Below are 60,948 nucleotides of genomic sequence, written 5' to 3'. Positions count from 1 at the left end.
GGTTTAGTAAAAGTAAATGACAATAACAACCATTGCACAGATGAAAATATTAAATAAAAGTATTTAAAATTTTTATGTGCCTGGCTGGAGTTTCTCAGTGGTTAGAGTGTTGGCTTGTGCATGGAAGGGTCAAGGACACTTATCAGGGTTGAAAGTTTGATCACCACCCAGATTTGGGTACCTGTGGCAGACAACCAATTTATCTGTCTCTATCACATTCATGTCTCTCTCTCTCTCTCTCTCTCTCTCTCTCTCTCTCTCTCTCTCTCTGTCTTTCTCTCTCTCTCTCTGTTTCTTTCTCTACTCCTCCCTACCTTCCACTCTGTCTAAGAATCAATGGCAAAAAAATCCTCAAGTGAGGATTAACAAAAAAATTAAAATAAATAATATTGTTACAAATAGTCTTTTTTTCTAGATCACCATGCTCCTTGCCTTGTCTCTCTACTTTTCCTTTTTTGTCCTTTTACATCCGTTCTTGCTCCAGCCTTCATTTCTACACAATTAGCAACATTAATTCCTACCATTCTTACTCTGTCCCCCTTTAATCTTTCCAATCAGGCAAAGGTCAGTGAGGAACAGAAGCCTCAGATCAGAACACATAGGAGCAGGGGACCAGTTGCAATGACTTCAGGAATCGTGGTGAACATGAAGAAGGAGGTAACCTGCCCCATCTGCCTGGAGCTGCTAACAGAACCCATGAGCCTGGACTGTGGGCACACATTTTGCCAAGCCTGCATCACTGCAAACAACAGAGAGTCCATGATCTGCCAAAGAGAGAGCAGCTGCCCTGTGTGCAGGAGCACTTACCAGTCTGAGACAATGCGTCCCAATCGACATGTGGCCAACATTGTGGAGGCGCTTAGGGAGGTCAAGTTGAGTACACAGGAGGAGCAAAAGAGAGATCTCTGTGTGCGCCATGGAGAGAAACTCCTGCTCTTCTGCCAGGAGCATGGGAAGATCATTTGCTGGCTTTGCGAGCGGTCCCAAGAGCACCGTGGTCACCACACCTTCCTCATGGAGGAGGTTGCCCCAGAGTACAGGGTAAGAGACCAGGATGGAGGAAAGACAGGGCAGAAAATAGCACTTGATGAGAAATCTCAACTTCTGTATTTGACTGTAATAATCTTGCCACCACAGTCCTGGGGCCTGAGATCACTTTTCTTCCTATGTTCACCTTCCAAGGCCTGAAGGACATTTCTCTACATTCCACACAATTACAAGTGATGAGCAGACTGTAAAGGAGAAGTAGATATTTTCAGACCTTGTGCTAATAGGTAGAGGTTTGGTACACAAGCAAAGCTGTCATCATCTCTTTAGACATGAGGGGTAACTGGGCAGCTGGGTGGATGGAGACCTAGGTTCTTTCCTTACTACAGGCTCAAGTATTGTCTTCTAGGGAAATGGTTCTCAACTTTCGTAATGCCACGACTCTTTAATACAGTTTCTCATGTTGTGGTAAACCCTAACCATAAATGTATTTTTGTTGCTACTTCATAACTGTAATTTTGCTACTGTTATGAATCATAATGTAAATATCTGATATGCAGGATGTATTTTTATCATTACAAATTGAACATAATTAAAGCATAGTGATTAATCACAAAAACAATATATAATTATATATGTGTTTTCCGATGGTCTTAGGCGACCCCTGTGAAAGGGACTTTCGAACTCCAAAGGGGTCTTGACCCACAAGTTGAGAACCGCTGTTTTAGGGCAAAGAGAAAAAGTCTTCTCTTGACATAGTAATGGTGACTTCCATCATCTGAGTTTTAAAGAACACATAACCACTTCACTTTTCCTTCAAATCACAGATTCTAATGGTCATTTTACAGTTTCTTTAGAGATGAACCTGAGTTTTTCCCATTAATCCTCTCTTCTGAAGAGGTGAGTGCCCATAGCTCAACCCTGAAGTGATTCCTCTCCCATAGGAAAAGCTCCAGGAAGCTCTGGACAGGCTGAGGGCAGAGCAGCAGAAAGCTGAAAAATTGGATGATGACCTTGAAGAAGAGAGAACTTCCAAGAAGGTAGGAGGAGACTCTTTGTGGTAATTATCCAAGAATCTGGACAAGACTTTGGGTTTTAGTTACAAGGAGTTCCCTTCCTTCTTGTTTTCTGACAGTTGATATTTCCAGAGTCATTGATCAGCCATTCTCTATCCTTTCCCTGGTAGGCATAGGGCTGGAAATAAGCGTGTCACAAAGTAATGCCCCTCTGCTTCTATTTCTATTCCCTCTGAGAACATCCAATTCAAATACTTTCTTTTCTGGATCCCACTCTGCTGATAGCCTGAGTCCCTGTCTTTCTCATTCCTGAAGGATAAAATACAAAATGACTTGAAAAGTGTCCAGGCTTATTTTAAACAACTGAGAGGTATCCTGGCCAGTGAGGAGCAAATGGAGTTGCAAAGGCTGGAGAAGGAGGAGGCAGAGAATCTTGATGACCTGGCTCAGGCTGAGACTGAGCTGGCCCAGCAGAGGATGTTGTTGAGAGATCTCATCTCAGATCTGGAGCATCGGTTGCAGGGGTCAGCAGTAGAGATGCTGCAGGTAAGACTTAGAAATAAGCCCCAGCATCTGAACTTAAGGAAAATTAAGACTAAGTTCCCTTCTCTGCTGTGTGGCTGTGTTGTTTGTGGGGTTGACACTGAGGTTCCATTGGTCTTGCAGTGACCCTTCCCTGCATCTGTTTCACAGGTTATTGAAATTGTTGAATGCATGAACAACAGGGACAAGTCTGGTTCTTATTAATGTATCAATTAAAGTACAAAATTGACTGTGAAGAGAAGATTCCTTGTATTCTGTAGGCCCCTGTGTCTGTGATCTAGTCTAGAACTTTATTCAGGTATCTCTTCATGATCCAAGAGTTGCTCCTTTTCTTTTTAGAATAAGTTGAAATTTTTCTGTTCTTTCTGAAGTTTCTGAATAAACAATTGTGATGAATTGGCATTATTTATTTTTTAATTATTCAGTAGATTCACCAGTGAAACTATGTCACTCTGGGCCTTTATGTTTTTTGAAAAAGTTTAAAATATTTTTTAAAATTATAATAGGTTTTCTCAGCTTGTTTTTTTATATTTCTTGAGTCAGTTCTGGATAATGTACATCTTTATAGAAATCTGTCCATTTTAACTTGTCAGATTCATAAGCATGAAATTAATCATTATAATTTATTAGAATATTTTTCATTTCTACAATACTAACAGTAATGGCTCCTTTTTTAAAAAAATATATATTTTATTGATTTTTCACAGAGAGGAAGGGAGAGAGATAGAGAGCTAGAAACATAGATCAGCTGCCTCCTGCACACCCGCCACTGGGGATGTGCCCACAACCAAGGTACATGCCCTTGACCGGAATCGAACCTGGGACCCTTCAGTCTGCAGGCCGACGCTCCATCTGCTGAGCCAAACTGGTTATGGCAGTAATGGCTCCTTTTATTCCTGATTTTGTGATTATTTTTGGCCAAGTTAGTTATCATTGATGAAGGTCATTGATTTTTGTTTGTTTGTTTTTTAATATATTTTAATTGATTTTAGAGAGGAAGGCAGAAGGAGAGAGAGATAGAAACATCAATGATAAGAGAGAATCATAGATCAACTGCCTACTGCACACCCCTACTGGGGATCATTCCTACAACCTGGGCATATGCCTTTGACCAGAATTGAACCCAGGACCCTTCAGGCCACAGGGCAACACTCTATCCAGTGAGCCAAACCACCCAGGGCTCATTGATGTTTTTTTAAAAATCTTTTTCTTTTCTTTTTTTAAAAATATTTTTTATTTATTTTTTACAGAGAGGAAGGGAGGGGGATAGAGAGTTAGAAACATCGATGAGAGAGAAACATTGATCAGCTTACACCTGCACACCCCTTACTGGGGATGTGCCTGCAACCAAGGTACATGCCCTTGACCGGAATCAAAACAGGGACCCTTCAGTCCGCAGGCCAATGCTCTATCCACTGAGTCAAACCAGTTAGGGTTGATGTTTTTTAAGAATAAATTTTCCTTTCATTTATTTATTTATTTGTTTGTTTATTTATTTATTTATTTATTTTTAATCTTTCTATATCACAGGCTTCTGCTCTCACTTATATAGTCTCCTTTGTGTGTGTATAGGTAAATGCACATTCATATATGAGAGTATGCATGTGTTTCCGTGTGTGTGCATTGTATTTAATTTGTTGTACTTTTTCTAATTTATTAGAATGAGACTCTTTTGTTTATTTAATTTTGTTAATCCTCACCCTAGGATATTTTTTTCCATTGATTTTTAGAGAGAATGAAAGGGAGGGAGGGAAGCAGATAAGGAGGAAGGGAGAGAGAGAGAAAGAGAGAGAGAGAAACATCAAGTGAGGGAGGCACATTCATTGGTTGCCTCTGGAACACACTCCAAAGGAGACCAGGGATCAAACCTGCAACACAGGTACATGCCCTTCACCAGAAATTGAATGTGGGAGTCTTTGGTTCTGGGGACAACACTCTCACCACTGAGCTATACCACTCAAGGCTTAAAGTAGGAATTTTGACCACTGACTTTACGTCTTTTCTCTTACAGTTTTTAATGTTATAAATGCATTGTTTTAGCTATATTCCATATTTTGGGATTATTTACTTATTTGTCTGTTTTTTATTGATCTCAGAGAGAAAGTGAGAGGGAGAGAGAGAAAGAAACATCAATGATGAGAGACAATCATTGATCAGCTCTGTCTTGCATGCCCCCTACTGGAGATGGAGCCTGAAACCCTGGTGTGTGCCCTGACTGGAAATTGAACATTGACCTCCTTGTTCATAGGTCAGCCCTTAAGCACTGAGCTCCACCTGCTGGGCCTTGTTATTTTGAATCAATTTAACTTTTTTTCAAATTTTCTTTGTTATTTTTATCTTAACCTTTGAAATATTTGTAATGGTGCTGTTTAATGTACAAACACCTGGTGATTTTTTACTTTTTTTTTCTGTTGCGTATTTTAAATTTAATTCCTTTCTAGTCAGAAAGCATATGCTTTATTATTTCAACTTTATAGATGTGTTGACTTGCTTTTTCTACTAAAATATTATATGTCCATATTTTTTATGTGAATTTGAAAATAATTTGAAGTGTGTATTGATTGGTGAAAGGGTCTTTAGTTGTCAGGTGGAGCTGTTTGACAATGTTGGTCATGTCTTCTACATCATGATGATTTTCTTATTTACATTTTGTTTTTTATTTTCTCTTTTTCTTAAGTCTCTTTAACCTTTCTTATAATACTGATTTGGTGGTGATTATCTCCTTGAGCTTTTTCTTATCTAGGAAGCTCTTTATGTCTCCTTCAATTCTAAATAATAGCCTTGCTAATAATAATAATAATAATAATAAACAGCCTTGCTGTTAGAATAATCTATGTTGTAGGTCTTTGCTTTCCATCACTTTGAATATATCATGCCACTCCCTTCTGGCCAGCAAAGTTTGAGTTGAGGAATTAGTTGGGATACTTACAGAGCCCCCTTATAGGTAACTAACTGCTTTTCTCCTGCCACTTTTAAGACTTTTTTTCTTTGTATATTTCATTTCTCACTGGGTGTTTTTTATGCTTTCTATCTCATTTCTATGTTTCCTCTCTCTTTGTTGAAGTTCTCAGTCAGATAATCTATTCTTTCCCTAAGTTCATTGAGCATCCTTATAACCAGTGTTTAGAGTTCTGCATTTGGTAGATTGCTTGCCTCCATTTTGTTTAGTTATTTTTCTGAAATTTTGTCCTGATCTTTCATCTGGGACATGTTTCTTTGTCTCCTCATTCGGCTGCCTTCCTATGTTTATTTCTATGTGTTTGGTATATCTGCCACATCTCCCAACCTTGGCAGAGTGGCCTTAGGTAGCAGGCTTCCCCTGGGGCCCAGTGGTGCAGTTTCTGTGTTCATCTGAACCAGGTTCTCTAGGGGTGTCTAATGTTTGGGTTGTGGGTGCTTTCTTGTTATAGTTGAGCCTTGATTGCCATTGGCACATCAGTGTGTGGGACTGTCCCTCAACCGGAGTTGGGGTCCCATTTCATATTCTACACCTGTGGGTGTTGTACCAGCCAGTTTCATTTTTCCCTCCTACCAGCCTTGTGGTGACTTTTTAAAAAAATATGTGTTTATTGATTTTAGAAAGAGGATGTAACAAGGAGAAACCTGTGATGAGAAAGAATGTCAGATGACTGAAAATAGTTAACAATATGGAATAAACTTTTTAGACCCTGAAACACAGTAAATATTGTAGTGTTTAGAATAGTGACCAAGTGGATATTGGTAACATGGACGAAGGTGTATAAAAGAGGACATAATTGGTTTGTTGGAAAATAAGTTACATAGTAAATATCCTAAGTTACTGGTTCCTGTGGCTTCTTTACTAGGCATTATATTAACCTACTCTCACATGAGGACCATCTCTATTCCCACCAGATCAGGGGGTGGAGAGGGGAGATGTGTTGAAGTTTTGTTAGTGAAAGAACTCATTACTTCATGACTTATAGTGTCTCTTTCCTCCTTAGGATGTGAAAGGCATTATGGAAAGGTATGTATGGAAGACCAGAGAGGGTCTTTCTGTGCTGTAAAAGTGTTTAAAGACATTAATGATACCTGGTAATTAATAAGAATAAAATATTGCTCAGGGCAGAAACATTTGGATGTAGTTTTATCTTAAATTTCTTTTCACATATGGCTTTTGTATTCTATACCTATTGACAATGAACCAGATTTTATGTAGGCAATTTACTTGAGGGGAGTTGCAAAGTTTGGGTTTGTATGAGGGGAGTTGCAAAGTTTGGGTTTGTATAAGATGTTGTAGTATCAGACCCATCTGACTTCATAAATTAGATGCATTCAGCATGTCTGTATCTAACTTGGATTTTCAAATGTATTGACCATGGGAATGTCATGTCTTCTTTACCTCCTAAGCACTCAGAATTTGAGAAAACTCCTTTATATTTAAATTTCTGCTCTCTGAATAGAAGATATGGTTTTCTTTATTTTCCAAAAGCCTACTTGAATATCAAGGATTATTTTGACCCTTGGAAAAACATTTGATCCATCTTGGTCATGTACTTTTGAGGAGGTTGGGCCCGTTCAGGATGGTATGGCCGTAGACAGTTCATGTACTTTTGAAATCCGAATGGAAGGGCAGCATCTATGTGTCTAAATTTGAACACCTACTTCACTGCATTAAACTATTCCAAACACATGAAATTCAGACCAGTAGTAGTATAGCATTCATAATATCTTCCTTTCCAAGTGTTATATTTTTTCCCAGAGAACCCGAAATCTCAGATGTAGTTCTGGAGGCCTCCTACTGGGCGGTGGAATTGAAAGGTCTTGGTTTTTCCCAGACAGTATTCCCACACTTGATATTTCTCAAACATAAGGAACCATGTTCTGCATCCTCACATTCTTTTCATATTGCTGGGAATCTACATCCATGTCACGACTTTTCCTTATACTAATTTATTTCAAGGTACCAAATTTTGCATTTTAAAGAAATTCACTATCGATTCAAGGAACAGCAGCCTCCTCATCACCACACCCTTTGTCTGACAAACAGCAGCTGTGTGTGAAGCCTCTCCTCACCAGTCAGAGGAGCCACCACAGCGGTGAACAGAACCCACCACAGGAGCTGCTGCCAACTGAGGAGCAGCTGCTACCACAACCGCCTGAGGAGCAACCACAGCCTGAGGAGCCACTGCAACCCAGGGAGCATATCTAGAACGACTCAACATCTAGATATGTCAGTGGGATCAAACATGGGTAGACGAAGAAACCCCCAAAGGAAAGAAAAGCAGCTAAGTGAAACCTAGGCATGCAGCATGACAGAAAAAGAATTCAGATTAAGGATCCTAGAATGCATAAACCAGATGGAGGAAAAAATCAACAACTTATGCAAGAAACAAGAAGAAACAGATGAAAAAATCAATAAATTATGTAAGAACCAAGAAGAAATGAAAAGTGATATAGCTGCAATAAAAAACACCATTGAAAGTTTCAACAGTAGACTAGGAGAAGCAGAGGACCGAATTAGCAAATTAGAAGACAAGGAAACAAAACACACCCAAACTGAACAGCAATTGGAGAAAAAAAATTAAAAGACAGGAGGAGAGCCTAAGGGAGCTATGGGACAACATGAAATGAAACAACATACAAATAATAGGGGTGCCAGAACAACAGAAAGAGGAACAAGACTTAGAAAATTTATATGAAGAAATAATATCAGAAAAATTCCCTGAGGTGGGGAAGAAAAAGTCACACACGCGCAGAGAGTCCCAAACAAGGTGAACCCAAAAAGACCCACACCAAGACACATCATAATTACCATGGCAAATGTTCAGGACAAAGAGAGAATCTTAAAGGCTGCAAGAGAGAGATGGAAAGTTACATACAAGGGATCTCCCATTAGATTATCAAATGATTTCTCAACAGAAACACATCAGACCAGAAAAGAATGCATGGAAATTTACAAAGTGATGCAAAGTAAAGGACTGAATCCAAGAATACTCTACCCAGCAAGGCTATTATTCAAAATTGAAGGGGAAATAAGAAGCTTCACAGACAAAAAAAGGCTAAGGGAGTTTATCACCACCAAGCCAGCAATGCAAGAAATGCTAAAGGGACTGGTGTAAAAAGAAGAAATAAAAAGCTCAGAAAGAAAACAGCCACACAAAAAAGAAATGGCTACAAAAAGTACCTTTCAATACTAACTTTAAATGTAAATGGACTAAATGCTCCAACCAAAAGACATCGAGTGGCTGAATGGATAAAAAATCATGACCCATACATTTGCTGTCTACAAGAGACCCACCTCAGAAGAGGGACTCACATAGACTGAAAGTGAAGGGATGGAAAAATATGTTTCAGGCAAATGGAAATGAAAATAAAGTTGGGGTAGCAATACTTATATCGGAAAAAATAGACCTCAAAGTGAAGGCTATAATGGGAGATAAGGAAGGCCACTTCATAATACTAAAGGGATCAATCCAACAAGAAGATATAACCCTGATAAACATATATGCACCCAATGCAGGAGCACCCAAATACATTAAAAAACTCTTGGAAGATATTGAAGGAGAGATCGACAATAATACAATCATAGTAGGAGACTTTAATACACCACTGACATCACTGGATAAATCCTCTAGATAAACAATCAGTAAAGAAACAGCAATCCTAAATGACTCACTAGATCAGATGGACTTAATTGACATCTTCAGAACACTTCACCCGAAAGCCACGGAATATACATTCTACTCAAGAGCTCATAAGACATATTCAAAAATAGACCACATATTGGGTCACAAAAAAAGTCTTCCCAAATTCAAGAAGATTGAAATCATACCAAGCATCTTCTCAGACCACAATGGCATAATATTAGAAATAAACTACAATAAAAAACAACCCAAAATACTCAAACATTTGGAAGCTGAATAGCATGTTATTAAATATTGATTGGGTTACCAATGAAATCAAAGAAGAAATTACAAACATCCTGGAAACTAATGACAATGAAAACACAACAATCCAAAACCTATGGGACACAATGAAAACAGTCCTGAGAGGGAAGTTTATAGCTCTACAGGCCTATCTCAAAAAACAAGAAAAAATGGTAGTAAATCATCTACCTCTACATCTCAAAGAATTAGAAAGAGAGCAACAAGAAAACCCCAGAGTGAGCAGAAGGAAGGGGATAATAAAGATTAGAGCAGAAATCAATGAAATAGAGACCAAAAAACCCTAATACATAAAATCAATGAAACCAAGAGCTGGTTCTTTGAAAGGATAAACAAGATTGTCGAACCTCTAGCCAGGCTCACCAAGAAGCAAAGAGAGAGGACCCAAATAAACAAAGTCAGAAATGACAGAGGTGGAATAACAACAGACCCCACAGAAATACAAATGATTGTTAAAAAATACTATGGACAGCTCTATTCCAACAAACTAGACAACCTGTAGGAAATGGACAAATTCCTAGAAAAATACAACATTCCAAAACTCAATCAAGAAGAATCTGAAAATCTCAACAGGCCAATAACTATGGAAGAAATTGAAGCAGTCATCAAAAGTGAAGGTTATAACAGGAACAAAAGCCCAGGACCAGCAGGCTTCAGAGGGGAGTTTTACCAAACATTCAAGGAAGAACTAAAACCTATCCTCCTCAGACTACTACAAAAAATTCAAGAGGAAGGAACACTTCCAAGCTCCTTCTATGAAGCCAGCATCACCCTAATATCAAAACCAGGGAAAGACAACACAATGAAAGAGAATTACAGGCCAATATACCCCATGAACATAGATGCCAAAATCCTCAACAAAATCTTAGCAAATCGGATCCAGCAGTACATCAGAAAGATCATACACCATGACCAGGCAGGATTTATCCCAGGGATGCAAGGATGGTACAATATCTGCAAATCAATAAAAGTGATACATCACATAAACAAATTGAAAGAAAAAACATATGGTCATATCAATTGATGCAGAAAAAGCATTTGACAAAATTTAACACCCATTTTTGATGAAAACTCTCAGCAAGGTGGGAATAGAAGGATCATACCTCAACATAATAAAAGCCATATATGACAGGCCTACAGCCAACATCATACTCAATGGACAAAAACTAACACTATTTCCCCTAAGAACAGGAACAAGACAGGGATGCTCACTCTCACCACTCCTGTTCAACATAGTACTGGAAGTATTAGTCATTGCAATTAGACAAGAAGAAGAAATAAAAGGCATACAAATTGGAAAAGAGGAAGTAAAACTGTCCTTATTTGCAGACGACATGATATTATACATACAAAACCTTAAAGACTCCATCAAAAACCTACTACACTTAATACATGAATTTGGCAAAGTAGCAGGATACAAAATTAACCCCAAGAAATCTGAGACATTTCTATACACCAATAGTGAACTTTAAGAAAGAGAGATTAAAAAAACAATCCCATTTACCATCGCACCAAAAAATTAAGATACATAGGAATAAACTTAACTAAAGAGGTAAATGACCTCTACTAAGAAAAGTACAGGACCTTGAAAAAAGAGATAGAGGAAGACATAAACAGATGGAAGAACATACAGTGTTCTTAGATTGGTGGAATCAACATCATTAAAATGTCCATACTACCCAAAGCAATCTATAAATTCAACGCACTTCCCATTAAAATACCAACGGCATATTTCACAGACCTAGAATGAACTCTCCAAAAATTCATCTGGAATAAAAAAAGACCCCGAATAGCTGCAGCAATCCTGAGAAAGAAGAACAAAGTAGGTGGGATCTCAATACCAGATATCAAACTGTATTACAAAGCCACTGTTCTCAAAACTGCCTGGTACTGGCACTAGAACAGACATATAGATCAATGGAATAGAATAGAGAGCCCAGAAATCGGCCCGAACTAAGATGCTCAATTAATATTTGACAAAGGAGGCAAGAACATACAGTGGAATCAAGATAGTCTCTTCAATAAATAGTGTTGGGAAAATTGGACAGGTACATGCAAGAAAATGAAACTAGACCACCAACTTACACCATACACAAAAATGAACTCAAAATGGATAAAGGACTTAAATGTATGACAGGAAACCATAAAAATTCTAGAAGAATCCAAAGGCAACAAAATCTCAGACATATGCGGAAAGAATTTCTTCACTGATACAGCTCCTAGGGCACTTGAAACTAAAGAGAAAATGAACAAAAGGGACTATATCAAAATAAAATCTTCTGCACAGCAAAAGAAGCCATCAACAAAACAACAAGAAAGCCCACTGCGTGGGAAAACATATTTGCCAATGTCATATCTGATAAGGGCTTAATCTCCAAAATTTATAGGGAACTCATACAACTTAACAAAAGGAAGATAAACAATCCAATCAAAAAATGGGCAAAGGAGCTAAATAGACACCTCTCAAAAGAGGACATTCAGAAAGCCAAGAGACATATGAAAACATGCTCAAAGTCACTAATCATCTGAGAGATGCAAATCAAAACAACAATGAGGTACCATCTCACACCTGTCAGAATGGCTATCATCAACAAATCAACAAAAGACAAGTGCTGGAGAGGATGTGGAGAAAAAGGAACACTTATGCACTGCTGATGGGAATGCAGACTGGTGCAGCCACTATGGAAGACAGTACGGAATTTCCTCAAAAAACTAAAAATGGAACTTTCATTTGACCCTGTGATCCCACTTCTAGAAATATATACCAAGAAACCAGAAACACCAATCAGAAAGGATATATGCACCCATATGTTCATAGCAGCACAATTCACCATAGCTAAGATCTGGAAACAGCCTAAGTGCCCATCAATAGTACATCTACACTATGGAATACTACGCTGCTGTAAAAAAGAAGGAACTCTTACCATTTGCAACGGCATGATGGAACTGGAGAGCATTATGCTAAGTGAAATAAGCCAGTCAATGAAGGGAAAATACCACATGATCTCACTCATTCATGGATAATAAAGACCATTATAAACTTATGAACAAAAATAGATACAGAGGCAGAGCTGCCTCAAACAGATTGTCAAACTGCAGCAGGAAGGCCAGGGAGAGTAGGGGGGCAGAAGTAGGGGGTAAGAGATCAACTGAAGGACTTATACACATACATATAAGCATAACCAATGGACATAAGACACTGGGGGGTAGGGGAGGCCAGGAGATTGTCAAGGGTGGGGGGAAAAAGGAGTCATATGTAATACCCTTTGTAATACTTTAAGCAATAAAACAATTAAAAATAAATAAATAAATTTAAAAAAAAGAAATTCACTATGGCACATAATTTCATATGATTTTTAGGAGTTAGAAAGGGAAAGGATAGTTATCATTGTAAAAGGAATAAACTACTTCTGAGAGGTCAGCGCCTTTCCAAGGGCAGACAGCAGTCAACTGGGAAAGTGGATTGAGCACTTATCTTCTGGTGCCAAGGTCAGAAGTCTACTCTCTCCTTTATCAGGGGTCCATGAATGGGGGCTCAAGTACTCCTTGGGGTGAGTAGATAAAATCAGTGGTTTTGGAGAGACAAAAATTCAGAGGTGTGTGGATCTATTTTGTTGTCTCTAGGAGTAAGACCTTCACTCTGAAGAAGCCAAAAACTCTCCCCATGAAGCAAAGGAGAGTGCTCCAAGCTCCTGACCTAGGAGGGATACTACAAGTGTTTAATGGTGAGTAATGCTAGAGCAATGGGTGGTTGTGAGATTGTTGTTATGGTTGGGGTTAAAGTTCAGGTTTTAGGTGTAGCTAGAAGAGAAAAAGGAAGACAAATATTACATGCTGGTTATAAGAGCATATTCAATGGGGAGTGGTCAATTGTCTTCTTCACCCCTATTCCATGTACTAACTTATATAAACCCCAGTCTTTCCCTGATATGGAGAGAAAATAGATGTTGATGCAGAATATTTTGCCTATATTTGATGTTATGGATTTTTTCTAATTTCAGAACTCACAGATGTCCGACGCTACTGGGGTAAGGAGAAATCACAATATCACAAAGTCACCTTGTCCTCATCTTCTTTTGGAATTTTGCATTTTCTGCTAGGTCTCTAGTATAAAGACCCGTGTTTCCCTCCCACCTCACACATACATATTTTATTCCTGCAGTGAGTACTGCTCCTCAAGAACCAAGTTAAATGCTTCCCATTTCCTACTCATTCTATTCTCAATATCTGCCTTACAATGTCACACATAAAGTATGTCAGATTCCTCACCCAACCCTGTAATTTTTCTACAGAACACGTGACCCTGGATCCTCCCATGAATAAATCAATTATTCTCATTTCTGAGGATCGGAGACAAGTGAGACTGAGACGTTCCCGTTTTTCTTATTTACTTGGAGGTGATCATATGGATTATGGTGTCCTGGGATCACCTTCTATCACATCAGGGAAGCATTACTGGGAGGTGGATGTGTCACAGAAAAGTGCCTGGATTATGGGAGTATATGGAAAAAAATACCCTGACTCCACTATAATGTATTTTATGAGACTAGTTAACAATTGTCAGCCTCTTTGCTCTATATTTCAACCTAAATATGGCTACTGGGTTATAGGGCTACAGAACCATTCTGAATATAAGGCTTTTGTGGATTCTGCCTCCTCTGACCCCACAACCTTAACCCTGTTCCTGAGTGTTCCTCCCCGTCGTGTTGGAGTTTTCCTAGACTATGATGCTGGCACTGTCTCATTTTTAAACGTCACTAACGATGGGCTTCTCATATATAAATTCTCTTCATGTTCCTTTTCTCAGGAAATGTTTCCATATTTCAATCCTATGAAATGCAGTGCCCCCATGACACTGTGTTCTCCAGGCTCTTAAACCTCTTACACCCTAACCCACTTCTCTGGAATGCCTGTTGCCATGGGTGCATCTAATGAGCTGAGCTCACCTGCACTGGTCTAACCATCTTTTCCGCGCTTGTTTTTTCCCATTTGAACACGCTTCATTCATCAATTGGGTGTAAAATTTGCCTCGTGCCATATTTCTCCCAAAATCTTATTTGCATTCATAGAGAATCCTTTCATCAGTTTTATTATCTCAAGGAAAATGACTAATGCCTCATAAAAAATGACATGTATGGAAGTAACATCTTTACCAAGTTCTACAATCTCATGTCCTCTGCCCCTGACTGAGAAGATGAAGGAAAGCTTTTCAACAACTTTTATTGAAGACTTGAATAGAAGTCATTCACTACAGAATGAATCCTCAGAGGTCTATTTACCCATGATGTTTGTTATTCATCAAGGAGTGAAGAAGAAAATATTAAATATGGGTTTATAAATTGATTTCTTAGAGAGAGAGGAAGGGAGAGGAAGAGAGAGATAGAAATGTTGATGAGTGAAAAACATTAAAGGGCTGTCTCCTGCATGTCACCTACTGGAGATTGACCTTGTGTCCAGGAAATGTGCACTGACTGGGAATTGCACCAGCAACCTCTTGGTGCACGGGTCGATGCTCAACCACTGAGCAACATCAGCCAGGCAATAAGAAAATATCATAAATAATATGTGCTAAGAGTGTAAGTTCTGTGTCTTCATTTGTGAGTTCACATCCAATTTCTCCAAATATGCACAGTGAATTTTGAAGAAAATACCTGAATGCCGATTTGTTTTCTTTAAATAATCCTGGTAATAAAGCCATACCATAGTTAGTATCACTGTGAGAAGAAAAATGGCATTAAGTATGTAACATGTAAGTGTCTCAACTGAATAAATATTTCTCCACTAATTACTGAGAAATCTAAGCTATGTCAGTGTGTCACGAGATAGGTTTTGCTTTCAGGGGCACAAGGGCAGTTTTTACCAAAGTCTCATGTTTCAGATCCCGGATATCTCTGTGTTGCTGTCTAGAGTACTCCAGCTCTGCCAGTGTTAGACAAGACTGTGTGTATGAGTGAAAATTTTATTATAAGTCTGGTGTTACTGCATATTAGCCTTGATTAAGTAATCTAAATTGTACACGATTCCGTCTCACATTTGTAAAATAACATGAAATTTACCTGATGTATTATTGTGAAAATTAAACCATAGAATATCTTCAATCATTTCTTTCATGGCTAGCACATAATTAGTCATCAAGTATACTGTTGATTCACTTTTGTTTGCCTCTTACTGTGACTGAAATAAATGATTTTAAGAATACATATTAGCCAAAACCGGTTTGGCTCAGTGGATGGAGCGTCGGCCTGCGGACTGAAGGGTCCCAGGTTCGATTCCGGTCAAGGGCATGTACCTGGGTTGTGGGCACATCCCCAGTGGGAGATGTGCAGGAGGCAGCTGGTCGATGTTTCTCTCTCATCGATGTTTCTAGCTCTCTATCTCTCTCCCTTCCTCTCTGTAAAAAATCAATAAAATATATTTTAAAAAAAAAGAATACATATTACTTTTCTTTCAACTTTACTATTCTTGCTTTGATTTAAGAAATAAAAATAACTTGATGAAAGAATTGTGAAACCTCATGAGCAAAATAATCTGATGAATAAAATGGAACCAGAAACAAGGAACAGACTGGGCAGTATCCGAGAGGAGATGGGTGAGGGGTGACTGGATAAAGAAGGTAATGGTGTTAGCTAAAGAACAGATATGCATACCCCATGGACATGGACAATAGACTTGTGAAGAACAAGGGAGGGGAGTGTGGGAGAAGGTTAATGTGGGAAAAAGGAGGTTACAGGGGGCTGTCTATCTGCAACAATGTCAACGTTAAAAAATTTTAATAAAAAAGTTATTATTCACAGAAATGATTTAAGAAGTACAATTGTGGGATTTCTTAATGGTGTTTTGTTGCTCAGTTCAGCCTTACTTATGCAGTGAGGTTCAAGTTTTCAGGAACAAGAGAAAAGCCAGTTCTCCAAAGAGATAGGTGCATGATTTCAGCAATGAATATTCACACCATGTTCTTGTCTTTTGGAATTTTTATTCCCAAATCTGTCCTCAAAGACATAAAAGTTAAAATAAATACATTAATGAATTAACTAATCAATTAAACGGGCTCTCTTGTCAAGTATCTTTTCTCATCTCTGCACGGCCACAGGGATATCTAAATTCCTCACTTTGGATTATCTTTGATGTAACAAGGGATTGCAAGGTGGATATTACAGTGTGTGTGTGTGTGTGTGTGTGTGTGTGTGTGTGTGTGTGAAATTGATCTAAATTTTCCCTTTGACCTCTGCCTTCTTTACTCTCCGTTGCTATGATGCCTGGGGCTATGACTTACTAGCAATACTCCTCAATTATTGACAAATCAATTCCTGGAGTTTTCAGTTATTGGAATTCTGGTCTTCCAATTCAGAATGAAGTCCCTAGTTACAAAGAAATAAAGACCTGAATGTTTAGATACCACATTTTTCAGGTCTTTGACCCACTGTCAAGACTGCTTAAGATCTGCCTCTGGTAAACACACACACACACACACACACACCAGGCATACTTTTTTTTTGTCAGTACAAAAGTTAGTGCTTTTATTTTTTAAACAGGAAAAATACTTTAAAAACTAGTGCTCAAAAATAAATAAATAAATAAAAAGGTCAAAAAGGGCAGCAAGGCACTCCCAGACAGATCGAAGTGAGCTGGGGCAATGGTGACAATGTCTTCCTGGCACTTTAGCATTTGATGTCAACGTTATGACCTAAAACATTTCAAAAAGAAGGTGCAGGGGATAACAACACTGTCACTCAGAAAATATCCCATTTCCGTTCTTGTTCAATGTGACAGTGAGTAACTGCCCTGCACTTGGAGCAGGACGGAACTGTCCAGTAACGACTTCCGTGCTTTTGTGCAGGGTTCTTGGTCCAGACTGCATTGCAGAGCCGGGAGAGGAAGGCTGAGTTTGCCAAATTGGCACTTTTTGGCCTGGCTCTTTACCAGCCCATGGCTCAGTGTTGAAATCTTTCTATCATCCTCCGATTTTTAGTTACCATTTTCAAAAATTTAACCTGCATGAGACTGATAGCAGGTATTAAGGAATAATATTCACAAACGGGTTCAATGTCTCTTCCCCCCAAAGCTCTGAGTTCTGATGTATAAATGTCCCAGTGGCGTATCCTTCTAAGAAAAGGGCAGACTGGACGTGAGTCCTTGCTCAGAAAGCAACAGGCAGCCAGGTTTAGCTCCTGCTTTTGAACACTGAGCACTGTGTCTGTCTATATCCTAACCGAGGCAACTTAACATGAGAGGTAGACAGGAATAGTCAAGGAAACCAAGTTAAAACTGAGGAACAACTATTCAAAGCCCCTGAGCTATGAAGATTTGGCAGAGGATTTTTTTCTCAAGTTTCATTACCACATCACTATGTTGAAAGTTAGGAGTGGCTGTGGGAATCTGACAGACACAGCTTAAACGATTTGCTAGATTTTCCATTTATAATCCTCTTTTAATATCTTCTGGGGTTGACCCTAAAGGAACAGAGGGACTAATTCCTTTATATACTGACAATTATTGCTTCATGTAGATTAGAACATACCCTGTATCTGGGAGAGAACTAACATTTTTAAAAACATTTTCATGAGAACAAACTGTTAACATTTTATTTGAAGACCTGCTGTGACAAACAGTGCCCTGCTCTCTGGCTGTGTGTGAGGCAGCGGAAAAGCTCCTGTGAGGGGCAGGTCTGGGGGAGGAGAAAAGGGGCACCAGTAGGAGGGCTGCAGAGCTCACCTCAATGCTGACAGAAGCACTCAATTAACAGATTAACCTCATCACAAGAAATTAATACATTTTGGGTACAAATGATTTATAAATGCAAAAGAAGTTAGTGTATGCTAAAGCATATATAACGTTCAATTCAGTCTTTGCCTGAGAGCAAGCGGGTCTGTTAGGCCATTATATATGCTGTGTCTGCTGCTGATATTACTGTGCCTTCTTGTTCATCACTCTGTTAGCTGCAGTGAAGTAGGCTTTGGAGAATCCATTCTTCACTTCTTTCCCTGCTGGTAACTCTTCTGTCTCTTTCTTCATTGGCTTTTTTCAGTATGTCTGGAAATAAAAATTTAAGAACAGGATGACTAATGTGAGCATGTAAGAAGATTGGAAGATCAGACACCCGAAGGGGAAGCCACAGGGCTTCACGACAGCACTCATGCTGTGGTTGATGGTGAGCACGAACTGCACCAGTTGAGCCTGGGTGAGGTATTTCTTCTACCACAGATACTTGTGCATCGACGTAAACACAGAAAGTCCGTAGTAGGAATACATAAGAATGTGGATAAAACTGTTCAGAATGGGTCCAAAGAAACTTTGCCCACAAGGTATCCAGTTCAAAACACACCACCAGATGTTAAACATAGAGGCATTATGATATACATGAAGAAAAGTAATCTGACTGTTTTTTTCCGCAAAACAAAGAAAATCGTGTCCAGGAACTTTATTAATTTGGAGAAGTAGTACCACCACAACACCTTGGCTACCCGGACATCGGCTCCCCCTGCACTGGTGAGATCCTGGCACTGCAGGTTGTAGCCTCCTTCCCAACTGGAGAGAATAAGCTCTGCCAGCATGTACATGGAGAGAAGTGTCATGCCAAGGTTGTACAAGGTGAGGATGTTCCTCAGGGAGAGAGCAGGCCTGTTCTTCACACATTTGTTACCCAGCCATATTGAAAGCAGATACATGACAGTAAGAGAAAAGGTAGGGAGGTAAGAGTCCAACATGAACCATCCTCTGACTTGAGAATCTCAAGATCCAAACATATTGACCAAAAAAGCATTGATTTCATCATCAAAGGCCTTTAGAAGCTCCATGATCCATGGCGGCAGCCCAGCGACCCTGGCAGGCGATGCACTGTCCAGGGTAGCCAGCATCCTCTATACTTTTTTTTTTTTATTGTTTTCTCCTTATTTGCCTCACTCTCTAGTGGGCTCACAGACTAGGGCAGTCCCCAGGACTGAAAACAAGCCTGTTCTTCCCTCCCCGCAGTCAAAGGGAGGGGAGTTGAATCTGCAGTGAATGTTCATGCAGGCCTTGGAGGGATTCCAGTCCAGTCTTCTGAAATAACAGACAATTTCTTGCTCATGATTAAGTAATATACATAGATTTACTGGTTTTTAGGTTCAATGTATCTTATGCCATAACAAACAGCAGATTTTTTTTCAAGTGTTAGTCCCACTTTCCATTCTCACAGTGGATAAAAGAGAACAGGATGATTTGGGGTCTGGTGGTAAATGCAGAGATATACAGTAGAGTAATTTTTGGTGAGGTCTACATTTGATCTACAAAACTTGTTGACAGTTGAAGGGAGTGGAGGGCTCCACACATGCAGTGTTTTTATATGGAGTGCACATGGACAGGGTAGGATGTGTGCTTCCCACAAATCCCATATTCATCATAGTACTCTTGCTTCCCTTTGAATCTGTGATCTGAGCTCACATATTAAGCCCCAGAGAACTATTGTGTTCCCTCCAGACTCTGTGTGAGATGTTTTATGAGGTTCAGAGCTCGGAATGAGAAGAACAAAATACTTTTGTTAATAAGGGTTATGGATGCTGGCTATTTATCAGATTTCACCTTTTAGCTCCCAAGAAATCCGTTTCTTTCAAAACTCAAACTACAACATATGGTATGCATTTTTGAGTAGGTCGAGGGAGGGCTGCTTAGAGCTGTAAAGCCTGGGACCAACAGATAACTTGAATATAACAGCTACTAGTGGGGCCTAATGTCTTTGAGCTTGTCTGTGAAGAGATTATAAAAATATTAATCAGGAAAATGTTTGAGGAATCAGAAGCCCAAGAGAGGCTGGGAGGGCAGGGGGCGTGGAATTCGTGTCCTGGGAACTTCCTCTGAGACATTAAATTTAATGTGGAAAGACATCAGTGAGGAAAACAGAACTTGTCAGGCCAATAGAAATCTAGAATGAAGAAATCCTTCTCCCATCACTTAAACTCCATCTCCAGAGCTAAGCACGGTGCTGTGGTCCACATCCCAGCAAATCAGGTTCTGAGGCCCAAGGAATGATACATTCTTCTCAGGGCTCTGTGTTCCTGTTAGTCCCTACATCTCCTGTTGGAGAAGTTCTCTGACTTTGGATCTATGATTTTTAACTGTTTCTGGACTGAAAATAGCACAGGGCACAGGAAGTAATGTGGTTAGAGTGTGGTGATGTAGATAACAAACAGACATTGAGGTAGGTATCTGAATACATCTTAGGAACAACAGAACGTGAGAATTGTTGGTTAAAATTGGTCAAAGGAGTTTACATAAATGCTAACAATATCATTTCAATTGATTGATTGATTTTTCATATGTGATTTTATTGATTTTTAAAGAGAAATTAAGAGAGGGAGATAGAGACAGAAACATTGATGAGAGAGAAACAATGATGTTTTCCCCTGCACACCACCTACTGGGGATTAAGCCCACAATCCAGGCATGTGGCCTGGACTGGAATCAAACTGCTGACCTCCTGGTTCCTTGGTGGATGCTCAACCACTGAGCCACACTAGCCAGGCTTGATTTATGACCACAGCAGTTATGCTGACAGCAACACCAACAATAGAATAGAAACATTATTGTCAGCATGTTCAATGTAATTAAAATTGTGTCCATAGCAATATAACTGTATGTCTTTCTATTTAAATATCATTCCCCATATACCAATATTTTGTAACAATCTGACACAGAAAGAAGGTCCCTTCCTACCTTCATAAATCTAATTGTTTTGGGGTGCAGGTCTGGATGAAGAGGAATACTCAATTACAGTATTACTAGGAGCCCTGGCAATGAAATTCATGCATAGGGGTGGGTCCCTTAGCCCGACCTGCACCTTCTCCAATCTGGGAGCCCTCAGGGGATCCTTCTCCAATCCCAGAATTTCTGTCTGTCTTTGCAATCATATGAGCGAATTGTCTGAGACCCCACCCCAATTTGGTTTGATGCTCACAGAATAATAGAGGTCTTTTTTCTTTCTTTGCTCTATTGGTGGAGATTTCCTAGAAGTTGCAGGACATCTTCTTTAAAAAAAATTTTTTTTATTGATTTTTTTACAGAGAGGAAGGGAGAGGGATAGAGAGTTAGAAACATCGATGAGAGAGAAACATCAATCAGCTGCCTCCTGCACACCCCCTACTAGGGATGTTCCCGCAACCAAGGTATATGCTCCTGACCAGTATTGAACCTGGGACCTTTCAGTCCACAGGCCGACACTCTATCAATTGAGCCAAACCGGTCAGAGCAGGATATCTTCCTTTCAATTTTTTCTCACCACTCTGAGTTTACTTATGTCTCTCATCTTTGCTTTCCCTCCATCCCCCACCCGCAACAGTGACTTGCTCCATGCTCACTTTGCTCTAGTGCAGGGGTGGGCAAACTTTTTGACTCGAGGGCCACAATGGGTTCTTAAACTGGACCGGAGGGTCGGAACAAAAGCATGGATGGAGTGTTTGTGTGAACTAATATAAATTCAAAGTAAACATCATTACATAAAAGGGTACGGTCTTTTTTTTTTTAGTTTTATTTATTTCAAACAGGCCGGATCCGGCCCGCGGGCCGTAGTTTGCCCACGGCTGCTCTAGTGTCTAGATCAGTGATGGCAAACCTTACACATGTCAGAGGTGACACACAAACTCATTTTTTGGTTGATTTTTCTTTGTTAAATGGCATTTAAGTATATAAAATAAATACCAAAAATATAAGTCTTTGTTTTACTATGGTTGCAAATATCAAAAAATTTCTATATGTGACATGGCACCAGAGTTAAGTTAGGGTTTTTCAAAATGCTGACACGCCGAGCTCAAAAGGTTCGCCATCACTGGTCTAGACAGTGTTTCTCAATCTTCTGGCTCTTTAAATACAGTTCCTCATGTGGTGACCCAACCATAAAATTATTTTCGTTGCTACTTCATAATTGTAATGTTGCTACTGTTATGAATCGTAATGTAAATATCTGATATGCAGGATGGTCTTAGGCGATCCCTGTGAAAGGGTCGTTCGACTACCAAAGGGGTCGCAACCCACAGGTTGAGAACTGCTGGTCTAAGAGATCCTGAAACACGTCTGCCACCAGAACTACGATTACCAGAATTCCTGGGGCTCACTGTGCTCTTGGTCTCCACTTCTGCCACAGAGAGCTGTCTGACCAACAGCTGGTTCTGGCTGATTCTGCGGGAATGGGACTTCCTCCTCCCTGCTGACAGTCTCCAAGGTGGCAATGAGTAAGCTGGGGTGACCGAGGAAGCTAAGCCCTCCAAGCCTCCCAAGTCACCCGCTCTTTGTCCACTCTCCCACTCTGCCAAGCCACCCAAACCCCCGGCCCCTAGGCGCCTGTGCACGTGTGAGCTGCCCACAGGCCCACCATCTTTGTTGGGTTAACTTGCATACTCACTCCTGATTGGCTGTGAGCATCACAGAGGGATGATCAATTTACATATTTGTCTATTATTAGTATAGATGTGATAATAAGGGAAAACATTCAAGCTCTCAGAATACACACTGTGCAAAATTTACATGCTTATCATTGCACTTGCAAAGGATCATGAGTTTATGTGTTGTTAGTAATACATTCATTCTTCTCCGACCACTTAAAGTCCACTTCCATGGAATGGAAACTGTCCATATGGCTCCCAAATGCACCTACATAAATTCCAGCTCCTGCCTCATAGACATATGTGAATCAAGAAGAGTTTTAAGACAAGGTTACCTTACTCAACTATAGGTTATAAACAATACCAAATATCTGCTTTCATTATACTTATTTTTTATTTAATTGCCATTCTATTTTTTTTAATATTTTTTTAATTGATTTTTTATAGAGAGGAAGGGAGAGAGATAGAGAGTTAGAAACATCGATGAGAGAGAAACATCGATTAGCTGCCTCCTGCATATCTCCTACTGGGGATGTGCCCGCAACCCAGGTACATGCCCTTGACCGGAATCGAACCTGGGACCCTTCAGTCCACAGGCCGATGCTCTATCCACTGAGCCAAACCGGTTTCGGCTGCCATTCTATTTTTATTATAGGACTATGTCATGCATACATTGAACCTTTCAAAATTTATTTTTAATTTGAGTATATTTTTCATTTCTGCTTTTGATTGATTGTGCAAAAAGTTCCAAATATTTCCCAAAGAAGTGGGGAAAGTGGTCACTTGTGGAGGTGTGAATGTTATCTAGATAAAGACTCCACTTGAAGACCTCCATGTGTTAACTTCCATGCTCTTACTGCCTCCTAGTGGCTGGTAACCTGTCACTGCCACAGCTGTACCACATTATGTCTGGAAGGCTTTTGTTTCTAGGTCGGAAACAAAAACTGGCAGTTAACTGAAGGATCAGCTAAGGTTCAGTGGTGTGATAATTTTTCTCAATAGGTTAAGAAAATTTTTTCTACATACCAGCTCTTTTCAACTATTTAGAAAGAAGAATCTTTCCTAAAATTCCAAGGACAAATGCTACCATTCAGCTCAAATTATCAGAGTTCTATCACTGATTATCTTCCCCATCACACTCTGCATTACACAGGGCAGGTACCCAGACTTCCTGGATCATGATTTTATGCCTAGTAAGTAGCTCAGGACATAACTACAGGAAAAGCTTAACTAGTAGGTATAGAATTGAATTGAAATTCTGAGTATTCAGGATAGCTGTGGAGTGTATCATTGGATTTCACATTCTTCTTATTCAAATATTCTTGCTAGAACTATAAGAACATATGGAAGCATTGACTTCCCTAAGTGTCCTAACTGGTGACTTCACATTGTTATTGTTCTTTTTTTTTAATATATTGTATTGATTTTTTACAGAGAGGAAGGGAGAGGGATAGTTAGAAACATCGATGAGAGAGAAACATCGACCAGCTGCCTCCTGCACACCCCCTACTGGGGATGTGCCTGCAACCAAGGTACATGCCCTTGACTGCAATCTAACCCCAGACCCTTCAGTCCGCAGGCCAACGCTCTATCCACTTAGCCAAACCAGTCAGGGCACATTGTTATTGTTCTTAAGTTTCTGTTTTGCTTCCTTTGTTTATTTTCCACTCCTATGAACTTAACTTTCATTTCTCACTCCACTCCTGTCGGGGAACTCCTCTGTGGAGAGCCGGTCGCTGGCTTGGTGAGTGAATACTGACCAGACTCACAGCTGATCTCTTCCATTGAATTAAGACTCCTGTATATTTCCTAACAGTAAGTGGGGCATTTTCTGGGGACAAAGGATAGGAGGCTTTGGGGGAGCAGACTGACTGTGTTTGGTGTCTTAAATTGTGATTCTGAAGCTGCTCTGCTGACTGTCTCTGCTGAGGTGGCAGAAAAGAGAAACACTGAGTCAGGGGGAAGAGTGGTCTTTAGAGAAGGGCTGTTTAAAACACCAGAGTCTTATTTATTTCTTGGAGGGATCATTATTTCTCCAGGCTGTTACCTCAGCTTCTCCCTATCCTGTAGTTTTGACTTTCTACCTTTCCAAGGTGAGCCAGAATACTCCTTTCCCAGACAGCAAATCCCTTCCTCCTGTTCTCCAGGAAGCCTGTGAGATGGAGCCCTGTTCTCCCTCTTCAGAAAGCCCAAGCTCCTGGTGAGGCCAGCAGGAGTGAGAGCCCTTATCAGAAGGCATGTGGGAGGGGCAGGCTCTTAGGGGCTCTGCAGGGACCAGACCCTCTTGAAGCTGGTCCTCTTACTCTTTTGTTAAATTAGCTTTATTTATTTATTTATTTATTTTTACAAAACTTTATTCTTTAATGTATAATAAGCTCCCAGACAATATTTCTTCATTCTAGCTGTAGGTGGCAACTGATGTTATCATAGGGAATCCAGATATTAAAACAGGAATGGAATTTAGGATTACCATTGCCCCAGCCACAAAGGAACAGCCCATTTCTGGCCAGATTTCTTTATTTCACATGTGTCCTGGGGGCCCTTTCCCTTGGCCTTTGCTTTCTGCTGGCATGCCTTATCTTCCTCATCCATCTGCTTCTTGGGCTGTCTCGGGGGCTTTTTCTTGCCACTTTTGAGACTGCATATGACACCTGCTGCCCTTTCCCTTAGTGCTGATTCTTTCACTTATATCTTAGTGACTTCTGGGAAGCTGTGCACAACCTTCCTGATAAATGCCCAGCACTTTGGCCAGCCTGATGAGAGAGGCTGGATAACCAGATTGCTGCCCATCTCTGTAGCCCCCAGGTGGCCACTTGTCTCTCACAGGTCCAGGAACAGGCAACTTATTGTCTCCTTGGCCATGGCTCACTGATGTCTCTGTGCACCCTATGACTCTGGTGCCTTCTCTGGCTTTAGAGTGCATTCTGCATCATCCTGGGCATAACCCTTCCATTGTTTATTACCTTAACAACCCTTTACTGACTTTTCTCTTGCCTTGAGATAAGAAAAGGAGTTGGTAATTTTTCAGAAAGAACTCCATCTTAATCTCACCTTTGAACAGTTTGTACCTTGATATCTCTGTTACATAGATTTTGAAGTGTACTTAACTTCTTGCCCCTTCTCAGAGATTATGGATCTGTGACTCATACCAGGACAAGGTGTGAACTAACTGCATTCTCAAGGGCTATTATAGGTTCCTCAAAACAGGAAAAAGTAAGTTTTTATATATTTTAAAGATTTTACATTTAAATCTCAATAACAAATGGATTCACCTGTGGCATAATACTACATTCTGCTGAATGTACAATAAATATTAGTTATCTACAAAAATTATATTTTGAGATGGGAAGAGAAAGTAAACAAAGAATAAAAGCGTAAGATGGTATAAAATAAGATGGATATTCCTATGGTATAAATGTAAAACCAAGAAACAACAACAATAATAGACCAAAAGGTCATCGTAGGACAAGGTATCTATAGAGCCCTGGTAAAAGGACTTTACTGTTTTAAATACATTTCAGTTTAGGTCTCAGTGTGAGAAGGTGATTTTGAGTAAAGTCTTCAAGGAAATGAGGGGATTTTTTGTCCTGAGTGATTAAAGAATACGAATGCAATCAGTGTGGTTTGATGGGAAGGTGAGTTGAGTGGGTAAGGCAATAGAAGGGGATGTGTAATGTAGGCCTAACTAGGCCACGATAAAGATGGATTCACTGATGGCATGCATCTGAGCAAAGGAGTGGCAGGGTTAATGTGGACTTTAAAAAATCACTCTTGCTGATGGTGGACAAGGATGCAAGCAGACACTGAGACCAGTGACAGGATCAGGAGAACTAGCGGGGAAACCATTCCTGGAATCTAGGTAAAAGACTCATTTGGATGCGACCTAATGAGAAGAGAGTGCTGCAGGCTTTTCTGATGAACTTCCAGGAGAGAAAGGGATGAAGGAGGGGTAGTTTTATGAAGAAGACTTCTATTTCTAAATGATTTATTTGAAACAAATTGACCCGAGAGCTAGAGGTCTTGTGGTGAGGTTGTTTAATGTGGTGCAGACTAAACCCTGGATGGAAGGAGGTGGGATAGAAGAAAGAACTCTGAATATAGCGGCATGGGAGGACTTGCCATGTTTCTCAACTCACCAGGTGTCTGGATGCCAAGAACAGGTTCACCTTCTCATTGGTAGTTACTGATCCAGGGTACAGGAGCGGTTTTAAGAATGTTGGCTGGACACTCCCCCGCCGGCGCGTCCCCACCGCCTTCTCCAGCTGTAGGGGACGCCCGCTGGGGGTTCTGCGCGGGCGGCGGAGGGGCGCGTGGGGGAGGGAGCGCAGGCTGCTCCGCGCCCCGAGGAGCGCTGGTGTGCTCGCCCAGAGCCCGGGCGGCGGGTTACCGCCACGGGAGATGCCGGCACCGCACGGACAGGGAAGAGCGGGCACCGCGGCCGAGGCTCGGCAGGGACCCGCGATGGCAGCGCCTCGGGAGGAGACTCCAAGGAAGGCGGGTTGCTCTGGCAGCGGCCGCTGAGGGGCTGGCGGGCGACCTGGACGGAGGGACGAGAGGCGCGCTCCGCGTCCGCGCCCTGCTCCGTCGCCTCCGTTGTCTAAACTTCAGGCTCCCGTCCACCCGCCCTCCGCGCCCGCAGTCAACAACTTCTCGGCCCCCCTGCGCCCCCGCCCTTGCCCGCCGCGCGGCTGGGACCAGGGACCTCCGGCCCGAGATGCGCTGGTGAGGCGTTGGCGGGCGGCGAGGAGAAGCTCGGCTGCGCCCGGGAGAGGAGACGGTGTGGCCAGGGGCGCGGGGCGGAAGGGCGCGACCGCTCTGCGCCTCCCCCCCGCCCCCCCCCTCCTCCTCCCCTCCTCCTCCCCCCTCCTCCTCCCCCCTTCCTCCCCCCTCCTCCTCCCCCCTCTTCCCCCTCCTCCTCCCCTCCTCCTCCCCCCTCTTCCCCCTCCTCCTCCCCTCCTCCTCCCCCCTCTTCCCCCTCCTCCTCCCCTCCTCCTCCCCCCTCTTCCCCCTCCTCCTCCCCTCTCCTCCTCCCCCCTCCTCCCTCCTCCTCCTCCCCCGTCCTCCCCCTCCTCCTCCCTCCTCCTCTTCCTCCTCCCCCCTCCTCCTCCTCCTGTCCATGTCGTGCAAGCAGCCGCCGCAGCTGGCAAGCGCCTGGGCCTCGGAAATGTCGGCGTCGCCGCCGCCGGCCAGGGCTGCCAGTGCCGCCAGTGCCGCCATCTCGGCCTCGGAGAAAGTGGACGGGCTTCACCCGGAAATCGGTGCGCGAGGCGCTGAGGCAGGAGCCCTCCCAGGCCTCGTGGCAGTTCCGCCGCCAGGGCAGCCCCCTGGAGCGGCAGCCCCGGGCCCAACTCAAAGATGCCACTTCAAACGAACAACAAGAACTCTGCTGCCAGAAGTTGCAACAGGGTTGTGTACTGTTTGATTTCATGGCCTCTGTTTCAGACTTGAAGAGCAAAGAAATTAAGAGAGCAGCACTGAATGAACTGGTTGAGTATGTTTTCAACTAATCGTGGTGTAATTGTTGAATCAGCGTATTCTGATATAGTCAGAATGATCAGTGCAAATAGCTTCCGTACTCTTCCTCCAAGTGATAATCCAGATTTTGATCCAGAGGATGAACCCACACTTGGGGCTTCTTGGCCTCACATACAATTGGTGTATGAATTTCTTCTTAAGATTTTTGGAAAGCCCTGATTTCCAGCCCAGCATTGCAAAGCGATACGTTGATCAGAAATTTGTACAACAGCTCCTGGAACTTTTTGATAGTGAAGTTCCCAGAGAACGTGACTTCCTGAAGACTGTTCTGCATCGAATTTATGGGAAATTTCTTGGATTAAGAGCATTCATCAGAAAACAAATTAACAACATTTTCCTCAGGTTTATATATGAAACAGAACATTTCAATGGTGTTGCTGAACTCCTGGAAATATTAGGAAGTATTATCAATGGCTTTGCATTGCCACTGAAAGCAGAACATAAACAATTTCGAATGAAGGTTCTTATTCCTATGCATACTGCAAAAGGATTAGCTTTGTTTCATGCTCAGTTAGCCTACTGTGTTGTATAGTTCCTGGAGAAAGATACAACACTAACAGAACCAGTGACCAGAGGATTGCTGAAATTTTGGCCAAAAACATGCAGCCAGAAAGAGGTGATGTTTTTAGGAGAAACTGAAGAAATCTTAGATGTCATTGAACCAACACAGTTCAAAAAAATTGAAGAGCCTCTTTTTAAGCACATATCTAAGTGTGTATCCAGTTCTCATTTTCAGATTGCAGAAAGGGCGTTGTGCTTCTGCAATAATGAATATATTCTTAGTTTGATTGAGGAGAATATTGATAAAATTCTGCCAATTATGTTTGTACAAAATCTCCAAGGAACGCTGGGATCCGACCATCGTAGCCCTGGTCTCCAATGTGCTGAAAACCCTAATGGAAATGAATGGCAAGCTTTTCGATGCTCTTACTAGTTCATACAAAGCCGAAAGACAAAGAGAGAAAAAGAAGGAATTGGGACGTGAAGAATTATGGGAAAAAAATTAGAGGAGCTAAAACTAAAGAAAGCTCTAGAAAACCAGAACAGTGCTTACAACATGCACAGTATTCTCAGCAATACAAGTGATGAGTAAAGAGAAACATGCCACCTCTGTGGGATAGGCACCGTTTTGTACACTTTTTTTAAAAAATGTAAAAATCATGAAACCTCAACGGTATAATTAGAAGGTCAATTTTTTTTCTGGCAACTGTAAATGAAAACATATATGGACTAAACATAGCTCCGTGCTATATCATGGCCACAGTACATTGTAACATTTGTCTAATCATCGATTTATTGTGTCACATATGAAGTTCCACAGAAATGAACTTCATCATCTATAATATGAGTGAGATAATTATGGGAGCGGTAAGAATTATGACTTGAGTTCTATTTTGATTGTGTTGCACACAGATACAGTAGTCTGCTCTGTATATTTTTCTCTTTTATAATGTGCTTTTCACATTGCTGCAGACCTTAGTTACATCCTGGGAAAAAAGTATTTCCTAAATAAAACTAAGGTATAATCCTTACCTTTCCCTTTGTCCCTCTCAGAAATATGATTGGGGGGAATTACCTGCCAAAAGCCTCCCTTCGTTAGAAATATTACTGTACTCTGGAATTGGAGCAAAAAACTTAAATCTCCAGGCTTTTTAAAGCACAACTTATAAATAAAAGCTAGGAAAGTAAACCAAATTCTTCAGATTGCTCCTCATGGTCCCCCTTATCTGCAACTCCCCAGTGATGAGCACAGATTAGTGGGGGCAGCGCAGGTGAGCACGCAGCCTGCCTCTCAGTTCATTCTTCTTCCTCCCCTTCCCCACGGCTGAAAGCAGGGCCCTTCCAGCCCTCACCACCTGCCCTCCTCCAGTCCCTCCTGATGGGGGCTTCCTGTCCCACAGCGTGGTGACACCAAGTGCTCCTTGTCACTGCCTGGCTTTACTTAAAGGAACTGCAGTTGGCTTCTGTAGCGTTCTAAGAAGGTTGACTATACGGGTCTTGTATGCTTTTACTTGGTCAAGTATTTCTCATAAATTTTGTTATCAGAGTACCATTCCAATCTCTTAACTTGCAGTTGTGTGGAAAACTGTTTTGTAATGAAAGGTCTTCATTGGGGGATTGAGCAGCATTTAATAAAGTCTATCTTTGTATTTTGCCTAAAAAAATAAAAAGAATGTTGGCTGACCCTCTATAAGATTTTTTTCAACATTGTGGAGACATGTTCATTTTTCTTATCTGAATTGTACATGTACAGAAAGCCACTGTAGGGACAATTAGGATATAATGAGAGAAGAAAACTCAAGACCTAGTTGACCCTTACCTTACTCTGTAAAGCCTGTCATACAAAATGCACTCTGTAAAAACTCCTATATTGCACCATCTCCAAGAGGGAGAATACATTTTGTCTCTGTCTATGTGTCTGTCTGTCTTTTTATTAGTGATATATATATATATATATATATTAATATATATATTATATTAATATATATATTAATATAATATATATATATATTAAGTGATATATATATATATATATATCACTTAATATATATATTGTTATTTCTTACCTGAAGATATTTTTCCATTGAGTTTTAGAGTGGAAGGGAGGGGAAGGGACAGAAAGAGAGAAACATTGATGTAAGAGAGACACATCAGTCTGCAGGCCAACACTCTATCTACTGAGCCAAACTATCTAGGGCTCTGTCTGTCTTAGTGGGAGGCTATCAATGGCATAATGCTTCTTCAATGATAGAATACAACAAACAAACAAACAGATACTTTTGTTAGTTTTCTAAGCCTGTCATACAAAATGCACTACAAACTAGTTGGCTTAAATTTATTCTCACAGTTCTGGAAGTTGGAAATATAACATCAATGATGTTGGCAGGGTTGGTTCCTCTCAGGGCTGTGAGGGAAGGATCTGTTCCATGCCTCTCTGCTACTTTCTGATAGTTGGCTGGCATTTATTGGCATTCCTTGCTATATAGTGGTATGTGTCTCAACAACCCTACCTATTTTAAAAGAATAACGTTGACCTCTGTAAGTCATTTATTTTATCTACACATCTGAAGAAAAGAGTACTATTTTTTAAATTTATTTTTCTTTCCTTTTTTATTTTAATTTTCAATTACAATTGACATTCAATATTATGTTGTGCTAGTTTCAGGTCTACAGCATAGTAGTTAGACCATATGCTTTACAAAGTTCCCCTCTCCCCCAATATTTCAAGTTCCCACTTGCAGCATACATAGTTATTACAATACTCTTATTTCCCCCTATGTTGTACTTTTATAATCTTATGACTATTTTGTGACTACCTGTTTGTACTTCTTAATTTAAGGTCAGAGTACTGTTATTTGTCAAAAATATTTACATAAGCCCTAGCCAGTTTGGCTCAGTGGATAGAGCATTGGCCTGCAGACTGAAGCATCCCTGGTTAGATTCCGGTCAAGGGCACATACCTTGGTTGCAGACTCCATCCCTGCCATTGGTCGGGGCATGTGCAGGAGGAAACCAATTGGTGTGTCTCTCTCTTTCTCTGTCCCTCCCCCTCCCTTCCACTCTCTCTAAAAATCAGTGGGAAAATATCCTAGGGTGAGAATTAACTCCAAAAAAGATTTTAAAAAATATCCGTATAAGAAATAAATTGGTCAAAGTGATGTCAAAATTATAACTGGCTATAAAATTGTTAGTGAGAAAATGTGTCTCTAGACACATCTACAGAAACAGCAAAGACCAGGATAGAAATGACATTTTCTCACTAACAATTTTATAGCCAGTTATAATTTTGACATCAAAATGATGTTATATTTCCAACTTCCAGAACTGTGAGAATAAATTTAAGCCAACTAGTTTGTAGTGCATTTTGTATGACAGGCTTAGAAAACTAACAAAAGTATCTGTTTGTTTGTTTGTTGTATTCTCTCATTGAAGAAGCATTATGCCATTGATACCCTCCCACGAAGACAGACAGAGCCTTAGATAGTTTGGCTCAGTAGACAGTGTTGGCCTGCAGTGCTGTTTCTGTAGATGTGTCTAGGGAATGAGTTTGAGTGCATAGGAAGGCTCTGTGAGGCACAGGTGTGTTAACAGGTAAACACTTTTCAGGTTAATGGGAATAAAGATGAAAGCTGAAAGAAAATGTCTACCAGATGCTCATCTATTGAGAGATGGGGAGCAAGGAGCTTCTGGTTTTATTTATTCATCAAACACTGTGTTCCTGTGATGCATTGTTCTAGATACTGAGAAAACACCAACAGACAAAACACTGACCAATCTAATGCATGAATTACTTTTAAAAAAGAAGAGGTAGCCGTAGCTGGTTTGGCTCAGTGGATAGAGAATTAGCCTGCAGACTGAAGGGTCACAGGTTCTATTCTGGTCAAGGGCACATGCCAAGGTTTCAGACTTGATCCCCGGTAGGGGACATGCAGGAGGCAGCCAATCAATGATTCTCTCTCATCATTGATGTTTCTATCTCTCTCTCCCTCTCCCTTCCTCTCTGAAATTAATAAAAATATATTAAAAAAATAAAAAAATAAAAAGAAGAGCTGAGCAGTTAAAGAAAGATGTTATAAATTAGGTAGTTGAAATAAGAAATATATATCAAATGCACAGGAAGTGTATTGGCAGTTTTGCTATAGATAAGTTAGATTAGGCCATTCTGATAAGAGGACATGTGAGGTGAAGACAAAATAAAATGTAAAAAGGAGTCATACTGACATCATGCAGAAGATCATCCCATCTAGAGACAAGCAAATGCAAAATCTCTCAGATGGCATTGGATTTTTGTGCTTTTAATATAAAAAATTTTTTATGGGAAAGGCTGGAGAGATTAATCTTTATTACACATGCAAAGTGAAAGAAATCAGACTTAAATGACCATATATTAAAATTCTACTCTTACGCGCTGATCAGTAAAGGTAATTCTACAAAAACAAGGTGAGGTTAATGGTAGCCTGAGGCTCAGGTTCAGAAAGGGTGACTCTAATGGCATTAGGTTTGTTTTTAAGAAATAGTATGTTCTAGAATTGGACTGTGGGGATAGTTATTCTGTTTCATAAATTTATTAGAAATTACTAAAAAAAAAAAAAAAAAGAAATTACTGTACTCTAGCCCTGACCGGTTTGGCTCAGTGGAGAGAGCGTCGGCCTGCAGACTGAAGGGTCCCAGGTTCGATTCTGGTCAAGGGCATGTACCTTGGTTGTGGGCACATCCCCAGTGGGGGGTGTGCAGAAGGCAGCTGACCGATGTTTCTCTCTCATCGATGCTTCTAACTCTCTATCCTTTCCCTTCCTCTCTGTAAAAAATGCAATAAAATATATTTTTAAAAAAAGAAAGAAATTACTGTACTCTAAAATGAATGCATGTGATGTAAATATAACTCAGTACAACTGTTCAAATAAAGTAAGTCACACAGAGAGAAGAGCAATGTAAAAGCATGATTCGTGTATATAACATGCTGGATGTGCTTGAGAATAGAAAAGTATAGAAAAGACTAATGATTTTAAAAAAAAATGAAGAAGAAAAGAAAAAGACTAATGATGAGTGACACAAAGCTTTTGGTAAAAAGGCCCTCAATTTGTCCTCTATCCATTAGAAAAAGAGAAAACAGCAATCACTGCCTTGATGGGGTAAAATTTGTCATGTGACCTACACTAAGAGTAAAGTGTTTGAAATCATTACAAAGGGACCTTTTCATTGTTACTGACTACTCTTCTTCTCTCTTTCTCTTTTCCTTTCTTTGCTGAATATTAATGTTTTGTCCTGTTCTAAATGTCTGCCCAATCAGTACTCTTTCTATTCCTGCCTTTCTTATCCTGCCCCCTTCAATATTCCCAGCCTTGCAGGAGTCTGAAAGCAAGAGGAGCCTCTGGAGCCAGGACAGGAAGAAGCCAGGGGAGCATAGAAATGGATTTTCTATCACAGGGGAGCATAAACGAGGAGGTGACCTGCCGCATCTGCCTGAAGCTCCTGATAGAACCCCTGAGCCTGGACTGTGGCCACAGCTTCTGCCAAGCCTGCATCGCTGCACATGAGTCAGAGAGCTTCTTTGGAGGGCAATGTCGCTGTCCTGTGTGCCAGAGCACATACGACCCTTGGCACTTCATGCCTAATAAGGGGTTGGACAACATAGTGAAGAAAATCAGAGAACTCAACATGTGGCCACACCAGCAGCAGAGGAGTGATCTCTGTGAGCAACATGATCTCTGTGAGCAACATGATCTCTGTGAACAACATGATCTCTGTGAACAACATGATCTCTGTGAGCAACATGATCGCTGTGAGCAACATGATCTCTGTGAACAACATGATCTCTGTGAGCAACATGCTCTCTGTGAGCAACATGATCTCTGTGAACAACATGATCTCTGTGAGCAACATGGTCGCTGTGAGCAACATGGGGAGAATCGCCATCTCTTCTGTAAGGAGGATGGGAAGGCCATTTGCAGCCATTGTGTCCAGGAGCACCCAGGTCACCAAATATCCCTCGTGGAGGAGGTGGTCAAGGAATGTCAGGTAGGCCCCAGAGTGTGGAAACATTGGGCAGAATGTTACCTGAAGTGAAATCTTTACTGCTTAATCCTATTTCTTTCCCTTGTCATCATAGAACTGAGTGCTGCATTCTCTTTGATATCCTTGGCTCAGCTTCTGAGGCCTGAGGGACATTGCTGTGCATTCATTCATTCTCTTCAGTAATATGCATATCAAAGAGAAGTTGTATGAGTGAGAATTTCTCAAGGTAAATTCTGATTGCCCCCATGAACATATGGAACTTTTAGGAACATGGTTGGTTAGATCTGGGAAGAGTGTTCTTGAGGAGAAAGGACTTTGCCTGCTTCAGGACCAGCTCTTTCTCTAGGAAAAGAGAAATCCAAGCTACTCTTGATACAGAGATGGAAACTTGCATCACCCTGGGATAAAGGACACACATACTTCCTCAGATTTCTGTCTGCATTCTCAGTTCTAATTGCTAGCTTCAGTTCTGAAATTCTAGTCTTTTCTGAGCTGAGCCTGATTTCTTCTCCATTTATCCTCTATCCAGGTGCTGAGAAAGCTCATAGCTTGACTTTGGTGGTTCCTTTCTCACAGGAGAAGCTAGAGGCAGCTCTGGATAGGCTTGCACAGGAGCAGCAGGAAGTTGAGGAGTTGGAAGCTGTCATCAATGAAGAGAGAGCTACCTGGAAGGTAAAAAGACATTATTCTTGAGGCAGCTCTAAAACAGCAAACTGAGCAGCACCTTGTCCAATCACAAGGATGCCCCTTCCTCCTTGTGACCTCAGAATTAATGAGTCGAGAAGACTTTTGCTCAGTCCTCATTCAGTTCCATTCCTATTAAGAGTTGGGAGCTACAGAGTAGATACTCCCAAGTGAAAGCAACTATTTAGAGGCAAAGACATAGAGAAGACCAATGTAAAAATAATTCATAAATTCGTGTCCCATTTCAGTCATCAAGTTTGAGGTTCTGATACTTCCAGAAGAAGCGTTAAGGAAGGCTCCGATTCCCTGTTTCAGAGATATGGGTAGAGGAGTTTCATATGCAGTGTGGCATGATTATCCAAGACAGGTGACTGCAATCCAAGTCTCATTCAGGAAGCACATTGTGTTTCCTGGTGGGCCTTGAGAAAGTAAACTTGAATGAATTACTTTGGGAGCAGCTCAAGGGAAAAGAGTTGGGAAAATGCTTTTCCCAGGAATGGCTCATTTTCTTTTACCTCCTAAGTGCCGGAGGAAAATAGCTTTTGTCTTGGATTCCAAGGCCCAACTCAGCTGGACCGACTGACTGCTTCTTCCTCTTCTCTTCCCCAATGAATCACATGCAGACTGAGAGAGAGAGGATTCAGAAAGGGTTTGATGAAATGGGAGACATCCTGGACAGGGAGGAGCAAATGGAGCTGCAAAAGCTGTGGGAAGACGAAGTGCATGTGCTGGGTAACTTGGAGGTGGTCCAGCAGAGGCAGTACATGAGAGAGCTCATCTCAGATCTCCAACATCATATGTGTGAATCATCAATGGACAGGCTGCAGGTAGGACTTGGGCCGGAGCACCTATATATGTGATTTGAGGAAATCACAGAGATTAAGCTTCCTTCCCCTCTTCGTATCTGCATTTTCTTCCTTATTAAAAGACTAGAGACCCGGTGCACTACAATTTGTGCACTCAGGGGTGTCCTTCAGCCCGGCCTGTGCCCTCTTGCAGTCTGGGACCCCTCGGAGGATGTCCACCTGCTGGCTTAGGCCCATTCCTTGGGGATTGGGCCTAAGCTGGCAGTCAGACATCCCTCTGGCAGCCCAGCAGCCCTTGGGGAATGTCCACTTGCCAGTGGAGAGCAGGCCTAAGCTGCAGTCGGACATCCTTAGTGCTGCTAAGGATGCGGGAGAGGCTCCCACCACCACCGCTGTGCTGGCAGCCATCAGCCTGGCTTGTGGCTGAGCAGAGCTCCCCCTGTGGGAGCGCACTGACCACCAGGGGGCAGCTCCTGCATTGAACATCTGCCCCCTGGTGGTCAGTGTGTGTCATAGTGACCAGTCATTCCCAGTCATTCTTCTGTTAGGGTCAATTTTCATATTACTCTTTTATTATATAGGAGTGCCTGGCCAGCCTGGGTGAGGGGCTGAGGGTCGTTTTCAGGCTGGCCACACCCCCTTCAGGGGGCGGGGGTCCTGCTGGGATACCTGGCCAGTCTGGGTGAGTGGCTGATGGCAGTTTGCAGGCTGGCCACGCCCCCCAGCAGGGACCCTCACCCCATGAGAGTGTGGCCATCCTGGGTGAGGGGCTGATGGCTGTTTGCAGGCTGGCCACAGCCCCCAACCACCCAAGCTCCCAGTGGAGGCTGGCTGGAAGCAGGTATCTGAGATTTATTTGTCTTCTATAATTGAAACTTTGTTGCCATGAGCAGAGGCCGCAGCTGGCTCAGGGCCAGTGGGAAGCTTGGCTTCCTCCATCGCCACAAGCCAGGCTGCCACTTCAGCTTAGGCCTGCTCCCCACTGACAAGTGGACATCCCCCAAGGGCTGCCAGGCTGCCAGAGGGATGTCTGACTGCCAGCTTGGGCCTGATCCCCCAGGGAGCAGGCCTAAGCCAGAAGGTGGACATTCTCCGAGGGGTCCCAGACTGCGAGAGGGCATAGGCCGGGCTGAGGGACCCCTCCGAGTGCACAAATTTTTTTGTGCACCGGACCTCTAGTTATTTTATAAAAGGCTATGAAATCTTTTGAAAGAAGATTTTTATAGGCTTCTATTATCTGTGATCTAGCATTTGTAAGGCATTTTTTTCATTAAGCTTAATCAAACAATTCATATCTCTCTTTATGTTTGATTTTGTTATTGTTTTGTTAAGAGGTGGAAAATGTAATAACACCTGTGTGAAGGATGAGCATGTATGAATATGTATGTGTGCTTCTGTGTGTGTGTGTGTGTGCACGCGCGCATGCGCTGTCTAGGAAAGGATTAGGGGGAAACGTATAGAGACTCAATAAATGAATTGAACCTAGTATGAGTGTTAATTTTTTTTCATGGAATTAACTTCATGACTGTGATCTTAAGCTATGAAACATATTGGAAATTCAGGATATTTCATTTCTCTGTTTGACCTCTTGCATTCTTTTTAGATAACTGAACAAGAATCTCTTAACTTCATTTCAAATACTGAAGTAATTAATTTCTATTTGCTGGATCATTACTACTTTTTTTAAAAAAATATATTTTTTATTGATTTTTTACAGAGAGGAAGGGAGAGGAATAGAGAGTTAGAAACATCGATAAGAGAGAAACATCGATCAGCTGCCTCCTGCACACCCCCTATTGGGGATGTGCCTGCAACCAAGGTACATGCCCTTGACCGGAATTGAACCTGGCACCTTTCAGTCCCCAGGCCGACACTCTATCCACTGAGCCAAACCAGTTAGGGCATTACTTCTTTTTTAAAAACATGTTTTTGATGTATAAATTATATAAAAAACCTACTCATTGTAAGAATACAATTCAAAGAATTGTATAAATATATTGAATTGTTAAACCATGTATAGATGGAGTTTGACATTTATTGAAAAAACTCTCCCTTCCTCCACTGAATTATTTTGGTACCTTTGTCAAAATCCAATTTGCTATATTATATTTCTAGATGATCACTCTTTCACATGAATCTTTATATTTTTGCACTCATACTCTAAGTTTTCTATTATTGTGGTTTCATAGAACATTTCTTCCCCTTCAAAATTGTTTGAAAAAAAGTGAAACAATTCTATTCAATTCAAAACAATTCTATTGTACTACTAAATCAGTTGTTTTCTAAGGAGACCATTTTAAGAAATGGGTGTCCCAGGGGTCTAAGAATTGTACTGCCATCTAGTGGGTAGAGGCCAGAGATACTGCTCATCCAGCTACAGAGTACAGAGCAGACCCCATTGCAATTACCTGGGCCAGAAACACTCTCCTAGATCCATAGAATTTTCTATGAAACTTTTTTTATATCTTGCTAATTTTTATTTAAAGCCTGCTGATATTTTTATAGAGTAAGAAGATGGCAGTCTGTTAAGAAATAGACAGTTTCTGCATGAGACAGTTGTTTGTCTATCCAACATCATTCAATTACTTTTTTTTGTGTGTGTTGGTAACCATCTTTTGAATTACCTTTTGAGGAACCCATCTCTACCATCTGTCCATGTAGTTGATTAGGGTTGAGAAAATCAATATATGTGAGGGATATATGTGTCTCTCAATTCTAGGTAAATCAGCATATTTAATTCCTAAAATAGCATATCTATTCCAAAAATGCAGTAATTATTTTAAGATATGCACCTGACCCATTCAGGGCAATGATCTGTATGCCTTAGAATTTTATTGTTATGCCTAGAAAGAGAAATTATCTTTTCTGCTAGGTGATATGTTTAGGATTATCACTTAAACAAGGATGTTTCAGTTGATGCCATATAGAGAATGAAAAGAAAGTCCAAATAGCAGGTAGAAAATAGAATTTTGAGAAAGAACAGACCCTAGTGACAAGATTTTTTTCTAGAAATCTAGCTAATACAAAAGTTCTGCCTGTTGCCTGAGTTTTTCTTTTAAATTTAAGGCAGTTCTGGCTGTTTTTTTGTCAGATACAATAACAACAAAAACCTAATACAGAGTGTAAAACTTTTTGAGCAGGTACAGCCAACTAGTAACCAAGGCTTTGTTGGTATAAAAGGGTTTAGACTAAAGAGGGGGAAACCAAATATATTGGTGTATTTTTGTTCAAATAAATAAAGCAAATAATGTTATGATGGGAAAGAGTAGATGGCTAAAAGAAGCTTAGCATAGGGACTGAACTGGTTTAATACAATATTGGAATTCAGAGTAAGATGGACTTTTAAAACATTTTTTTAAAAATATGTTTTTACTGATTTCAGAGAAAGGGAAAGGGAGAGAGAGATAGAAACATCAATGATGAGAGAGAATCATTGACCAGCTCCCTCCTGCATGCCCTCTCCTGGGATTGAGCCTGCACCTCAGGCATGTACCCTGATCTCTTGGTTAATGGGTTGATGCTCAACCACTGAAGCACAGGCAGGCTAAGATACACTTTTTAATTAAAGACAGTGATGAAATAGATATTGATAGTATTCTGGACAATGGAATGTAAATGGCTGGGAAACAGTAAATTTCATTTTAGACTTTCTCTGCTGCTGGTTTCTGTGACTTATAGTATAATTTCACATTGATGAGATTCCCTTAGGGTAGTGTGTAGAATGTATGAAATGAGTAGAAGACAGGGAAAAACATTTGCTTGAAGTGCTAGTTTGCTTGTTCCTACAGCAAAAGAAAAATATACATCCTGAGGAATGTAATTATTGATTAATCATCTTTGATTCCCCAGAGTTTGGAATTATGTCTAAAAAATAAATTTTCCTTTTTCACTGGAATATATAAAATAATAATAAATTAAGGGGGTATTCTCATGAATGTGTATAAAGAAATAGTAGGCTCCTCTCTTTCTTTTAAATATGTACTGTCTTCAGATCCTGGAAGCATATTTTCATTATCCTTAAATGAGTCTCTAAGATGGCTGGTCTGGGTCTTATCTCTCCAGTTTGTCCCCTACCTATATTCTGACCATCTATTTATTTACACCAGATCAAGGGGTGCTAGGGATGTGAAGAGGAAAGTGAGTAAAACTTTGAAAGGTAGGAAGACTTATTACTCCTTTGATGTTGCTAGACAAAATAAGGGATGTATAGCTAAATTTGAATTTCAGATAAATAACACATTATTTTTTTAGTGTACGAGTATCTTAAATATTTCAGAAGTCATGCTTATATTGAAACATATTTATGATTTATTCAAAATTACATTTTAGCTAGCCATTTTAATTTTCTAAACCTGGCAACCTTACTCTTGACTTATGTTTTCTCTCTTTTCTCCAGGATATGATTAACACCTTAAAAAGGTATGTGTGTGTGAGACCAAGCATGGTCCTTTTTTTTGTTTTGTATGATGACAAAATTATAACTTTAAGAGTAATCTTGAATCAATCACAATTTTAAAAAATCACAGATGTGGTAAACTTGGGTATTACAGTATTTCAAATTGTTGATAACAGGTGAAACTTTGTAATGTGATGGAATTTGGGTGGTGGGAGATCACAGATTTGGGGATAAGAGAAGCATTAGAAGTAAGAGTCCCAAACAAGAAGAATCCAAAGAGGCCTACACCAAGACACATTATAATTAAAATGCCACCTGGAGACTATTATGTTAAGTGAAATAAGCCAATAAGAGAAAAGGAATATCACATGAACTCCCTTATTTGTGGAATCTAATGACCAAAATGAATTGACCAATAGAATAAGATCCAAGCCATGGAGGCTAGAAACAGACAGACATATCTCAGGGTGGTGGGGGGGGGGGGGACAAGAAGAGATAAACCAAAGAACTTATATACTTATATGCATAGGCCATGGACACAGACAATAGTTTAATGAAGGCCTTGGAGGGGTAGAGGCTGGCCAAAGAGGGATAAGGGGTGAGGGGAATGGAAGATATCTGTAATACTGTCAACAATAAGTATATATTTAAATTTTTAAAATGTCAAAGGTTAAAGACAAAATAAGAATCTTTTTAAAAAAATATATTTTTATTGATTTCAGAGAGGAAGGGAGAGGAAGAGAGGGATAGGAACATCAATGGTAAAAGAGAATCATTGACCAGCTGCCTCCTGCACACCCCACACTGGAAATCAAGTCCACAACCCGGGCATATGCCCGGACCAGAAATCAAACCATTAGCTCCTGGTTCATATGTTGACGCTCTAACCAGGCAAAAGTGAGAATCTCAAAAGCAGCAAGAGAAAAGTAGTTAGTTACCTACAAGGGAGCTCCCATAAGATTTTCAGGTGATTTCTCACCAGAAACTTTGCAGGCCAGAAGGGAGTGCCATGAAATATTCAAAATGATGAAAAGCAAGGAGCTACTACCAAGATTACTCTACCCTGCAAAGCTCTCATTTAGAATTAAAGGTCAGGTAAAGAGCTTCCTAGACCAGAAAAAGCTAAAGGAGCTCATTACCACCAAACCAGTATTACATGAAATGTTGAAGGGTATTCTTTAAGAAGAATGAAAAATAAAAATTACAAATATGAACAATAAAATGCCAATAAAAACATATCTGTCAACAATTAAATCTAAAAATAAACAAGCAGAACTGAAACAGACTCATAGATACAGAGAACATTCCGATGGGTGAAATAACTTTGTATGGTGTCAGATAGGTATGAGATTTTGGGGGATGATTACTTAGTAAGTTTTATAATGTCAAATCACTGGAATGAACACCTGAAACTAACATAATATTGTATGTCAACTGTAATTGAAAAATAAAAAATGATTTGAAAGAAAGAATAGGTTACAGTATCAGAATACCATAACTTCACTCGTTTTAGTCAAACCTTAATCTCTTCCTTCTATATTTAACAGGTGTCTGTCTTATCACAGGGAAGATCTTTTCCTCTTTACCTCATAGGCTCCCAAATCTTCTACAAGGACATTTTCCTTACATATCCATTTCTCTATAGTGAAACAAGGTCTTTCTAGGTGATGTTCTTTGGATTGCAATTAATTAATTAATTAATTAATTAATAATAAATAAATGAAAGACTCAAATCTCAGGGAACAGTGACTTTAGTTCTGGTGTCAATAATAAATTTCTTTTCTTTTTACATGTGTTAGCAACTTTTAGGGAAAATGGCTTCCTTTGCCTAAAGTTGCCTACCCTCTTGGCAGCATCAAGCATATGAAATTCTGACCATTAGTAATTTGGATGTATTATCTTCCCCTTTCCCAAATGTTTGAAATGATTTCCCAGAAGAGAATGTGACTTTATATGTTACTAGTGACCCTTCCCATGGAATCGCGCAAGATTTGGAACCCCTCCCTAGCTCTTCCCGCCCACGTGCCATGGGACTGCCCCAAGTCCCAGGGCCCCCCGTTTGGCCAGTGCACCATGGGATGGCCCCAAGTCCTGGAGTGCTGCCCCGATGCCCCCCTCTGGGCCATGTGCAGCAGCCACTGGGCCCTGCCCCTGCAGCATGCACACAGGGCCATGGAAACCCCAGCAGAAGCCATACAGAGTGGCCGCTGGCTCTGCCCTGCTCCCCTTCCCCTGCTGTGCACGCTGCCATCTTGAGGTGGCATTACAGAATGAGGGTCAGTTTGCATCTTACCTCTTTATTATATAGGGTACTCAGCATCTGTACTGGAATAATAGACATAGTTTTGCAAACTAGGTTCTAGAGCAGCTGTGGGCAAACTATGGCCTGCGGGCCGGATCCAGCCTGTTTGAAATGAATAAAACTAAAAAAAAAAAAAAAAAAAAAAAAAGACCGTACCCTTTTATGTAATGATGTTTACTTTGAATTTATATTAGTTCACACAAACACTCCATCCATGCTTTTGTTCCGGCCCTCCGGTCCAGTTTAAGAACCCATTGTGGCCCTCGAGTCAAAAAGTTTGCCCACCCCTGTTCTAGAGCATCTCCACTAAGCACCTGCCTGGGCACCATTATCCTTGGCCTCTTCCTGGAGGAAGCACTGAGATGGCACTCCTCCATATGTGAAATACTTTTTATTAGAGGCACCAAACAACTTTTAAAGGTACCACCAGTACATCTAATAGTGTATTATTTTAAGAGGAAGAGAGTATGGGGTTAATTTTTCCATTTGGGAAGGAAGAACATGAGCTTTATGAGAAGTCCTTCCCAAGGTCACACAGAGAGTAAATAGAAAGGTAGGCACGAAGACATTCCTTCTGGTTGCAGTGTCAGGACTCTCACCTGTATCTCCCTCAGGCTTTTCATTGAAGAGGATTCAAGTGAGAAGGCATCAGTGGAATGAAAGGTGAGAGAGACAGTGGTCTTGGAGAGACACAAGGTAAGAAGTGTGAGGGATCAATTTTTATCTTCTCTAGGAGTGAGATCTGGACCTTGAAGAAGCCAAAAGTTGTTTCCAAGAAACTAAAGAATGCATTCCGATGTCCAGATCTGCCTTGGATGCTGCAAGTGTTTAAAGGTGAGGAGAGCTAGAGGAAGGATGTGGGGGGGGGGGGGATTCTTACAGTACCAGAGTACATGGGGTAATGGGTACTTTTCTATATGAGGATAAAAAGTGATGAGGTAGGCCTCACAAGAAGACCCCGATACCCTGTGCTGAAAATGTGAACACATCTAAGTGGGAATGACCAGCTGTCCTCCTTCACCAGCTGACAGCATCATAGGCTTTCCCTACCCTGTTCCGACTCAAGAGAGGATGGGAATTAGAGTTTCCTTTTTGCTTCTAACAACATCATTGAAACTTTTGTCATTTCAGAGCTGGCAGAAGCCCAAAGCTACTGGGGTAAGAAGTTACAGGTTCTTCAAATCACCATGTTCTGATCCCTTTTCAGAGGCTGTGCTTACTCTTAGGTCCCATGATCTTAGTTACATGTGTTCCATCCAAACAGGTATACATACAGCAGTTCTTAACTGATCTACTCATCATTGACCCCTTAACTCATGTTCCTTCAAGTCAGTTTCCCATATTCCTTCTCACAATGTCACAAGACACATGCCATATTTAATTCACCTGACTGTGTATTTTTTCCTACAGTGGACTTGATGTTTAATCCACTCAACACTCTTTCGGATATTATCATTTCTGAAGATAGGAGACAAGTGACTGTTGGGAACTATTTTATGTTTTGGAATGTATATCCGCGTGATTTTTCTGCTCTTGATGTCTTGGGCAGCCAAAATTTCTCCTCAGGAAAATATTACTGGGAAGTTGATGTATCCAAGAAGATTGCCTGGATCCTGGGAGTGTACAGCAAAACAAGTAATCTCAATAGAAAAAAAAGCTCTGGTTTTGTTTTTAACCCAGATGTAAATTACCTAAATGCTTACTACAGATTCAGACCTGAAAATGGCTACTGGGTTGTAGGGTTGCAGAATGAATCTGAGTACAATGCCTTTGAGGACTCTTCTACCTCTGACCCCAAGGTCTTGACTCTTTCCATGTCTGTTCCTCCCTGTCGAGTTGGGGTTTTCCTAGACTATGAAGCAAACACTGTCTCATTTTTTAATGTCACAAACCATGGGTCACTCATCTACAAGTTCTCTAAATGTCACTTTTCCCAGACCGTTTATCCCTATTTCAATCCTTGGAACTGCCCAGCTCCCATGACTCTGTGCCCACCAAGCTCCTGAACATTCTCCTTTCCTCACTCACTTCTGTGTAGCGACCCTTGCCCTGAGGCTCATCACCTGCACCTGAGCTCACTGCTCCATTCAGACCTTCTCTTCCTTGCTGTCTCCCTTCTGTAGAATGTCTGTTGATTCTTGGCTTAGAAGAGAAGCTTATTTACTCAGTTACACATTTTCTGTATTATCAGCAAAAGACACGCAGTCACTCTTAAAAACAGAGAAGTACTAGTATAATATCTATGCCCTCCCATTTCTCCATATCTTCCTTTATCACTAACTTGAAGAGGTACCAACCATGGCCTTAGGACAATCCATAATCACCACCACAACTGAGGAGTGTTTGAGTGTATGTCTGTTTGTTGCCCGACATACAGAAGGTTGTCCAGAAAATATTTGGGGGGATGTTGAGGGGGGGGGGGGGAAACAAATGTAATATTTGTACTCAGAGTGAAAATTTTGTGCTCAGAGTTTAAATCCTCTCTTCTCTTACAAGGTGTGTAATGATGGATACATTTTTTTTCTTCTCATAAAATAAAAATTGGATTTTAAACTGCACCTAATTCTAAACATAGTTGTGTGAAACTAACATTACTCAATGTAAAGCACATTTTTAAGAGTCCTGCACTATTTTAATAAATATTTGCTCTCATAATAACTGAAAAGTATGAGCTGTGTCAGTGTCCTGTGCAACGGATGTGTGCCCTTCAGAGGAACAGAAAATGATTCTACTGAAGCTTACTTGTCAAGTTCCCAGATCTGCTGTCAAGACTACTCCAGTCCCAATCTTGTGTTACAGAACTTTTTACGTGGAGGCTGGGACTGTTTTAAGGCTCATTATTGGGAATGGGTCAGAAAACACAAACGTTTGAATTTACAAGATCTGTCCAGCAGAGAGAGCCATGTTTAGGGACAGCCACTCTTATTAGGGACAGACAGCCTTTTGGTGTTCAGGGCTTGTCTTTGTGCTGAAACATCTATAATAATAAAAAGCATAATATGCTAATTAGACCAGACAGCCATACAACCTTCCAGATGTCATTCTGGACGAAGCCACCGTGGCAAGGGACGAGGCAGAGGCAGTTAGGGGTGATCTGGCAGGTAGGCGAGAGGTTATGGGTGACCAGGCAGGCAGGTAGGTGAGCAGTTAGGAATCAGTGGTCCCAGATTGCAAGAGGGTGCAGGCCAGATTGAGGGACCCCCATTCCTGTGCACGAATTTCATGCACTGGGCCTGTAGTCTAAGTATAACACCCTATATACCATCCTATGCACTTTTCTTTTCCTTACATTTAAAATTAGTTTCAAATTATGATGAGGATAGTAAAGGAACAAACTTTCCTTAGAGCATTATACATTATAAATTAGGGTGGCTACTGCACAGAACCCAAATCAAGATGTAGAAAGGTAATAACATGTCCCAGTGGAATGTAAAAGAGAGTACTCGGCCTGGGAAAGGTATGTACATGTACTTATACCTATGAGAGAGAAAGAGAGAGAGAGAGAGAGAGAGAGAGAGAAATATATCTATATAATGATATGTATAAATATATAGAGAGTAATCTTTATCCAAGTTAATTTTCAATTATATCATAAAAGGATGAATTCCTTCAGGGAGTTGAAGGAATTTTAAACTTATGAGGTATGTCCCAATATTCCATGGCTAATGAGCAGATGAGGCAGAATTAGAACTGGATCTGTGTTTCTACAGCTCCAGTGCTGTTTCTGCAGTTCACTTCCCAAGAAAACATAGGTGCCAAATTCCCTAGGATGAGGGTAGGAGGGAAAAGCCAGGAAATGCTGATTTACAGAAGGAGCCTGGAGCATCCTGGGAAAATCTTAGGTGCCAGGAGATAGTGATTGATGTTCTCAATCCACATAGCCATTAAAGAAGCAGGAGCTGCTCATGGTAATGGTTGAAAACAAGTTGAATACTTAATGATTAGGGTGCTCTTGCAGGTGATATGTAGAGAGTGAACACTAGACAGTGAAGAGCCTTTGCTTTGAAATCAAATAGAATTTCATAATCATACTCATATTGCTATTTACCAGCTTAATTTAGGTTAAGTTAAATTGGATACAATTCTCATTAAAAATAAAAATACTAAGAACAACATGATAAGAATATAGTGAGAGCCTGGCCGGAATGGCTCAGTAGTTGAGCATTTACCTATGAATGAGGAAGTCAAGGTTCGATTCCTGGTTAGTGCATATGTCTGGGTTGTAGGCTCTATCCCCAGGGAGGGGGCGGGCAGGAGGTAGCCAATCAATGATTCTTTCTCATCATTATGTTTCTAACTCTCCCTCTCCCTTCCTCTATGAAGTCTATTTTATTTTATTTTAAAAAAATATATTTTAATGATTTTTTTACAGAGAGGAAGGGAGAGGGATAGAGAGTTAGAAACATCGACGAGAGAGAAACATCGATCAGCTGCCTCCTTCATGCCCCCTACTGGGGATGTGCCTGCAACCAAGGTACATGCCCTTGACCGGAATCAAACCTGGGACCCTTCAGTCCACAGGCCGACACTCTATCCACTGAGCCAAACTGGTCAGGACTATTTTATTTTTTAAAGTAATAATGTGGGAATTGAAAAATAGAACATTTGCCTGGCCAGTGTGGATGAGCATTGACCCATGAACCAAGAGATCATGGTTTGATTCCTGGTCATGGCACATACCTGGGTTGTGGGTTCCATCCCAAGAAGGGTCTGTGCAGGAGGCAGCAGATCAATGATTCTCTCTCACCACTGATGTTTCTCTCTCTCTTCCTTACTCTCTCTGACATCTAAAGAAACATAAAATAAAAAGAAAAGAAAATAGAACCTTTACACTAACTTTCTCATTTCCTAGCACATAAGCAGAGGTCTAAATTGGTGTTTATTAATTTTCTCTGTGAGTTCAAATAGTGGATGTTAGGAATGAATATTAATATACTTCAAATATCAGTACCTTTGTTGTGTTTTGAAATAGAATAACTAGATTAATGAACCACATACTTTTTAATCTCATCTTTTTGCATAATAAACATTGTGTTTTGTATTTATCTATTTATTTAAAAAAATCTTTATTGTTGAAAGTATCACAGATGTCCACTTTACTTCCCCATTGTTCCCTTTTAACTGCACCTAACATTCTGTTTTTAAAATTTTCAAATATATTTGATCTTATAGTTAGTTTTCTAGTATACAATTCTAGGTTGTAATTTATTTTCTCTAAACATTCTCTTTGAATTTGCTGTGTGACAGTTTGCTCTCAATCACATTGCAGTTCAACAGTTATGCAAGATGAATATGTTCTAAAGATCTACTGTTTAACATTCTGCCTATAGGTAACTGTACTGTACTGTGCATTTAGTAATTATTTCTTTCTTATAAAAGAAAGTTTTATCTTTTGTAGCTACCTACTCCTTTATTTTAAGTACAGGAATAGTTTTTTTAATCTAAGTGAATATACTAGATAAAAGTTGATTTGACATTCTTTTGTATTCTGGTAGTAATTCTCTTTCATTAGAAAGCCTTTTCTCTGTTTGCCCAGGCATATCTCCATGATTCATGTGTTGGTTCAGATTATGACTTTCAGTGTCAGAGGCAAGGTCCGGGGTTTTATATGGGCTCCTCAGCAGTTAGGTATGTAGGTCAATATTTCCCTTTCTGGCCAGCCTCGCTCTTTCCAGGGAGCTGAAGGGCTGCATGTCCTCAGGAGTGAGTAAAGCCTCTTCTCCCCTCCAGTGAGACAGCAGGGCAGATGCTACAGGAAGGAGTGTTCCTGCAGCACGTATCTGGCATTTTCATTTCCCACTCTTCCCAACCTGCTTATCAGCCAAGAGAAATAGAAACACTGGGCTACTTGGCCAGTGTCTGCTCTGGTCCCTGTCTCACAAGAAATTCTTCAGTTCTCCATTTCTGGAAGGCCTGTGGTGGGAGAGGGATTCCAAGATAGTTATGGAATAGATAACTATCTATTGCACTATTGGGGAGGGTGTTCCTCAGCCCAGCCTGCACCCTCTCCAATCTGGGACCCCTCAGGAGATCAGGCCGAAACCGGCAGTTGGACATCCCTCTCACAATCCAGGACTGCTGGCTCCCAACCACTCGCCTGCCTGCCTGCCTCATTGCTCCTAACCACTTCCGCCTGCCAGCCTGATCGACGCCTAACTGCTCCCCTGCCAGCCCTGTTGCCCCCAACTGCCCTTCCCTGCCAGCCCAGTTGCCCCCAACTGCCCTCCCCTGCTGGCCTGATCACCCACAAGTGCCCTCCCCTGCCAGCCATCTTGTGGGTGTGGGCACCACCATCTTTGAGGGCATGGCGGTTAATTAGCATATTCCCTCCTTATTGACTGTGGGTGCCGCCATCTTTGAGGGCAGTGCAGTCAATTAGCATATTCCCTCCTTATTAGTTGTGAGCACCGCCATCTTTGCTACAGTGTGAGGGTCAATTAGCATATTCCCTCTTTATTAGATAGGATAGGTACATCCAACTTCTCTCTGTGTCTCTCTCGTGCCTATCTCATAGACACTGAGGGAAATTGATTCTTATTTATACTCCCTTTGACCTCTGTCTTCCTTTTACCCTATTGCCACAATAACTGAAGCCAGAAGTCATTAAGAAAAACATGTACTCTGTGGAAAAGGTATACAACAGGTATCTCTCTAAAGTTATTCATAGGTTTTCATCCCCTGGAATGTCCAGGCTTCCAGTTTAAGATGTGAAGCAAGTTACAGAAAAAGTTCCTGAGTTAGAAAACACAAAGGAAAAGTTGTTCAGGCTAAGACATCTTTTTTGTTTTTGTTTTTGTTTTTTTAGTTTTTTAAATTGTTTTATTGCTTAAAGTATTACAAAGAGTATTACATATGTCTCCTTTTATTCCCCACCCTTGACAATCCCCTGGCCTCCCCTACCCCCCAGTGTCTTATGTCCATTGGTTATGCTTATATGCATAAATACAAGTCCTTCGGTTGATCTCTTACCCCCGCTCCTGCCCCCAACCCTAACTGGCATTCCCGCAGTAGTTTGACAGTCTGTTCGAGGTAGCTCTGCCTCTGTATCTATTTTGTTCAAAAGTTTTTAATGGTATTTATTATCCATAGATGAGTGAGATAATATGGTATTTTTCCTTCACTGACTGGCTTATTTCACTTAGCATAATGCTCTCCAGTTCCATCCATGCTGTTGCAAATGGTAAGGGTCCCTTCTTTTTTACAGCAGCATAGTATTCCATCATGTAGATGTACCACAGTTTTCTAATCCATTCATCTACTGATGGGCACTTAGACTGTTTCCAGATCTTAGTTATGGTGAATTGTGCTGCTATGAACATATGGGTACATATATCCTTTTTGATTGGTGTTTCTGGTTTCTTGGGATATATTCCTAGAAGTGGGATCACAGGGTGAAATGGGAGTTCCATTTTTAGTTTTTTGAGGAAACTCCATACTGTCTTCCATATTGGCTACACCAGTCTACATTCCCACCAGCAGTGCACAAGTGTTCCTTTTTCTCCACATCCTCTCCAGCACTTGTCGTTTGTGGATTTGTTGATGATAGCCATTCTGACAGGTGTGAGATGGTACCTCATTGTTGCTTTGATTTGCATTTCTCGGATGATTAGTGACTTTGAGCATGTTTTCATATGTCTCTTGGCTTTCTGAATGTCTATTTAGGTCCTTTGCCCATTTTTTGATTGGTATCTATTTAGGTCCTTTGCCCATTTTTTGATTGGATTGTTTATCTTCCTTTTGTTAAGTTGTATGAGTTCCCTATAAATGTTGGAGATTAAACCCTTATCGGTGATATGATTGGCAAATATGTTCTCCCATGCAGTGGGCTTTCTTGTTGTTTTGTTGATGGTTTCCTTTGCTGTGAAGAAGCTTTTTATTTTGATATAGTCCCATTTGTTTATTTTCTCTTTAGTTTCCAATACCCTAGGAGCTGTATCAGTGAAGAAATTGCTGCGGCATATGTCTGAGATCTTGTTACCTTTGGATTCTTCTAGTATTTTTATAGTTTCCCGTTGTACATTTAAGTCCTTTATCCATTTTGAGTTCATTTTTGTGTATGGTGTAAGTTGGTGGTCTAGTTTGATTTTCTTGCATATATCTGTCCAATTTTCCCAACACCATTTATTGAAGAGACTATCTTGACTCCATTGTATGTTCTTGCCTCCTTTGTCAAATATTAATTGAGCATATTGGTTCGGGCAGATTTCTGGGCTCACTATTCTATTCCATTGATCTATATGTCTGTTCTTGTGCCAGTACCAGGCAGTTTTGAGAACAGTGGCTTTGTAATACAGCTTGATATCTGGTATTGAGATCCCACCTACTTTGTTCTTTCTCAGGATCGCTGCAGCTATTCGGGGTCTTTTTTTATTCCAGATGAATTTTTGGAGAGTTTCTTCTAGATCTGTGAAGTATGCCCTTGGTAATTTAATGGGAAGTGCATTGAATTTATAGATTGCTTTGGGTAGTATGGACATTTTAATGATGTTGATTCTACCAATCCAAGAACATGGTATGTTCTTCCATCTCTTTATGTCTTCCTCTATCTCTTTTTTCAACGTCCTGTAGTTTTCTGAGTAGAGGTCTTTTACCTCTTTAGTTAAGTTTATTCCTAGGTAGCTTAGTTTTTTTTTGGTGCGATGGTAAATGGGATTTTTTTTTAGTCTCACTTTCTGTAAGTTCACTATTGGTGTATAGAAATGCCATAGATTTCTTGGCATTAATTTTGTATCCTGCTACATTGCCGAATTAATTTATTAAGTCTAATAGTTTTTTGATGGAGCCTTTAGGATTTTTTATGTATAATATCATGTCATCTGCAAATAAGGAGAGCTTTACTTCTTCTTTTCCAATTTGGATGCCTTTTATTTCTTCTTCTTGTCTAATTGCAATGGCTAATACTTCCAGTACTATGTTGAACAGGAGTGGTGAGAGTGGGCATCCCTGTCTTGTTCCTGTTCTTAGGGGAAATGGTGTTAGTTTTTGTCCATTGAGTACGATGTTGGCTGTGGGTTTGTCATATATGGCTTTTGTTATGTTGAGGTATGATCCTTCTATTCCCACCTTGCTGAGAGTTTTTATCAAAAATGGGTGTTGGATTTTGTCAAATGCTTTTTCTGCATCAATTGCTATGACTATGTGGTTTTTTTCTTTCAATTTGTTTATGTCATGTATCACGTTTATTGATTTGCGGATATTGTACCATCCTTGCATCCCTGGGATAAATCGTACTTGGTCATGGTGTATGATCTTTCTGGTGTACTTCTGGATCTGATTTGCTAAGATTTTGTTGAGGATTTTGGCATCTATGTTCATGAGGGATATTGGCCTGTAATTCTCTTTCATTGTGTTGTCTTTACCTGGTTTTGGTATTAGGGTGATGCTGGCTTCATAGAATGAGCTTGGAAGTGTTCCTTCCTCTTGAATTTTTTGTAGTAGTCTGAGGAGGATAGGTTATAGTTCTTCCTTGAATGTTTGGTAAAACTCCCCTCTGAAGCCATCTGGTCCTGGGCTTTTGTTTGCTGGAAGCTTTTTGATGACTGCTTCTATTTCTTCCATAGTTATTGGCCTGTTGAGATTTTTAGATTCTTCCTGATTGAGTTTTGGAATGTTTTATTTTTCTAGGAATATGTCCATTTCCTCCAGGTTTTCTAATTTGTTGGAGTAGATTTGTCCATAGTATTGTTTAACAATCATTTGTATTTCTGTGGGATCTGTTGTTATTTCGCCTCTATCATTTCTGATTTTGTTTATTTGGGTCCTCTCTCTTTGCTTCTTGGTGAGCTTGGCTAGAGGTTCATCAATCTTGTTTATCCTTTCAAAGAACCAGCTCTTGGTTTCATTGATTTTATGTATTAGGGTTTTTTGGTCTCTATTTCATTGATTTCTGCTCTAATCTTTATTATCCCCTTCCTTCTGTTCACTCTGGGGTTTTCTTGTTGCTCTCTTTCTAATTCTTTGAGTTGTAGAGTTAGATGATTTACTACCATTTTTTCTTGTTTTTTGAGACAGGCCTGTAGAGCTATAAACTTCCTTCTCAGGACTGCTTTCATTGTGTTCCATAGGTTTTGGATTGTTGTATTTTCATTGTCATTAGTTTCCAGGATGTTTTTAATTTCTTCTTTGATCTCATTGGTAACACAATTATTATTTTATAGCATACTATTCAGCTTCCAAGTGTTTGAGTTTTTTGGATTGTTTTTATTGTAGTTTATTTCTAATATTATGCCATTGTGGTCTGAGAATATGCTTGGTATGATTTCAATCTTCTTGAATTTGGGGAGACTTTGCTTGTGACGCAATATGTGGTCTATTTTTGAAAATGTCCCATGTGCACTTGAGAAGAATGTATATTTTGTGGCTTTGGGGTGAAATGTTCTGAAGATGTCAATTAAGTCCATCTGATCTAGTGAATCATTTAGGATTGCTGCTTTTTTGCTGATTTTTTGTCTAGAGGATTTATCCAATGATGTCAGTGGTGTGTTTAAGTCCCTTACTATGATTGTTTTGTTGTCAGTCTCTCCTTTGATATCTTCCAGAAGTTTTTTTTATGTATTTGGGTGCTCCTGCATTGGGTGCATATATGTTTATCAGGGTTATATCCTCTTGTTGTATCGATCCCTTTAGTATTATGAAGTGGTCTTCCTTATGTCTTGTTATGGCCTTCACTTTAAGGTCTATTTTTTCAGATATAAGTATTGCTACCCTAGCTTTTTTTCATTTCCATTTGCCTGAAAGATATTTTTCCATCCCTTCACTTTCAGTCTGTGTGAGTTTCTTGTTCTGAGGTGGGTCTCTTGTAGACAGCATATATATGGGTCATGTCTTTTTATCCATTCAGCCACTGGATGTCTTTTGATTGGAGCATTTAGTCCATTTATATTAAAGTTATTATTGGAAGGTACTTGCTTGTAGTCATTTCTATTTTTGTACCTGTGTTCTTACTTACCTTTATATTTCTTCTTTTCACAGCATTCCCTTTAGCATTTATTGCATTGCTGGCTTGGTAGTGATAAACTCCCTTAGCCTCTTTGTTTCTGTGAAGCTCCTGATTTCCCCTTCAATTTTGATTGATAGTCTTGCTGGATAGAGTATTCTTGGATTCAGACCTTTGCTTTGCAACACTTTGTATACCTCCTCCCATTCCCTTCTAGCTTGATGTGTTTCTGTTGTGAAATCATTTGATAATCTGATGGGGGATCCTTTGTAGGTAACTCTCTTTCTCTCTCTTGCAGCCTTTAAGATTTTCTCTTGGTCGTGAAGATTTGCCATTATAATTATGACATGTCTTGGTGTGGGTCTTTTGGAATTCATCTTGCTTGGGACTCTCTGTAGTTGTGTAACTTTTTTCTTCCCCATATCTGGGAAATTTTCTGTCATTATTTCTTCAAATAGATTTTCTAATTCTTGCTGCTCTTCTTGTCCTTCTTGCAGCCCTATTATGTGTACGTTACTTCGTTTCATGTTGTCCCAAAGCTCCCTTAGGCTCTTCTCCTGCTTTTTAATTGTTTTCTCCAGTTGCTGTTCAGATTGAGCTTGTTTCTCTACCTTATTTTCAACTCACTAATTTGGTCCTCTACTTCTTCTAGTCTACTGTTGAAACCTTCCATGGTGTTTTTGATTGTAGCTATATCACTTTTAATTTCTTCCTGATTCTTGCATAGGTTGTTGATTTTCTCATCCATCCGGTGAATGAATTGTACAACCATTACTCTGAATTCTTTTTCTGTCATGTTGCATGCTTCAATTTCACTAATTTCCTTTCTTGGTGACTCCTCATTTTCTTTCCTTTCTAGTTGTCTTCCCATTTTGACTATCACCAGAAGGTTCAAACATAGAATTGCGTGGGCGCGGGCCTGGGCCATACGCAGTGGAAGCTTCGCACCACCCTGGTGTCACTGAAGAGCTCTGACACTAAGATGTGTGACTGTCGTGGGTTGGTGGGAACCAGGATCGCCCAGAGGCAGCTTTACCAGGGCTCAGTGTGGCCTCATGTGCGCATCTAGAATCAGGGACCCCGCCTGCACCACGCGGAAACAGAGACCCCCCCCCCCGGCTTGTGTTGAAAATCAGAGCCCCCTAGCATGTGCCAGGAGTCAGAGTTCCCCAAGAATCCAGTATCTCAGCCTTGTGCTAAGATTCAGAGTCCCTGTGCGTGCATGCACCAAGAATTGGAACCACTGGCTCTTAGTGTGAATGCACTGGGAATCAGGGACCCCCAGCGCACATGATAAGAAACAGAGACAAGTCACTGGTGCTTAGTGCTGCCTCCCGCCTGGAGAATGGGGGCTTCAGTGAACGCTTTCCCAGAATCAAAGTCAGGTGGCACTACCGCCCTGCATGGGCTCCAGGTTTGGTCGCCAGATTGCCTTGCGGGGAACAAATTTCCAGTGTCTGAGCACTCCTAGGCTCAAGTTTCTGCACAGGTGCTGAAAGGAACAAATTCCCAGTGTCTGAGCACTCTTAGGCTCAAGATCCTGCAGAAATGGCACTGCCTGAGAGCCTGTGGGGAGGGGTATGGGCTCTGTTACTCACAGAAATCTGCCACGGAGATGTCTGGATTCTTGGCTGTGGGTCTGTAGCTGTGGTTGCAGGTCTCTGTCCCCAGTGGCTGGAGGGTCCTAGTTTGCGTCTGAGACCAGACTGAGTGGTGCTGAGGCCAGGATTCTAGTCTCAAGCAGCTCTGTTTCTCAAGTTTGCATGGTCTCTGTGCCCATGCCGCCCAGGAGTGTCCGCGCAGGGAGCGGGGCTCCACTGTCTAAGACTGCCCGGTTTGGCAGCCCCTTGGAAGACCTGCAGAATCTAACTGTCCCTAGCTCATGCGCACACACACCACACACGTCCACACACTCCTCTATCACTTCCTTGTGCTCTCACACTCTCTCCCTCCCTACCTTCCTGCAGGTCGCCATCTTCCATGCAAAAAGAGTCAACAGGATTTTGGCTAAATGTGGACAATACAGAGATGGACACCAGAAGCCTAAAAGTCATTGCTCAATGAGAAGAAAGTTCAGAGGGGTCTGACTAGAGTTTGGTCAAGGAGAGACTCTTTGTCACCACCCAGGCCCCTTGCCCAAACCGTGAGTGGTTATTTCAGGACCCTACAAAGCTCTATTGTGATGGCCCCCATTACTGAATATATTATCAGTATTGATAAATCATCCATGAACCTTTGCTAACTTGCCCCCAAACCTTGATGGGAATTGCAGCACAGAGACATTTTCCTGGGACATGCGGAGGACTGTGAACCTACCTGATCACCTGGCTATTGCTATTGGCCTGGCTGTTTGATGGGCCTAGTAGAACTGGGGCTGGTATAAAAAACAAGCTCTCTTGTGGATAAGACATATTGGGATAAGAGTCCAGCTCCAGGCTGACAATGCACATAAAATTTTTTAGGCCCAACCATTGGCAATTATAAAAAGCTTTGCTTCACAGGGCAGGCCTCACAAGGCAAATCTGCCTTCCCACACCAGGCTTGGTGCATAGCCAGTGCATTTCTGTCTCCGATGAGAGTGGCAGTCAAGGACTCAGGCCATGCTCTTTTGCATAGTTATATTCTTAGCCCAGGCCCTCCATTTGGAGGTCTCCTTATGGGGAAAACATAAGATGCTTTTCTTCTCTGACTCAGTGCTCAGTACTTTTTCACTCCTAGCCCTTCCCTTTTGAGCTCCCTCTTGCTCCTGCATCCATAAAACTACCCCAGGCTTTTATCCAAGACTCCCTTGGCAATGAGACAACCCCCATGTATGGGGGCAAGACCCTCACAGCAGATAAGTAAATGTTAATTATCTTTCTGCCAAACATGCCATTATGCCAAGAATTTGTCTAACAAACACGTGCAATTTTATAATATTTATGTTTAATGTGGAACATGTGTACCTTTTTGGTGTTTAACCTAGGAAAGCTAGAATAAACTGATGATACATTGCAACTGGTATCTGTGTTCTCTAAGATGTTTTCAGAGGGCTCAGGTATTTCTTTTGATTAAGAAATTCATGCCGTTTTAGCCAGGACTGTGGCTCAGTGGTTGAGCATCAACCCATGAACCAGGAGGTCATGGTTTGTTTTTGTGTCAGGGCACATGCCAGGGTTGCAGGCTCAATCCCCAGTGCATGGTGTGCATAAAGCAGCTGATCAATGTTTCTCTCTCATCATTGACGTTTCTCTCTCTTCCTCTCCCTTCCTCTCTGAAATCAATAAAAATATATTTAAAAAAACATATTCATGCATTTTGTACTGCTGAGTACAGAAATATCTTAGTCTCCTTATCTCTATCTACCTTCAAATAATATGCTGCTCTACATACAGTGTAAAAACTTGTAGCCAGATCACTTTCATTTCCTTTTTTTCTGACTTTTTGGTTACAATTGTTATAGGTTTTATTTACTTAAAAAATCTTTATTTTGTCTTTATTGTGAATATTTTCATTGCATACAGATTCTTTTGTGGGTCAATGTCAGGCACTACCTGTGACTGGCGCTGGGCTACTTGTTAGGAGATACAAAGTGATCCACGATGATTAGCTGACTGTGCCGGGTCTGATTGCACGCAGGTTGGGTCAAGCTGTGTAATAAGGCTGGCTGCCACCAGTACTTGGCCTGGGGCAGGTCAACAAAAGGCCAAGGCACCCTGAGACCTACTGGCTGCCCATTAGGTTTAGCCACTGAAAGAGCCTCAGAAGAAGGTTTTCATATCCTGCCTATTGTAAATAATGCTGCAGTAAACATGTAGAGAACATATATTTTTTTCAAGTTAGTGTTTTAACCAACTTTAATTATTGAGGAAATTAAAAGAAAGCTCCATTAATGGAGGCATATATTTATATAGAAATATATAGTATTATAAACATCAAGTATTTTCATACTAATAGATTCAATGCAAACAAAATAAAATGTGTGTGTGTAAATTGAGAAATGAGTATAAAACTTGCATGACAATGCAAAGTGTAAAAAAATGGCTATTATGGAGGTATTTCCAATATCAAGATTGTAAATTTTCAATTGTATTTTTCATTATTGGAACAAGTTTATGCAAATAGGATAAATAATACCTCAAATACAAGAACATACTTAGGCCTCTGAAAATTTATCTCAACTGACTGTGTCTGAATTGCCTAGACTGAATCTCCTAGGGACCCAATATCCACAGCTTACTCAATCCACCAAGCTACATTCCATCTCAAGGGAAAGGAGTTAATATGGCTGATCTCATCCCTTGTCTGGACATGGGTAATGGAGGGGCCCATATGATCTGAGTTTTATCTCCTAGGAATACAAGGAATTACATAAATATTTCCATTCCACCTCTTACAGTACTTCTCCCAGCCTAACTTTTTACTTGTTTAAATAGATCCCACTACTGTAAAGCAAGAGAGAAGACAGAGTTTGGTGAGTTGAAAACTCCAGTCAATTAGGGAAGAGGAAAACCCTACACTGGCTCGATCGTTTATCAAATAAGTAGCCTTGCATTGACTCAGTGGCCAAGCAAGGTCTGTCCCCTTGAAAATGTGATTTGGGAAGAAGGCCTCTGATAGCAATGATTCCATAAGAAGTTGACAGATCCTGGCAGAAAACTATTGATTTCAAGCATAGACCAACTAAAGCAACCATTAGTACAGTAGGGAACTCATTAGAAAAAAGAGCTTTTTTGGATAAAAGAACTGAGGTCAGAATAGGTTGTGACTGAAGCAGCAGATCTTGGTTTGGATGTTTTCCTTTGACACTTCTCTCCTTTGTAGTTGTAATGATTAGTGGCTTATTTTTCTCCCCTTTAAATGTATTCTCAGTGGCCCTGAGGAAATGTGCTTCTTGTCAGGAGGCAGTGAGTCTGTGCTCCAAGGGACGGACTTGCAATCCAGCCTAAATTACAGAGACATTTGGGGCTTTCTCAGTCTACCTGCTTTCATGCCACAGGTGGTGATGTCACCATCCTTTTAGGGAACGATTTCATTAACTGTTATCATTATATTCTATAACAATAACAGTGCCTGTAGGAGTTCAGTGCCTGTAGGAGTTTAGTCTGCATCAAACATGGAGATATAACTTAGACTATATATTTTTATGGATATGGGAGCAGGGGTTTGAGAGGTGGGGAAAGGATTGCCTCTGGACAGTGGGAACTAGTTACCGGTAAGTATACTAATCTGAACTGTATTTTAATACCAGGTAAAAAAAAAGCTCCAATACCACCCACAGCACTGGAACCTGTCATTTATTTTCTTTCCCTTTTCCTTATTTTTTCCTACTGCTTTATTGAAATTCTTAAGCTTATTTTATCAAATCCATTGTCTGAAATATAATATTTCCTCTATAAAGGTCAGTCAACTCTCCTATTTAGTTACTTTCTCTCTCTCTCCCTCGCTCCCTCCCTCCAGCCACCCCCCCCCCCTTTTCCTCCCTCTCACACACTTCTTTCTCATACACATATTTCTTCCCATTTGAACCAGGGCCTATTTCCTTAAGAAAAGGAAACAGCTATTTAGGTTTAATCACATGAAATTGCTGGCCTACAAAAATAACCATTTCCTATGGTTTATTAAAATATATAATATATAAAAATGAAAGGTTGATGGTAAAGAAAAGGAGGCAATAACAAGTCAATTCCATAGGTGTCTGCTCATCTAGGGGACAGAGGGTGTTTCTCATATAGGAACCCTGAAAGTGACAGTGCAGTCCTCAACCATGTGCAATACCAAAGTGAAATTGTCTTTCATAGCCCATTCTGACAGTTGATTTGTCCTCAGGGTTCAAAAAACCAGTGGATTCCTGACTGAAGAGACTATGTACAACTTGAGCTGTTACAACCCTAGCTCCTTTATCCTTGTGGGAATACCTGGCCTGGAGAAGTTCCACATATGGATTGGGATTCCCTTTTGTGTCATCTATGTCGTGGCTATTGTGGGCAATTCCATCCTCCTCTACCTCATTGCAGTTGAACACAGCCTCCATGAGCCCATGTTTTTCTTCCTCTCTATGTTGGCTACCACAGACCTCGTCTTGTCCACTGCCACGGTGCCCAAACTGCTCAGTAACCTCTGGCTTGGCTCCCAGGAAATAACCTTCTCTGGTTGTCTGACCCAGATGTTCTTCCTCCACTTCAGCTTTGTGGTGGACTCAGCCATTCTGTTGGCCATGGCATTTGATCGCTATGTGGCCATCTGCTTCCCCTTGAGATATACCACCATTCTGACTCCACAGGTGATCATCAAGATTGTGGTGGGCACTGTCGTGAGAAGCTTCTCTGTCATCCTGCCAGATGTTTTTCTGTTGAAACGGTTACCCTTCTGCAGGACACGTATCATCCCACACACATACTGTGAGCATATAGGGGTTGCTCGGCTTTCCTCTGCTGACATCTCCGTCAACATCTGGTATGGATTTTCTGTGCCTCTCATGACTGTCATCTCAGATGTGATCTTTATTGCTATTTCCTATACCTTCATCCTCCGTGCTGTCTTTCACCTCTCATCCCAGGGTGCCCGCCAAAAGGCCCTCAGCACCTGTGGCTCTCATGTCTGTGTTATCCTCATGTTTTATACACCTGCCTTCTTCTCCATCCTCGCTCATCGCTTTGGGCACAGTGTCCCTCGAAACATGCTCATTCTATTTGCCAATCTCTATGTGGCCATTCCTCCTGCTCTAAATCCTATTGTTTATGGCGTGAAGACCAAGCAGATTCAGGAAAAATTTATTCTTCTTTTCTCTTTGAAGAAGACACAATGAGTGGGGAGGGTCACTGAAGGCAAAATTTAGATGAAATTGATTAGATGAAATTTTATATAACACAGGAAGACACGAGAAGAAGGCCTGGAGTGGGGCAGGAGCCAGGTGGAGGAGGACAAAGGAGGGGACATCTGTAATACTTTCAACAATAAAAATAATTTTTTTAAAAAAATGACACAATTAAAA

At 40.8% G+C, this 60,948-nt stretch overlaps 2 protein-coding genes and 2 pseudogenes across 2 annotated transcripts; 3 read left to right on the top strand and 1 right to left on the bottom strand.

The window, feature by feature from the left end:
* The first annotated feature begins 601 nt into the window (after window positions 1-601).
* LOC139018404 (uncharacterized) lies at window positions 602-45,597 on the top strand. Its single transcript, XM_070427017.1, has 15 exons — window positions 602-1,041; window positions 1,932-2,027; window positions 2,319-2,549; window positions 6,509-6,531; window positions 13,076-13,176; window positions 13,453-13,479; window positions 13,744-14,319; window positions 24,437-24,544; window positions 34,127-34,854; window positions 35,428-35,523; window positions 36,159-36,362; window positions 40,738-40,760; window positions 43,773-43,873; window positions 44,171-44,197; window positions 44,450-45,597. The coding sequence occupies exons 1-15, from the start codon at window positions 622-624 to the stop codon at window positions 45,043-45,045; spliced, it is 3,357 nt and encodes a 1,118-aa protein (XP_070283118.1). The 5' UTR covers window positions 602-621; the 3' UTR covers window positions 45,046-45,597.
* Window positions 18,020-19,537, bottom strand: LOC139017265 (very long chain fatty acid elongase 2 pseudogene; annotated as a pseudogene).
* Window positions 27,885-30,745, top strand: LOC139017263 (serine/threonine-protein phosphatase 2A 56 kDa regulatory subunit alpha isoform pseudogene; annotated as a pseudogene).
* A 14,223-nt stretch (window positions 45,598-59,820) lies between the features above and the next one.
* LOC139018095 (olfactory receptor 52H1-like) lies at window positions 59,821-60,762 on the top strand. Its single transcript, XM_070426737.1, has one exon. The coding sequence runs from the start codon at window positions 59,821-59,823 to the stop codon at window positions 60,760-60,762; it is 942 nt and encodes a 313-aa protein (XP_070282838.1).
* Window positions 60,763-60,948: the final 186 nt, after the last annotated feature.

This window comes from Myotis yumanensis, unplaced genomic scaffold (assembly GCF_028538775.1).
Source record: "Myotis yumanensis isolate MYYU_CA2020_CCGP unplaced genomic scaffold, mMyoYum1.0.hap1 SCAF_10, whole genome shotgun sequence".
Taxonomy (NCBI): domain Eukaryota; kingdom Metazoa; phylum Chordata; class Mammalia; order Chiroptera; family Vespertilionidae; genus Myotis; species Myotis yumanensis.
This window is presented reverse-complemented; position numbering and strand designations above follow the sequence as displayed.

Bases quoted from the DNA above. Each gene is read 5' to 3' on its own strand.
- LOC139018404 (XM_070427017.1), top strand. From the start codon at position 622: ATGACTTCAGGAATCGTGGTGAACATGAAGAAGGAGGTAACCTGCCCC. The intron at 2,550-6,508 runs GTAAGACTTAGA...TTTCCTCCTTAG, and splicing joins CAGCAGTAGAGATGCTGCAG to GATGTGAAAGGCATTATGGA. The intron at 40,761-43,772 runs GTATGTGTGTGT...TATCTTCTCTAG, and splicing joins ATGATTAACACCTTAAAAAG to GAGTGAGATCTGGACCTTGA.
- LOC139018095 (XM_070426737.1), top strand. From the start codon at position 59,821: ATGTACAACTTGAGCTGTTACAACCCTAGCTCCTTTATCCTTGTGGGA.